This window comes from Coffea arabica, chromosome 3c (assembly GCF_036785885.1).
Source record: "Coffea arabica cultivar ET-39 chromosome 3c, Coffea Arabica ET-39 HiFi, whole genome shotgun sequence".
In the NCBI taxonomy this organism is placed as follows: Eukaryota; Viridiplantae; Streptophyta; class Magnoliopsida; order Gentianales; family Rubiaceae; genus Coffea; species Coffea arabica.
In genome coordinates, this window is record NC_092314.1 from 36,107,640 (window position 1) to 36,179,728 (window position 72,089).

The 72,089-nt window shown below is 35.0% G+C and overlaps 2 protein-coding genes and 1 pseudogene across 2 annotated transcripts; all 3 read right to left on the bottom strand.

Annotated features, from left to right (window-relative positions):
• Positions 1 to 17,083: 17,083 nt before the first annotated feature.
• Positions 17,084 to 17,779, bottom strand: LOC113736062 (ATP synthase subunit d, mitochondrial-like). The gene has a single exon (XM_027263013.2). The coding sequence runs from the start codon at positions 17,765 to 17,767 to the stop codon at positions 17,261 to 17,263; it is 507 nt and encodes a 168-aa protein (XP_027118814.1). The 5' UTR covers positions 17,768 to 17,779; the 3' UTR covers positions 17,084 to 17,260.
• A 5,858-nt stretch (positions 17,780 to 23,637) lies between these two features.
• On the bottom strand, positions 23,638 to 30,800 carry LOC113735865 (gibberellin 20 oxidase 1-D-like; annotated as a pseudogene).
• Positions 30,801 to 33,307: 2,507 nt separating this feature from the next.
• Positions 33,308 to 49,976, bottom strand: LOC140037930 (uncharacterized). Its single transcript, XM_072083107.1, has 2 exons — positions 49,359 to 49,976; positions 33,308 to 33,577 (listed from the first exon to the last, which is right to left on the bottom strand). The coding sequence occupies exons 1-2, from the start codon at positions 49,974 to 49,976 to the stop codon at positions 33,308 to 33,310; spliced, it is 888 nt and encodes a 295-aa protein (XP_071939208.1).
• Between the last annotated feature and the right edge of the window lie 22,113 nt (positions 49,977 to 72,089).

Consider the following 72,089-nt stretch of genomic DNA (forward strand, 5'->3'; position numbering starts at 1 on the left):
TGCCTTACAACAAATTAGGGGAGAGGAGTTGTGTAATCTCCTTTATTTGAAAAATTGTCAAGGGGCTCCCCACACCTTGATAATTCCACAATGAGACCCTCATTGATCTTTGAGGGATAATCTGTGAGACCCCAAAAATTTACTTGTCTTTATAATCCTTACGTGAACTCACTTAACTTTGATTTTTTGTTGCTTTAACGGTTGAATTTGAGCCAAAGAAGTGAATTTTGTTAAGAACGGTTCATAATCTCAAGTTGTTAGAAAATCTAGAAATTTTCACAGGAGGCTCTGCGCAGCTTTGGGGAATTGGCTATAGCTTCGTATAGGAAAGTCGGAATTGAGTTCTGTTTGTTGCGTTTGAAACTATACTCAGAGATTCCTATGGTGCAAAATTTAGAGTTTGATTTAATCTCTATAAATTCCAGAAAATTGGCAAAGTTGACTGAAAATTCTGCCCTGCACAAGTAAACATAGGAATGTTGTAGTAGCTTATGGCTCAATTTGGACCAACTTATGAGCTGAACCTCTTTGAGGTGTCCTCTAAAGATAATTAGTATTTGAAGTATAGGTTTTAACAGGCAAAGTTGTATGAATTTTTGATATTTATAACTCAAGTTATGATTTTTCTAAATGAAGGGTATTAGTTAGGATTTTTGTGCATATTAGGGTTTTGGTGTGTCTTTGGTGCATTTTGGTGGTGTGATCACTTGGTGAGGTATGTGTACTAAATTGAATGATTAAGAGTGAGTTTTAGATAAGAAAAATTGTGTGATTAAAAGTAATAATAATAAGTTGGTGAATTATAAGTGAAAAACCCTAGTACGTGCAAAATAACGAAAAACAGCTTGAACCGATGTGTGTCGTTCGTTACCGATTGAGTGCACCACTTGAATACTACTTTATCACCTTCATCCCCTTGTTATTAATTGAGCAAAATCAGCCCTATATATCTTCTCATTGCTGCCGAAAATTTGGACAAAAAAATACAAGAGAGAAAAGAAAATTTTGACGTCCAATCAAAGTGTGACACTTGTCAAACCTTTGACCAACTTAATTCCAACCTTCTTATCTTTCTAGAGCTTTGTTTCTTCTTCATTTCTGCATATTGCTGGCCGAAACTTGAGAGAGGGAAAGGGAGAAAAAACTTCATCTTGCACCTTAATTTCAAGCCTCAATCTTGACTTTCAACCGATAATCTTGCAAATTCCTCCACAAAAGTTGATCTCTAAGGAAGCTTAAGGGTTTTGGTGGAGTGATTTGGGAAGAGGAAGGTCTTGGCAGCTTCTTTGCATAGGGATTAAGGTGACTTTGGTAAGAAACTTCCCTCTACTTCATATATGTGTAAACTAGAAGCTTAAAGTTGTAGTTTTGATAGTTTTATGGGGAAAATTTCATGGGTTGAATAATATGTTGGAATGTTTAGCTAGGATTTATATTTTCAGGCTTGATTATAGTTATCTACCTCTTAATTGATGTTATTGAGCTAGTAATTGGTGAGTTTGATGATAGAGCACTTGTTAGATATGAATTTCTAGAGTAAAGGTGCAAATTCCAGAAATTGGATACCAAGTTGTTCTGTTTTGACCAGCTTCATTTGTCCATGTTAGAGGCTGAATCAGACTTAGCTCAAAACATGAAAGTTGTAGGAAATGGTGTTTTATAGGTCCCTGTAAATTTCAACTCAATCGGAGCACTGTATCATGTGAAATGACTAAAATACCCCTGACTGCCAAATGTTCTTTTCAGCAGGCAGTTTTGAGATTTCACATATTTGGCTTCGTTTTTCACTTTGATCCATATCAAATCAGTATTTGGCCAAAACACGAAAGTTTTAACCCTATGTTTCAGATTTCCAACGCATCTAAAAACGCCTCAATTGGAATAGTGTAGCTTGAGTTATTTCCATTTAAATCCAGTGCTGATAACCAGACTGACAGTGAAATTCTGGTTCTGTAATCTGCAAATTCGACCAGGATCAACTGTGAACTAGGTTGAGTTATTTTCATGAAAGTTGTAGCCCTTTGTTTTAGCTTCGAAATGATATAAAGTGTACCTCAATCCAATAAGTGTAGCTTCGATTGTGACCAATACATTAAGAGACGTCAAACCTATTATTTTGTTCTTTGTCTTAAACATTATTTCCAGTCAATTTGCTAGCATTATTTTGTAATTGAATGACATTGAGCCTAATTGAAAGGCTATTATGGTAAGATTATTTGTGTGAGATTTTGGGACTGAATTGAGAAAAATAATGAAGACATAAATGGCTGAAAAATAGATAAACCCAAAGGGCGTGCTGCCCAAATTTTCACTTAAGCGCTAGGTAGATATACTCGCGACTTGAGTAAGGATTTGAGGACGAATCTAACTCGAATTGTCTAGGTTGTTCGAGTCCTCTTTTGTAGAGGTATATAAGTTAGAATTCGGCCAAAACTTGTACCCTTGGAAAATGAACACGACTAAGTTAAGTTGGAAAGCAACTACTAATAGAAGTACGTTTTTCTTGTCACTTCGACAAAAATGGTGATTTCAAAGTTTAATCGCTTCAAAGTTTCAAAGTTTTAAGAGCGAGTATGAATATTACCTAAATGAGTTTCAGTTACTTGATTTTTTTAAAACGAAACTCTTAAGTTTCGAGCCCTAGTTGATTTCCAACTCTTAAATGATATTTTATTGCAGATTTGAACTCCACACAAGGAGTAATACCTAAACGTGAATCGCAGAAGCACTAAATCTTCGGTGAGTGCTTCCAAATACCTGATTGAACTTGACACTTGTTTTTAATACTTGACTAATGTGATCGAATGATATTTGATTGATATGGTCGGGCAATGGTGTACTTTATCGCACTTGCCCTAATGTGATATGTACGTGTTTATTGGTGCAATTAACTTGATATACTTGTACTTGATTTGTAAGTGCTGGAGCGGCAGCATGTACCACACTCAATCCGAGTGGGAGGTGCCTCTCATTCCCGTCTCCGTACTTTTATCTTGATTCAGTCGATTGGAGATGTTATCTCATCGACTTCTTGGGAACCCAAACCCTACTGACTAGTTAATTGAGTTGAGCCGGCAAGGGTTTGGTCGATTAGATAACGAACCATAGGTATCTAGTGTTGTCGAATGGAGTGTTATCTTCTCGACTAATCGGTATACTCGAGTATTACCACCAGTGTTTATTGAGAATTTTAGGCCCAGTAGGGGGTTTGGATGGTGGACAGAGATTATAGCTGAGTGGTGCTCTACTGGACTGGTTACTTTACTTGAAAGTTGACAGAGTGTCAACTACTACTTGATCAAGCTCTGGTGAAGCAATGGGAACTTGACTCTTGAGAGCCATCTGTATCTTTATACTTTGACATGATTATTACTTATCGGGTTATTGTTTCTTTTGAAAAACTTTACATTCGCTCATTTTAAGATTTGCTATTTGAAGTGTTATTGCTCACTTTTATGAACTTGTTATGCTCGCTATTTTTCTACGTTGATACTTGTACTTAAATAATGGTCAACTTGCTATTTGGAACCTCACTGGATTTTTAGCTCATCCACGCCATTTATTTTCTTTACAGGGGTACGAGCGAGACGTGAGACTTGTACAAACTAGTGTGGTCTAGTTTTTTTGAAATTTGCTATTGTTCTCGCGCTAGCACCCGACTAGGGGTTGATTGTACTTGGATTGTAAACATTTTAATGTATTTGGGCATGTATGAGACTTGTAGTTGGATTTGACTATTAATGTATATGCTAAGTTTGAAATCGTTGTTTTATTTCCTTTCTATGGTTGTAAGTTCTTTCTCGAGTTAAGCGTGATTGAATCCTGGCGAGAGATGGGCAGGCGGTTCACTAAACCCTACGGTATGCCCTAGGGGGAGGTGGGGCCGTCACATAATCCCTTTCCCCCTCTAATATCATAGTATTTTGGTTCATTATTTCACACCCTCTTGCCCTCTTAGCCTGAGTCTCTTGATCCTCAGGATCTTCTATGTCTTCACCTCTGTTTTGATTCTTCCTTTTCTCTTGCTACCCCTCTTTTTCATTTTTGAGATTGATCTCCTTTAGTGGTTGTCCACCTCTCCTTGATGTCTGAGTTATTTTCTGTATTTCTTCCTAACTCTTTAAATGATTTTTAAGTTCTGGTTATTCCCCAATAGTTCTATGAGTGTTTCCCCTGTTCTGTCTCCTTCATTCTGTATACCCCGTTATGTTTCTTCAGTTAAATTTCCTCTGTGATTATTTCACTCCTCTCCCACGCCATTTTTGTTCTCCCCATTCTCCTCCACCTACATTGGATCTGTTTTTTGGTTTTCTATTTCCTCTCCTAAACATGCTTTTATTTGAAGGGTCTTTGAGCTGTTATGGGATCCATTTTCAGTTTTCTCTCCCGAACTTGCTTTATTTGCAAGTTCTTTAACCCATTCTGGGATCTTTTTTTAATTTTCACACTCATTCTTGCACCTGAGTTCACTCCGTTTTCTACCATTGCTAGCCTTCCACTTCCTTTTCCTATTCTTTCTGAGTATCAACCTTTTGTCCTTTTTCTCTAACCTCAATAATGGATAATTTTTCTGCTATTCTCTGCTGAGATGTAGTTGGGGCATCTTTTTTCAATTCTTTCCTCACTTTCTCTCCATCTATCACACTCTAATATTGCCTCTATGGGTCCAGTTCTTCTGGCTAATGCCTTTTTGTGGAAAACTCTTGTTATTCCTAGTTCTTAACCACACGGTCCATACTAATTTTAGTGTTGACTGTTGCTCACAGTTATATTACTCTTGCAATTCTGTTCACTATGCCCCACCACTCTATAATTGTAGCAAAAAATCTAGGCACCTTTTGTATTTGAAATTAGCCCATTTTGTTACTCCTTGCATTTGGACAATTGTGCCTACCAGAAAAATTTTCACTTCTAATCTTCTATCCCCAAATTAGTTTTTATTCTCTCTGTCCCTTTTTTGTATCGTTGCCATGTCGCCTTTAACTTTTTGATAACCCAAACTCAAACAAATTGATAATAATCGGTTGACAAGGTTACTCAAAACCAATTAAAATAGATAATTCAAACCTTTTTTTATTTTCTTTTTTAACAAAAGACAGTCTGGTTGGTCATACACGTAGAAATCAACTAAATTTTTTTTTATTTTTTTACCCCAAATCATCTTTTTCTTAAACCCTAACAAGTACTTTTATTTTTAAGAACAAACGAAAAAAAGGAGTATGCCATACCAATTTTCTTTTGCTTTAGGTCCAAGTTACAATAGAATAAATGTAATCACTATAAACATAACTCAAATCTCGAATAAAGTACTATTGTTTAGAATACTCAGAATCACAATGAAGTGCTTTAAACATATTGTACAAAAATACATTGTAAAATTGGCATACATGATCTATTGATTTACTTTACCAGGATAAAGGTGAAATTGATTATTGCTTGTTGATCCTTTGAGCGTTTTTGTTGCAAGAATAAAGATATAATGAGTAAATCAAAGTACTTGTCAGGGTTAAGGAAAAGATGATTTGGGGTAAAAAAATAAAGAAGAGTTTTAGTTGATTTCTATACTTACGACCAACAAGACTCTTTTTTGTTTAAAAAGAAAATAAAAAAAGGTTCGAATTATCTGTTTTAATTGGTTTTGAGTAAACTTGTCAACTGATTATTATCGGTTTGTTTAAATTTGGGTTATCAAAAAGTTAGAAGCGACTGGCAGCAGGACAAATAAAGGATAAAGGGGATAGATATTAATTTTGGGACGGAAGATTCAAAGCGAAAAGCTTCAGATGTTTGTCTGCTTTACCCCTTGTTTGTAAGATGATAACATCTCTGACTTTATTAAAAACTGCTCATATCTTTCTATCTACTAGTTTTGACATCTAGTGAATTGATAAAATGTACACTTGTGCCGACATTGGAGTTAGTTTAAAGACATTTTCATCCTCTTTCACTCTTGCAACCCATTTCCTCAACACAAGAGATCTAATTATTTATTAGCCATAGGCCACCCTATTGAATCCTTTCCCTTCCAACTCATCAGGTATAACAAACTGACAGGGGTTTGGCCCAATCTATCGCATTCTAACTACTAATTTTGACATCCAATGAATTGATAAAATCTACACTTGGACCCACATTAGAGTTAGATTAAAAGCATTTTCGTCCTCTTCCACTCTTGCAACCTGTGACAGCCCCACCTCTCCCCTAAGGCGAACCAAAGGGTTCAGCGGACCGCCTGCCCGGGACTCAATCACTCACTACAGTCCTCAAATAAATTACAAGATAAATCTCAAATATACATCAAATGTTCCACAATTTACATATACTACAAACTAAAACCTCAAGAGATACAAGCAATACTAATTTCCAGCATAAGACTAAGGTCCTCAGTGTAACAGCCCCATTTTCCCCTAAGGCGAACCAAAGGGGTTAGCGGATTGCCTGCCCAGCTCTCGCCAGGACTACGGATCAGTTCACGTCGATCTAATACGTTCCGGAACATACCCACGCGTGTAAACAAGTCAAAATCACAAATTAAAAGAAAAACGAAAAAAAATCGAAGCCGATGGTGAACAGTACCGGCCGCGTCAAAATTCAGATACTAGGCCGAGAGTAGCCAAAATTTTTCTTTTGCCATTTGAAATACGAGTTGATCCGAAATTCAACCAAATATCAACCAAACATACATACATTGAAATGTAACATTTTCAAGCCAAAGCGGCATATCAAAAATCATTCACTACGAATATACATATTCGGTTTGCCAATCAAAAGAAAGTGAACCCAATACACATTAGGGTTTCATTCAAAGAGCTATTCAAAAGATACATTTACATGAGCTCAACTTGCTAGTACAACCTTTCCAAAAGTGATCATTTTCCTGTAAGGAAAACAAATGGAACGGAATGAGCTTAAGCCCAGTGAGTTACTACCACATAAGCAACAAAGATCACATAAGCATAATCTTTCATTTCAAGTACACAATTAAGAAGTAAAACAAGTCAGTAAAAGGATACGGACGGCTCTCAAGAGCCCATTTCCACGCTTACATTCTTGATCCAATCTCATTGACTCTCCGTCAACGTTTATGAGTACCAACCGTAGAACCCACTTCACTTCCATTCCTTCCACCCAACATACCCCAACCGGGCCCGCACTCCAAGCAGTAACTTTAGGTGATACTCGAGCACACCGGAACCAAGGGTCTCATTACCACAAGATTCCCATTTCAGTCCCCGTGGCTAGTCAATTTTCACGACCAAGCCCTCGCTGGCTCAATTCAAGTGACTACCAACGAGGTTGAGCTCAGTAATACAGTAAGGCCGTTGGATATTCGTCCAAACGACACCAAATCAGTTTTTCATGGAAGGAATTCAATGTCTCATATATCAATTGCAGTAATTTCAGTAAACGGTAAACAGTCATGAATGTTATCACAAGGGGTGAGGGCGGTCAAGTACACCCTCACCTCTCTCAATTCCAATAGCCAAGTAAGCCTTCAAGGCATCAAATTCACATATACAAAGCCACATTGTAACAATTAAGTGAGTAGTATACTCACCACTCAAAAAAGTGATGTTTCATACACCGTCGTTAAACGAACGTCGTGCACCACCGTTACCTCCTAGAACAAGCAAACAAATACAATGAGACTCGATAACAAGTCGTAAAACAATGCCAATCACAACCCCAATAGGGTTTCATATGCATAGACAAGTAGCATAGATAACCAGAAATTTCAGCAATGCACTAACTTGACCTTAACAAAAAAAATAGTTTTCGTCCTCCTTTTACGGTAATGGCACAAAATGCGCTACGCTTATCGGATGAGGGTGTAAAACCCACCATCTCGAAGCTAAAATACAGGGCTACAACAATGTAGAAGGCCACTCAGTCCAAATCCTAGCACAACTAGGTCAAAAATGCAGAATACCAAACCAGAACCGTAATTGCAGGTTCACAAATCACACTATGCTGTAATTAGTCCAACTCAGTCTATACAGGTCCAATTGCGTTTATTCCAAAGGCATGTGGTAGCTAAGACCTCAAGCTACATTTCATCAGAAGACACCAACATCCAAATCCAAAGCAATTCCAGTCAAAACAGACGATTACAAACACAGTTTGCACATTCTGATCAACCCAGAACAGCTACAGTAAAATCGACATATCTCACTCTACACTACTCCAAATGAACTGAAATTTTACAGGCACCTCAAACACATCAATACCTACAACTTTCATGTTTTGAGCCAAGGCCAATTCGGCCTCTAAGAATGAGATACAAAACCGGACAGAAAAGGGGGTTATGAAACCCTAACTTTTCTCATTTCAATCCAAACCCAAAATTGGTTGCAATTATCAATCATTTACATCCACTAGAGTCATAACCCCTCATTATCAACCATCATAAACAACCACAACACCATGATCACATTAAACCAGAAAATTCCTCAAAAAAATAAAAACTTCACCAATTCATCTCAAACCAAGAATTAAATCACAAATTTCAACACTTTAGCCACCACTAGGCACAAATTAAACATCATTAAGTATAGGAGGATAGTCAATCACCACTTACCAAGTAAACAAGAGAGAGGAAGTTGTAGAACACCTTAGCTTCTCCAAAAACCTTCACCAAAACACTCACTAGCACCAAATGGAGGGATTTTATGGAGTAGAAACTAGTTTAGGCAATTGTTTTTGGAAGATTGAGCCAAATGGAAGCTAAAATGGTGAAGAATTTCTTTCTTCTTTGCTCAAGGGAGAGCCGGCCATGGAGGAGTAAGAAATGAGTGAATTTTGGTTAATTTTTAAGATATTTAACCAAATGGGTCAAAAGTCAAAAAATATGAATAGTAAGTCATAAGTCATAACCAATATAATGGTGACACTTGTCACCTCCATTAATGCAATCCTATCTTTTCTTTTTCCTCTCACATCAATCACTTCACATCCTCTACTTATCTCTTAACACCCGATAAATTTCACACAGTATCCGGAATTTAACCTAATTGGCCGAATTTTTCCAAATTTTTCGCACTAGTGGGTCCCACGTCCAATATATATTCTTAATTTTTCAAAAACTACCCAATGCTAGAAAAATCATCTAAAAACTATACTTACTCATAAAATCCACCAAGAAAATTTTCCTACGTCAGAAAATGCAGCAAACATGCAATTAAAGGGGGAAAACCCTAGGAAAAACATTAAGGGAAAAATACGGGTTCTCACACTCAGTTCTCATATAAATACAATTACAATTGCAGTCTCAAATATTACACAAGATAAAACTAAAACTTCAACTGAACAGGAGATAATTCAACCATTCACCCAGAGAACTTTATACACGCTTCCTTCACCTCAAGCCCTGTGGAAGGGAATAAAATATTTTTGGGGTGAGCTAGAAGCTCAGCGAGTAACCAGTCAAATTAGTCATCAAATCAATTTCACAATAGTTCATTTCAATGATGTCATGAATCAGTAATCAAATGTACGTTTATTGCTCTCGTGAGCTAGTGAAATCAATGTACTTAGCATCCAACACTCAAAATGATCAGTTAACAGTGAAACAGTGATAGGGAGCCCATTGGTGCTCCAGATGAATAGTAAACAGTGGTGGAGCCGTTGGTTCTAAACCCAAGACTTCCCAAGAACTCATTGAAGCCAAATCATGTCATGAACTCACATGCAAGCACACATGATATGCAATCGAGTAAATAATGCAAGAAACAGTTCATAAGTAGCTTTGGAACCAGTTTGGGGTCACTCACCAACCACGGCTCAGGAACCATCCATCATATATCATTGCCTTGCTCAAATCCAAGCCCTTCAACTCAAACTCAAAGCAATCAAATGCTTTCAAAGATCGGACAGCAAATCCCCTTAATTTCCTTACTTTTCCATCCTACAAGCAACACTAATTCATCTCAAATCAACCACATACATATCATAAACTATCAAATACACCTTTCGGTACAATATCCATAACTGAAGTTACCCTTATCGGATTGAAACGAATCTTATGGCGTTTCGAAGCGAAAACATATACCTACATTTCTTATGAAGACCTCCAAAGCCAAATCATGCATTTTAATGGTCAAAAATGGAAAACTCCACGAAAATAGAAATCTGTCCGCGAAACAGGGTTCATGGGCAGTCAAGGGTATTTCGGTCATTTCACATGCTACAGTACTCCGATTGAGTTGAAATGTTTTAGGCAGATATTTAACACCATTACCAACAACTTTCATGTTTTGGGAAAGAGCTGATTCGGTCTCTAACATGTCCAAATAAATCCGGTCAGAACAGGGCAGATTTAAAACCCTAAACCTGGAATTTCCGCACAAAACTGAAATTTTTCGCAAACAATCATGACTAACATATACAAGCTCCATTTTATACTATAACATACTATCATACCATGATTAAACCATGATCATCATATAAAATCAGAAAAATCTCTATTAAATCAGAAATTTAACAAACACTACTTAAACCCATGAAGTCTTCCACAAATTAACATGTTAAGCCACTAGAAACCACTAATCTATCCTTATTAAGAACAAAAAAGAAATTTCTTAGCAACTTACCTTTACAACTCAAGAAAGATAGTAGCTTAGGTTTCTTTCCCCCAAAACAACTCCACCAATAGCTTTAAACCTCCTTAGTGAGCACTTATACGGAGTAGATTCAAGTTTGGTTGGTTGAAACTCAAGATTTGAGCAAGAATTGAAGTTGAAGTTGAAGAAACTCTCTCTTGTTCTTTCCTCTCCATAAATTTCAGCTAAGACAATGAAAATGGAAAGAAATTGGGTCAAAATTTGGTTTAGTAAAGGTTAAGACAAGTCCAAGTCAAAGTCAAGGTCCAATGTTTCAAGGACAAATGGCATCCAAGGGTTAATCCTCATCTTGTTGTCTTCCAATGGTTAATCCCACTAGGTAACCTCTAGTTATTTCCTAGCACCTTGTAAAATAATATTTTTTGATACAAAACTTCAATTAATCGGCAAAAATTTATCGCACTTAACGCACTAGCCGGCCCCACTTCCATAATACGCTTCAAACTTAATATGAACTAATTTAAACTAGGAAAATGATTTAAAAACTCTATTTACTTATAAAATCTCTGGAAAAATCGGAATAGTGGGGTATAATGAAGAAAAAAGCAGGCGAGGAAATAAAATGAATAATATATAATTAGGGAAATTTACGGGTCCTCACACAACCCATTTCCTCAACGCAAGAATCTAATTATCTATTAGCCATGGGCCATCCTATTGAATTCTTTCCCTTCCTGCTCATCAGGTATAACAAACTAAAAGAGGTTTAGCCCCAATCTATCACCTTGAGTTCTTTTAGATAACCCCATGCTACAGTTACAAAACTTTTCACTCCGCTGTATTTAGCAATTTTCTCTCCCTAGATTTTTTCCATGAGGTTGGATCTGCATTCTAGCACTCCTCCATCCACATCCTTAAGATCTGATTGGGCATCCCTTCTTTCTTTGTCAGACAGTGCAAACTTCTACATCACCTCTATTAGCTCCTTCGCCATACTTCCTTAAATGATAAGTTTACTCATTTTCTTGATGAAGTCTAGACAGCATTAAATTGGGCAATCCATTCCTATATCACCGATTCTAGTATATGAATCTTTATGGACTAATTGGTTGTTGAATTGGAGATCGAGTGAAGGTTTGAAATTTTGAACTTCTGAATTTGAAAATGTTTGAGCACCCATCAAGGGAGAAAGGGCTCTCTTCCCAAGAGAAAGAGCAAAAAAGGCCTCTACAGGAGAGAGGAGGACATTACTGTCCTCTAGATCCTCTTCACACAACAACTTTAATGGTAGAAGGTAAGAAGATTTTCTATTTAACTATAATTGATCCAAGTCCACATACTTGAGATTCGTGAGGGTAAATCTCTTTGTAGCGATATTAACTAAAAATTGAGAATAAAGTGGCAAATTATGTTGGTGGCGACTTTGTCCTCCAGTGCCTTTGCATGTCGTTTTCATCGGCCTTTTCTTGCACATTTGCTTGTTGCTAGTGGCGCCAACCTCGTTCAAACAATGTGATTTAGAATATAAAACAAATACAACTTGAACTAATAAAAGTAGATAAAAACACAAAAGAAAACAATGATGACCACATTAATTAAGAATCTCAAAATGGCTTCTTGGGCAACTTTATTAAGGTATGGGTTTAGGTCGGGAACCTGCGACTCAATGGTTTAATCATGATGTCATTACTTTAACTTTTGTTTCTTCTACTATGACACATTTTTACAGCATGCTTTTGTTGTAAAGAAAAATGCATTATATACACACACACAAACAAATAATATACATACGCATACACACACATATAGTGAAAATTTCAAATCCTAACCAAAATAAAAAATGAAATGCAGTCATCAGATGCTTCAATCATATGATATTATAAAAAGATCCATTTAACGAGTGCTTAATGGAGATTTGTTACTAGGCACTTGTTAAATGTAGTTCAAGTGTTAGATTTTCAGAATAGTAAAATTAATTAGAAAATGTGTATAAACACAAGAGAAGGTAATTATTAGTGTGTGCGTTCAAATGGAAGTTTAGGTGCGATTTAGGTATGTTAAAGGCATCCAATAGATAAAACCCATTATGAACATAATAGTTCACTATTCAATTTCTATTTTGGAAAGTTGTTGAGTCGGATAGTCTCACATTTTGTCAAGAAAACACCCTCCCATGTTGTCACATGGACGAATTTAATATTTGTGTTTCTTGTTGGATTTCTTTTTTTCTCTTGTTTTGGTAACACATAATTTCGAGCTTTTTAATTTTGTTCTAGAAAAATATTCCCAAGGCAACACAATCATGTATATATATATATAGTTATTATTTTGGTAGATTATTGAGTTGGGTACTCTAATATTTTGTCAAGTGGATGCTCTATTTTGCCATATGACTAAATAAATTTAATTTTTTATTTGAGTATCTTTGAAGTATTTTATTTTTGGTAACAATCAATTTCATCTTTATTTTTTTACCCACTTATTTTCTTTTCTTTGTTAACTTGCTTAGCCACAACAACTCTCAAATAATCATTTACTTCATTACTTTATATATGTTTGTATTAATTACACCTTTTTCTAAAACTTTTTGTCAATCACATCGTAGTTTTTCTATTTTTTAAATTCTCTCCTCGATCATTCTTTTTATCCCTAATACTTGGTTTTGTAATACATTACTATTACCAAAATTTCAATAATTTTTGCGCTTTCTAAAATTAAATATCAATTCCTATTTTGATAGGTTGTTGAGTTGGTTTATCTGACCTTTTGCCAAGTGGACGCTTTACTTTTTCTTCACTTGGCCAAGTATAATTTTTTATTTGAGTAGATTTTTAAGTATTTTATTTTAGGTAAAAATGAATTATATCTTTATTTGTTCACCTGCTTATTCTTTTTTCTTTTTTTTCACTTCCTTGACTATGTATAGCAACTTTCACTACAAGAAAATTGGTCTTCAGTGACAAGCCATTTTTCTCACAAAATAATAAAAAGTCGTTACTGATAACTTTTATTGACAACTTTCTAGTTGTCATAGAGTCGTCACTGAAGGCCCGTGTAAAAATACATAGTGACGACCCTAAAAGTCGTCACTAAATAGGACTATTTTGAAACAACTGATATCGTCAATAATTGTTGTACTTTTAGTGATGACATAATATCTTGTCAATGATGTACAAATCAATGTCGTCACTAAAACTAATTCATAGTTGTCATTGGTATAGACTAATTATTGACAATTTTTGTCATCACTAAACACTTTTTAATTCTATGACAACAGGTTGTTATCAATGGAGAATTCTGATTCAGTGACAACACTTTATCACCATGAAATTTGAAGATTTTCCTGCTACAATTATATCTAAAAATGAAAAATAATATATCTTACATGCCATTAAAAAACAAATAAAAGTTGAAACTGCATTAGAAGCTGCATGCCAATATACCACAAATTATCTCCAAATCTTATATAAGTTCTACATCACAAAATAAATGTTTCGATAAGGGGTCTAGGCATCCCAAATTTTACATCAAATTAAGGTCATTTTACAAAAGACTACTGAAATAAAGAAATAGAAAACTCGTAAGTGAGCTGCATGAACAAAAGACATATTCATCTCCAATGTCGGTCAATCAAAGGCATGGACTCTAGTGTTGGAAATTTCAGTAATATTCATTGATCTTCCAAAAAGGTTGAATGAACAGCCATTTTCTGTATTAAGGAAGAAAACTAAGTAGTAAATATGGAGACGAGCAAAACATCAAAGTAAAAGTAACTTTGATTAGCTTATCTACCCAAAAATGCAGTTGATTCACATGAACATAACAAATTAAGTACATAATAAATCATTGTTAATCAATTGGCTATGTACATAGCTTCAATTCAAGTAAAGTTCATTGCAAAAGGCTATTGAAACAATATAGTTTTGGCAAAAGCCATATTTTACTATCTCCTTATAAGAGGCTTCCAGGCAAGTTGCTTGCAACATAGTACAAGTGATCAGCCGCATATTAAGTAGATATAAGCAATGAGAGAAACCATCAATTTTCCTATCCACTTTCCCACAAATAAGCACATAAATATTTGTCTTATATCTAACTGCTGTTTCTAAGCGAAGAGTACACAATTAGCAATCAAGGTTTACAATAGGTAATCAATACTCTTGACCAATATACGGGCCATATAGAATAGTACATTTTCATATACAACAGCATATTTTCAGAATTGATTTGGAAGAGCAAATTATAATTGGCCACGACAAAAAACCAAAGAAAGAAAAGAAACAAAATTAAAGAAGAAAGGCATTTTCATATATGAAAATAGGGCCAATAGATGACATCGACTTTCATCTATTTATCTACAGAATTTGATCAACATAGTAAACCACCAGGATGCTTTACATCAAAGTAGATAGTGTTGGAAAATTTTCACAGCAAGTTTAACAAAGGAAATTTGAATCAAGAACAATCTGGACATATAGTCTGGTCATATGTTTATGGACATCCATCACATTTAAAGGCCTTCATTCATCAGACATATCCCAAAGGAGAGGCTATTTCAAGGTCATACATACTATTAGAGACATCGAGATAACAATTATAAAAACTTCCAAACTTGTAGCAAATGATATCAGCTTATATCATTAATCTCTAAGTAATTCACCCAGTCGTACGAATCTAATCATAGTTTCTACAACCATGAGGCAAATTTTAGTAAAGACAAAAGCGAGGCTAATTCAAACGCATGTATGAGAAAGATTGTTTACCATTTATCATTGCCAGATATACTCTCATTGCCTTACTTCCTAAACTGCAATTCAACTTTTACAGCCTTAAGAAGGTCTTGCATTTCAATTTGTTGGTTTTGCATTTCAGCTTGCTGGTTCTCCAACCTTTGCATAAGTTGCTGTTGAGTTTGGACTTGAATTTCCAACTCTGCTAAGCGCTTTTCAGCCTGTTCAGCTCTTTTCTTGAATTCATCTATCTCCGCCAGTTTTTATGCAATTAAGCTAGCTTTGGAGGGACCACGACCACCTACATATCCAGTTACACACCCGGTTACTACAATACATATGTCTTCTTCAGTCCTAGCCGCACCACTAGCTTGAGATTCCAACTGCAGCTCCTTCATCTTGCTCTACAAGCACAGATTTATGAAGTTCATGTGTATTGGAGATGTGAAACAATGATATTGAAGCTAAAAGTGGTATTTTTCTTACTGAGTTTTGAGTTGAGTGTCGTCAATCATTGCATTCTTCTTCCTACTAAAATGAGTCATGTCATTTAGTTAGATTGGTCCAATTAACCTTCCTTCTTTTGCTTCCTGTAGCACAGCAATAGTTAATGAACCAGACTTGCAATATAAAAGACTAGCTAGTATATTTAATTACTCGTTCAGCTTTATGCTGTAGAAAAGATTTTGTTCCAGCTGTATGAGCAGTTTTTTGTTTTGATCTATTTATCTTATTTCACTCACTTATCACCTACACTTGTGATTTCAAACCTTCATCAAAATAACAAAGACATATCGAGATTGAAGTATGCTAAATGATCGAATATGTCCCAGTACCTTAAATTCTGGACTACAAAAGTAGTCGCACAAGTACAACCAATCAGATTCTTCAACGTATTCAGGACAATTAGGATATGGAAGCTTACAATTAGGATCCTTATCTTAAAAAGCAAAGCTAATAAATTCATTGACTCCATCTAAATATTTAGGATCTAGGTAATTCTTAATTGACATCCAGCTCCTATCCATATTTATGCAGCCCTTTATCCTAACATCAAGAATATGAACATATAATATTATACTGAAGACAGAGCACTATGTATGGAAACTTAAATTTGCCAAATACCAACAATGAAAATCCAATCAAATAAAACACATTTTCACTAAAGTCCATGTCAGGTACAAATAACAACAATTCATTAAAAACAACATAGATTATGTACCATTACAAAAGATGCAAAAGAAAGCTCCAAGTAATTTAAGCCATTCCTAAAATTATACTTCTCAAACTATACAACATCAACTCCCAAGTCTGAAAAAGAATAACCAAAGCAGATTTCTAGTCATGAACAACCCCTCCATATGACACATACCTAGCCTACTCAATCATATTCAATTTGAGGAGGAAAAAAACTGGGTCAAATCAAGCACATAACATCACATATGTTCCTATTCTGCATACCCATACAAAAGCCCCAATTAGCTTGTTAGATAAACTAAACCAACCCCAAAAACTAGTGGCAAAACACATCTAATTTAATGTTTTCTAAGTTTGTTGGATAGGTTTGTCTAATGAGGAAAAGAAGCAGAAAGTGTGATCAACATTTTACACTACCAACGACAACAACCAGAATTTTCCAACCGCTAGTGAATTTTTGTTCAATTCTCCACCTACCAAGTGCAGCCGTAACTGGGTTTTGTACAAAAATAGTTTTTTTTAGGCCGAGAAACAGTAGTGTAGTGCTTATGAACAATCACTACGTCATCCATATACACAATGTGTAAAAAGCAGAAAGCAATCGCACGAAAGATGCATTATCTAAATTTGGAGAACCACACTTTTTCGAGTACAAAATACATCTTCAGTAGACATTCTTCAAATGCTCAAGTAATAATAAGCCGATTTGTTTTTCTTTTTATTCCTAAGGATGAAGTCAAAAGGCTTAAGCAGAAGCTGAGTCTCCAATCAATTCTAGTATCCCCAGTAGTCGTTGCGGATTTCATCATCAAACTTCTTCCTGAGTTCTGGGTGCTTCTCATAGTACTCGTCTGCTGTCATGGTACTGAGTTTCTTCTTCAGCTCTTGAAATTCAACAAGTTCCTTCTCCAGTCTTTCAGACTTTTTGGGTGATTGTTGCTCAGCTTCTTTGAGCTCTACCAACAAAGCATCAAATTTTGGCTTGTACTCCGGTGTAACTGTATCAACGTATTTTGGAATCCCAACGCTCTCATATGCCTCTTTGTACATATCAACCAATTTAGATCCAATCCCCTTTCTATAAAATTCCCAGTCTATGGGCTCTGGTTCCTGGCTGAATTTAGTTTGCAACTGGGAATTGACTTCATCAAAAGTACGGCGGAGATTGGCGAACTCCTTGCGAGCCTCATCTGAGACGACGAACTTCGCCATGCCTTCCCAATCGATGGTCTTCCCGGCCTTGAAAGTCACATCGGCTATCTTCTTCGCCACTCCGCTCATTTTTCACACACTTTCACATACTACCGATGCGGACTATAACTCACTAATTCTCTCCGATTCAGCCATAAAAAAGTGCAGAGATTGGAAAATTTTTACAAAAAATAGTTGCGAAGCAGCAAGTCCTTCCCAAGTGGGCCAAGAAGTAGAGGATACAATTAATCTAGGGGATTCACGATAACTAGGCAAAAATTTTTCTCTAATTTTTTCCCTAAGTTAAAATTTCAGGGAATGAAAAGATTAATCATGTAAATAACCATAAAATTACACACTCAATGCAGGTTCAACAAGAATGCAGGTAGAAATTTTCAGAAAATAAACAAAAAACAAGCGTAGGGCCAAAATATTTGCAAATTATCTTAGAGACAAAGAAAAGAGGGAAAGAACTAACCTTTGCTACAGAGACTTGGAGAATTACTTGGTCGTCAATGCCAAAAAGCCACGGTACTTCACTGGTCTTCAATCATCAGAGAGATCGAGAATGCAGTGGAGGTGGAGGTAGAGGTGGAAGTGGAGGTGGAGGTACAGGTGAGTGCGGGCGTCTGACGGTCTGAGTAAAAGTGAGGTGATTTGTGAGAGTCCGAGAGAGAGTTCAACACTTAGAAAAGTTTTTGTTTTGCATCTACATGGTATAAGAGACTTAAACAAATTTGCACCTCTTTTTTTGGCTTGAATTTTAAAATTTGCGCCACTTTGATTTTGTCTTGAATTTTAACTAGATTTGGACATCATAATTCCCCCCTTTTTACACAAGAAAAATTTGTGAAATTTTGTCTTTTATAATTGTATTTGAAATGTAGATTTCATTTTTATTCATTATTTTTGTGTCACAATTTTAAAAATTTTAGTATGATTAAAAATTTGAGTATGAGTGGCAAAATTTTAAATAGGTTGCCATTAATTTTTAGTAGATTTTAAACAGAGCATATTCAATTAACAAAGCACATTTTAAATAGCGCACATTCAATTAACATCCAATACAAAACTTCAATATTAATCCATTATCTTCAAATAAGAAAAAAAATGCACAATTAAACCAATTCATAAAGTGTATTAGTTAATTAACTATGGAGTTTAGGTTTTATCCACTTCGATAACTAGTTCAATTTGAAAACTCTTATTTATATTCATATCAAATTAACGAATAATCATTCTAAGTTAAGCAGTCACAAGTTTATTTACGCTAATGATTTTTATTTTTTAATTATTTTTTATTCTAATGAAGTTATTACATATACAAGAAAATTAAACTAATAAGGAGGCTCATAACTATATAACAGTTATAAATCGTTAGAGAAAACATAATGATTACAAAAAATTAGCAGTAATAGTTACAAAAAGTCATAAATATTTTAAATCAAACAGTGACAAAACTAGGTTGTCACTAACGGCTATATAATGTTATCAATGACAACAATTGCAAAGTTGTCAACGAAAGGGTTATTAATATTGACGACTTTTAGAAAGTCATCACTATTGCAGTTCCCGCCCTCTCCATGACTCCTGGCGGGAATCAAATTGTGACGACAATGCAAGATCGTCACTGATGTGTTGACTCCCTTAACTCAATTGTGACAACTTTCTGTATTGTGGTTAAAAGACCCCATTCTGTGACGATTTGTTTTCGTCACTGATAAATATTGTCACTAATGACCAAATTTCTTGTAGTGTTTTAAAGCATTTGAGTATTTTGATTTTTGGTATATGTACACACACACACACATAATATATGCATGCTAATACATATATACATAATACACATGCATATATATACATATACATATACATATATATACAAACATACGAACATATATATGTGTGTATGCGTGTGTGTGTGTGTGATCGAAAAGGTTTTTTTTTTTTGTTTTCGAAAAATTTCCGTTTAAGTAGGAACCAGCAGCTCAAAAGTCTTGATATTTGCAATTATAGGCCGCAAGGAAATATTTTTGTGTGATAATGTTAATCCACGATGATCTTCGTCAGGAGGCATAGCATAATGATAACAATTCAACTATTTAAAACATGTGACCTTCTATTTTATCTTTTAGGGAACAAGATTAGATATTGACCGGTGTCTTCTTTCGTTAAAGTGTATGCAATTTAGCAACAGAAGCAAATTTGACCTGACTACTTCTTCTTTTCTTTTTTGGAATTTTGTCGTCGCTTATGGATGCATAATAAATGAGCCCTTAAACTATTATGGAATTTGACTATATTTTGTCATCTCAAGCAACCTTTTCTTGAATTTGGCAACATCTGAAACTTTCTCAATTTTCGCAGGTAAGGCATCATCCAGTTTTGAGAGTTCATAGGTACTTTTAACTTTACGAGTGAGTACAGATTGAGCTCTCTAAGTCAAGAATGTGACAGCCCCACCTTCCCCTAAGATGAACCAGAGGGGTTAGCGGACTGCCTGCCCATCTCTCGCCAGGACTAACAGTTCGGTATAGAGCGAGCTAATACGTTCCGGAACTTACCAACGCGATTAAACAAATCAAAATGCCAAAATAAAAAAAATGAAAACCGAAGTCGGCTACGAATAGTAACCGACCCGTCAAAATCCAACCAAATATCAAGCAAACATTCACATCTTGAAACTTAGCATTTACAAGCCAAAATGGCATACAAAAGTATTCAAAAGTGGATACATGTCTGGTTTGCCAAATCAAAAGAGAAACGGTCCCAAAAGTACATTTAGGGTTTCAATAAATGAGCTATACAAAAGATATGTCCAACTAGCTCAATTCGGCAACCAAATATCAATTGCAATCCAAAAGTATTTATTTTCCTGTAAGGAAAACAAAAGGAATAGAGTGAGCTAATTGCCCAGTGAGATAATACTACTCCAGCAACCAAGTTCATAGGTGCATCAAGCTTTTCAATCCAATTCATCAAAAGTAAATAAAGACACACATCAATAAGGATGATAAAAGGATACGGGCGGCTCTCAAGAGCCCTTTTCCTCGTTTGCATTCTTGATCGGATCTCATTGACTCTCCGTCAATGTTAAAAAGTAACCAACCGTAGACTTCACTTTACTTCCATCCCTTCCACCTAACATTCCCCTACCGGGCCTGAACTCCAAACACTTGCACTATGGTATTACTCGAGTATACCGGAATCGAGAGTCTCTCATACTACAAGATTCCATAACAGTCCCCAAGGTTCATTAATTGGCACGACCAAGCCCTTGCCGATTCGATTCAATCAACTACCAATGGAGTTGAGCTCAATGGTAACAATCATGGTCGTTGGATACTCGTCCAAACGACACCAAATCAAGTACTTTCATTTCATGTAACATTCAAATAACATGATAAGCAATAGGTGAGAGTGATAAAGTACGCTCTCACTTCCATCATTTAACATTCAACGCATCAAGTACAAGTATCAAAGCCATATAGTATCACACAAGTGAGTAGTACACTCACCAAGCTTGCAAATGAGGTTTCATGCACTTCCGTCAAAAGAACGTTGTGTACCACCGTCACGCCCTAAAACAAGCAAACAAGTACAATGAGACTCGATAACGAGTCATAAACCAATGCCAAACACAACCCCAATAGGGTTCCATAAGCATATACAAGCATTAGGGAAAACCAGAAAATCCGGAAATGGAATTAGTTTTAGCCCTGAAAAAAATAGTTTTTGGCCTCATTTTACGGTAATGGCACCAAAGGCACTATGATTATCAGATGAAGGTACAAGACCCACCGTTTCGAAGCTAAAAGATAGGGCTACAATATTACAGAAGGTCACTCAGCCTAGTTTTGAGTGTAACCAGGTTAAATATGCAATCTACTACACCAGAATCGGAAAAACAGATTCACAAAACGCATTCTGGTGTAAACAGCATAAATCAGCCTACTTAAGTCCAAATCCAGAAATTCCAAAGCCATCCGAAAGCTTAGAAACAGGTCTACATTTCCTCAGAAGACCTCAACAACAAATTCCGAAGCAATACCAACCAAAACATCCAATTACAGGCGCAATTCTTACATTCGGGTAAAACCAGGACAGTAAGGGTAATTTCAACTTTTCCCAAGCTACGCTAGTCCGATTAACCTGAAATTTTGTAGGCACTCCTAAAATGTCATTCCCTACAACTTTCATGTTTTAACTTAAAGCCAATTCAGCCTCTAACCATGAGCTACAAAACCAGGCAGAATGTATAACTTTGAAACCCTAGTTTTTCAATTTTCTTCCAAACAGAAATTTCTTGCAATTAACCACTTTTTCCACCTTCTAGATTCCTCAAATATCATTTCCAATCATCATACATGGCCACATAATCATATTCATATTAAAACAGAAAAATCCCCAATAATTACAAAACTTCATCAATTCAACCACAAATCAAGATATAATCCATAAAATTGCATCTTATACTACCACTAATCATGGATTTAACATCATTAGAGGGAGGAGAGTGGTTCTTCATAACTCACCTTAGAAACAAGAGAGAGAGAGCAACAAATCCTCTTAGCTTTCCAAACAACTCTACCAAACCCCACACAAACACTCACTTAAGGTTTTCTATGGAACAAAAGTAAGATTAAGTGGTTGTTTTGATGAGTTGGAGCAAGATGGAATCAAGAACTTGGAGAGTTTCTTCCTTTCTTCTTGAGAGAGAGGGCCGGCCAAGATGGAGAGAAAAATGGTGAATTTTTGGTGATTTTTGTGATTTATTAGGTCAATTGGACAAAATGTGAATAGTGGTCTTACTTAAGACCAAATCCCATGGTGACACTTGTCATGACACTTGTCCCTCTCATTAATTTCATGCCTAACTTTTTTTGTCTTTCTCACACCTATGCACTTGGTACCTCTAAATATCTCATAACACTCGGTAAATTAAACCCAGTATCCAAAACTTAACCTAACTGGCCGAATTTTTCCGAACTTCTCGCACTAGCGGGTCCCATGTCCGATATATATACTCTTAATTTTAAAAACTATCCGATACTAGGAAAATCACATAAAAACTATATTTACTCATAAAATTTATCAGGAAAATTTTTCTAATAAAGAAAAGGCAGAAAACATGCCATTTACGCAGAAAACCCTAGAAAAATTATGAAGAAATTACGGGTTCTCACAAAGAATGGCCCTAAATGGATGCCAAAAGGCAAAATAGACAACTGTTCCTCTGAACAAGGAAAAGCTAAATTGTCAACATGAAAGCCATTAAAGCTCTTTATTCACGAAAATTGCATATTTCACTAGCTATCTCCGGTTAGACTCCTCTCCATTAATTGGAGAAGATTTTCTCTCCATTACGTCTAAAGAAATATAATTTTTGAAAAATAAGACCATCCATATTATATTTCCCGAGTTGGTTAAAGTATGTACAAAAGATGAAATTAAATTGATTAAATTTTAATGTTGGATCAAATTTTATAACTTTCACCGTAATTTTGATCCATTTTGCACTATCAAAATAGTTTATATAAATTGAATTATAAAATATTCATAAATGAGCTTAATTTTTGAGTACCTTGATCCATTTGTGGAAATAAAATTATTGACACAAACAGATTATAGTGAAAAACTTTACTTGTATAAATATAAAAAATAGATAAATGAAGAGAAAAATAAAAATAGATAAATGGAGAGAAAAATAATAGAGAAGATCTCATCCCCAATTGTCTCATATAGGAGTTTATTATAGTCTACGCTCCATAGTACAACACCAACTATATATAACTGCAATACAACCCTCCATCATCACAGGCATTGTGGTGGGTTGTTTTATTTCTAACTCTTTAAGAGGTTGATATCCATCTTTTTCTTTTAAGTTTCCTGTCACCGTGACCTAGAATTCTTAAGTGCAACACACTTGATTTTGTTTGCAAAGTAGTTGGCTTGACTAATTAAGTAGTCATTTTTTGAGCATCCCTTTGCTGTATCAGCCATTTCACAAAAGCGTCCAGGGTTTTCATATCAGCTCTGTAATGTTTCTGAATGAATTCAAGCAGCTCTAACCATGTAAAGTTTGGAAACATCCTTGGATTATCAGAAGATACCAATTCTTCTGGGGGGCATACAACCTTATCTATTCTTAGAGTTCGAGAGTTCACAATCGCCCTATGCAAGCAACTTTTGTAGATTCCATTTGAAAGAGCCTGAAAGACATTAGTCCCCAATAAGTATTTCAGTCCCGATGCAATTAACAAACCGAACATTTTGAGCAAAATCAACATTTTTTTCCTGAACAAACAAGAATTTTGAAAAGAACAATATAAGATAACAAACTTATTCTATTTCATTTTTTTCCTTTTTCAAAACAATCTTTTGAAGAAATCAAACATTCTAGATAAGACTCAAACAAAGCAGTAGATTAGACAAAGAAAGAGCTAACTGCAGTGACAACAACGGATTACTATACCGTAACTCACCATGAATGTGTCGCCAATATTGACGACGAAAGCTTCAGGGTCAAGAGGAACAGAGTGCCATTTTCCATTGACATACACTTCAAGGCCTCCAACATGATCCTGATGAAGAATTGTTAAGGATGTAGGGTCAGTGTGAGGGCCTGTTCCAAGAGTTAGATCAGGTTTTTGGCATGCAGGATAGTAGTTTAATCTCATTATTGAATCATTTCCTGCAAAGAATTCTCTAAAATGTTTCGCTTTTACTCCAAGACTGGTTCCCAAAAGCTCTGTAATTTTAAGAGACAGATTGCTCATAGTTTCACTGTACTTCTGGAACACCTTCCTAAAGACAAAGACAAGAAAAGGCAATCCATCATCAAAAGTAGGAAAGCAAAAAAAAAAAAAAATAGCTAGTGGCATGTATGCAATTTCTTACCCGGATTCTCTAAAATCTTCACCCATTCCATTCAAGAAGTAGCTTTCAACAATGTTTAGGGCTTGTTGAGCATCAGCACAATATCGAAAAGAGAGTGTTTGTGATGCCCCCACTTCTCCCAGGGGCGAACCCAAGGGTATCCGCGGGACGCCTGCCCAACTCACGCCAAGATTTGGTACAAATTCAATTCAAACTTAAGAATAACCAATTGATACTAAAAGTCGAAGATATAAAGGTAGGTCAATTTCTTAATAATCGTTCAAGTCTTACATCATAAGCTACCAAAATATCTTACATCCCAAAATATACAACTTTCAAAAGTTGTCTAAACAAATACATACAAAATTCTAATCAAAAGGGCCATCAAGTTGACATTTCCATAATTTCCTCCATTTCGGCTCCTGTTAAGGAAAACAAAACTAATGGGATGAGCTGACGCTCAATGAGGCCAAGAAAATCATGCAAGCAGGTAATTCAAGTAGCAATAAAACTGGTACGAGAGATAAAACTACAACATTCAAGCAATTCCCGAATATTCACAAAACACATTCAAGAAGGATACGAGAGCTCTTAGGAGCTCATTTCCACTTGCTTTTGCCAAAATCCAATCCAATAGTCCGTAGAACTTTACTTATTCCATTTATGATTCTGAGTCGAATGAGAGGTAACTCCCATCCGAATCGGTGATGGAATGTGAAATTGTCATTTAATTTATGTTGATTTTCCCTTTTATTTTACCCAAATATTGTTTTAATTGTCGGATTCTACTTATATTTGGTTAATGGTGCCAATTGTAGGAAAAGGAGTAAAACGTGATTAAAAGTGGCAAATTTTCCAGTTAATTTGATGGTGGTACATTCGGGACCTAAATTCAAAGCCAGAAAGTCGGGATTGATATTGGGCAGTTTTCTAATCCAAGTCAAATTTCTAATTTGTTAGCTATCGGGATTTTCCTTATTTCGCGGGATCATTCTCAAGAAAAAGGAGAGTTTTTAGGAAATTGAAGTGTAATAGGAAACTTTTTAGAAATTTGATTGGAAACCAATCAATAAAGGCAATTCGGCCACGGGAGATCAATTGGAGAAGGCCGGATCCCGCGTGATTAAGAGTTGGGGGCAGCAACAAATTCGGAGGAACAATTCGGCTGGGACTTAGGTCTTTGTACTTTTTCTTTTCAGCCGACTTTTACTTTTCTTCTTGGAACGAATTTGGGGAGAACAATTTTGCAAGTTTGAGATAGCTTTTTCGCATGGTTGTTCTCCATTAATGGAGGACAAACCTCCTACTTCTAGGCAAGGGGACAACTGAAGACTTGGTTCAACAATTACTGTGAGATCGAAATTATTTTAATCGCATCCTCATTTATTGGTATTTATATATTTCTTGTTTCTAATTGTTATAGCCCTTGTGTATGATTGATTAGTGCGCAATAATTAATTGTTCATATAGGCTATTTTGCTAAATAGGAGTAATTGAATCCGTAATTGTTCGTTATCTCTATCTCAGTAGCAACTGGCGTAATTGAGTTTATGTCAGGGAAACGTATGATTTAATTTAAACAAACCCTCGTAGCATGTTTGTTGGTTAGGATTGGGCCTTTTTAATTATTAATGCAATCTAAAAATTAAATCCTACGGTCGTACCTAGGGTTGTTTTTGGGTTAGAGAAATAGTTAACAGTCGTACCTTGACTATCGAGAAATTAAGGAAGGGTTGGTTGTTTATCGCGTGTATGACAACTATAACTGATCTATTAATAAATGTGGAATTACCTATGCATCAATGATCAGTGCATGAACCATTTCTGAAGTGTATCCTTGGCTAGAATTCTCCCAATTATTTCTGTCAATTAATTATTTTCTGCATTTAATTTATTTAGTTAACATTTAATCCCAAAACCCCCCATTGATCTTGACTTGAAAAGAAACAAATTTCTCGCTAGTCCCCGAGGAGACGACCCTACTTACCACTGTCTACTAGTTAGTGAATTCAGTTAAATAATTAATTCAAGTATATCGGATTAAGCAAACTCTTCGGGAACAGGGTGAATCAAGTAACCCATTGCACACCTAGAGTCCCTGCTCTAGTACTAGAATTGATTATTGACTGCTTCAGGTGGTAGTTAGGTTTTATTTATTATTATTGCACAGGTTCGGCACCTGTCAATCGGTGTGGTACATACTATCGCTCGGTGGTCGATTACACGTTTATGATTCTGAGTCGAATGAGAAGTATCTCCCACCCAAATTGGTGTGGTACATACTATCGCTCACTGGTCGATGAGACATCGCTCCAATCGACTTATGCTTTGCTTATAGTTCTGAGTCGAATGAAAGGTACCTCCCACCCAAATTGGTGTGGTATATACTGTCGCCCAATAGTCGATGAGACATCGCTCCAATCGACTTAGGATGGTTTATGGTTTTGAGATGACATGAGAGGTACCTCCCACCCGGATCGGTGTGGTACATGCTATCGCTCAGAAAATCGATCATTTATTTAGGGTTTTGAGCCGACATGAGAGGTACCTCCCACTCGAATCGGTGTGGTACATGCTATCACTCAGAGACCCGATTATACGATTATAATTATAAGGGTTGATGACATTCAGTCCAATCGACAAATACCGTTATAGGCTGATGAGTGCACTCCAATTGGCAGTCATACAGTTCAATTATGAATCGAGGAGATTCACTCCAATGACATATACAACCATAGCATATAATGCAATTCAATTCAGGCAATTCAATTACAATTCATTTTATTGAGAACGCATTCGATAAAGTACACCCTCGACTCAGCAGTTATAACCCATCCATTTCATAATGAGCAATTCACATAAATTCCAAATATTCATGCACTTGACACTCACCAATTGAAATAGGAGAGTAAGTGCGTAAACAAGCCTTTACGTGTTCCCTTCGAGATCCTCTTGAAGGTCTCCTTCAGCACCTGAGCAAACAATAGTTGTCTATTACACACTATCACTTAAAACCCCTAATTTTCAAGGAAGATTGCACTCTCGTACAATCTAAGAAAACGTCACGAAAATGACTCTTAATTTCTTATAAATCGAGACTCAAAAGTGGGGTTTAAATATACAAGAAAATTTCAATTTTCATATTTGAAATCGTTGGACGGAAACGAGTAGGTATAAATCATTTTTTTTTCAAACGAACAGTCGAAGATGGACTGTTGAAGCCATGTCACAATCCGACCAAAAATTGGCCGGATATCCAGGAGGATTGTCAGCCGGATTCAAGCCAGTGAGGATCCAAAATTTTTTCAATTTTCACCACCAATCCAGCCAACTATCCAGCCAAGAACTGGCCGGATATACGGCCGGATTCTTTGAAAATGATTCCTGCGCGAAAATTTTTCAAAAGACTAGAAATTATCGAATTTAGGGGCATTCTTGGAAAAATCATAACTCACTCTCTGAAAGTCCAAAATTGGAAAATTTGGTACCGTTAGAAACTAATTCGAAAATACTAAAAGTTCCTAGAAGACACCTTTCCATGATTCCACATAGAAGATATTCAAAATTTGGCTCAAAGTGGCTATTTTGGAATGCCAAGACAGATTTGGGTTGATTTTCAGCAAAGTTTGGAAATTCGGCAAATGCACACAATGTGAACTAGCCTCTGAAATTTGGAACTCAATTAGAGTTACAATCAAAGTTTTCAACACAACAAGCGGAACAAGAAATGGAGTTTTGGGCACCAAGATATGGTAGCTCAAAGTTGCTGCAAAAGTGAAACTGTTAAGCAAATTTCAGGTTTAAATCACGTACTTCGGGACTTTGTTTGAGCTTCGAAATGGACTCGGAATGGCACCAAATTTGGTAATTATACTACCATATAAGGGCTATTCCTCTGTCAAATTTCATAGAAAAATACGTACGGGAAGTCGGTTAACAAAATCATCAAAGCTCCAAGAACTTCCAAGACAAAACTGCCTTGTGGTTCCGTTTTCCGTTTTCAAAACGTTTGGCCAACAAAATGTATCAAACACGGTCCATTTATGTAGACAATGTCTAAGAAACATTCAAGATACATTTGTTAGATGATCAACACCAAGAATTTCAAAACAACAAGTCCCAATCAAGATTTAGGCATTCACTAGTCAAAAGAGGGTTTTCAACCACTGAATCAGTTTCGAACTTCGGCCACAACTCGCTCAATTCAACTTGGAATTGAGCATGGTTGGTGGCGTTGGAAGTTAAATTCATTAATCTAAAATTTCACAGAAGGAATTATTTTTAAAATCTGTCTACAACTAGCCCATATTCGAGCATCAAATTGCAGCTCATGACCTGCACTCCAGTGAATCAGCGAAACAGAGCAGTCATGTTCAAATGATTGGTATGGTTCACTCAGGTGGAATCAGGGCATGTATTTTATACCATTGGAAAATTGGAATTGTCTAGTTTCTAATGCCACTGACGGCACTTGATTTTGACATCGGAATAAAAAGTTTTGACCGAAACAAAAACACTGCCAGAGTAATACGGGACTCATTTCCAGCTTTGACAAATTTTCGAAAACTCAACATTTAATCATCCAAATCACGTAATTTTTTGTGAAAACCTTCCACACAACCCCCACAACATGTATACATTATCAAAAAGTCAATTGAACCACAAAAAAATGCACTAAGGGTCACGGCAATAACAAGGGCAGATTTGTCACTTTTGCTCAACTCTCTCCTTTTGAGTTTTCCTTCACAACCCAACGTATTTCCACTAGATTAAGCACTAATCCAACATAAATAGCATCATATATCATCAAATCAGTCCATCAAGCCATTGTAGGATTTCATAGAGGCCACACACCAAATTTCCAATATAAATAAAGCTACCCACATGAATATATGAGCTTCTAAGTGCAATATAACTTCCATAAGTCAAGATTTGAGAGGTTGGTCATCACTTACTTTCTTAGATGATCAAGGCAGAAATTTTGGTCCTTTTAGCTCAAGAAAAACCGTGAGAGCAAGCCCCTTTTCCTAGCTTGAGGTGATCTCCAAGTGGTTAGCAAAGTGTATATGAATTTTGAGGTGATTTGGTGAAGATTTGAAGCAAGGATTGATGAAGGAAAATGAAGAACTTTGGTTGTTTATCTCCTTGGATGGCCAGCTGTCTTAGAGCAAGAGAGAGAGAGGTTTTGGCTGCAAATGAAGCTTCCAAGAGAAGCTAAAATGTGTGGCTCTAAATTGGTTCAAAAGTCAACTCTCTCTCCCGCGCGTACGCGCGCGTTTCGTGCTCGATTCCTCTCGAGTTTGTTTCATTTGTGCACTAAACCTCTAATGCACTTGTATTTCTACTATTATTATTCACTCTTAATGGCTAAAAATAAGAGTCTACAGTCCCTAAATTAATCGCGCGCGCGAAAACGCGTACCTCCGATTTGTGCACGATAAAATGGAATTTCCACGAAATTCTTATAACGATAGTATCACTAACTAATAATTGAACACTTAAATATAAAAATACCTATTTCAAGACTAATGTGCAAGTCTCCAATTTTTCAAGTTTATTGTATTCTCGAATCGATTATTATCTCCAAACGCGTATTCACTATTTCACTTAACGAACTTTCAAAAATTAAATTTTGAAACGAGTCATTTTAAAAATATAAGTAAGTCATAGTTCCATGTATTTGGGTTTAAAAAGGTTGAAATAAAATATTCGAAGTAAACGGGCATTTAAATATTTAAATAAACCAGTAATAGGAATTTAAAATAAGTAAATTTGCAAATCCTCACAGTGTTTCTTTCCATGGAAGTTTGGAGGAGAACCTATTAGTGAAGCTACTAGCATAACCACAATGATCCCCAAGCTTTCTCTGGACTCTCTGCTTTTCTTGCAGTGGCCTATCAAAGAAGAAATCCAAGCACTTGTGGGCTGCTTTTAGGAGTTGCAAGTCCATCCCATGATTAACCACAAGAAAGGAACCATGTTCAAGACATGCCTACTTTACTAGCTTAGTTGTGGTGGAGACAGCGACAGGGTCCCCAGAGAGGAAGCCATTCAAATCTATACAAGGCACATGAAGCATTGGGGGAGGTTCAAGACAAGGCTTTTCCTCATCAGGCCATATGAACTCATGGGGAATGTCGGATTGATTTTGGAGAAAAGGTGCATCAAAGACAACTGACTTTTGTTCACCTTTGGTTTCATTTGTTGTTGGAGATGATGACAACTGATTTTTAGCACTAGCCATTGCCAAGTTAATATATTTGATTTTGGCAATTGGCAATTTGTGTTGCCTCTTTATATGTATGTATATATATATATAAGTTGATGGTAGGTAGAGGAGGCAATGTTACCATAACCACTCATCCACCCATATCTTTAGCTAATACGCAAAGATGGAAAGTAATAATAACTGATATGGATATCTATGGAAAGAAAATCTGGATTTAGGGGGCGTTTGGTAAAATGGTATCGGAATGAAGGAATGGAATAAACTCCATAGTTGGTATTTGGTTCACTGGAATGGGAATTGAAATCTTGGAATGATTTCTAAAAACTTGGCATCCCTCCATTCCTTAGTAAAAGGGTGGGTTTTGTCCAAAACCCAAGTGTGATTCCAAAATCTTTACCGATTACATAATATTTAGTATAATTAATATTTATATATTATAATATATACATAATTATAATATATTATAATTATAATATTAGTATATTATATAAATATATATTATAATTATTTAGTTAAATATAATTATATTTATATAATATATATTATAAATTTATTAATATTATATAATAATATATCTACAATATATATGTATATTTATAAACGCATATTATATGTGCATATAATTATAATATATACATGTATATAATATTAATAAATTATATAATTATAATTATATTTATTATTTTAAATATAATAATATATAATAATTACTATATCTAATATTAATATGCATTATATTTATATAAAATATTAATACAATTAATATTTATATATTATATATTTATATTATAACATTTATATAATTATAATTAATTATATATATAATATTTAATTTAATTAGTTACAAACTTATAATAATGATATTATTATATTATATAATTATATATTATAATTATTTAGTTAAATATAATTATACTTATATAATATATATTACAAGTTTATTAATATTATATAATATTATATTTATAATATATATGTATATTTATAAATGTATATTATATGTGCATATAATTATAATATATACATGTATGTAATATTAATAAGTTATATAATTATAATTACAATTATTATTTTAAATATAATAAAATATTAGTATAATTAATATTTGTATATATTATACAATTATATAGTTATATTTATATTATAACATTTGTATATTTATATTTAATTATATATATAATATTTAATTTAATTAGTTACAAACTTATAATAATAATATTATTAGTTATATGTATTATATAATGTGCATTAATTTATGTAATATAATTAATATTATCATTTATACTAATAATTATACATGTTTACTAATAGAAATTATTAATTAGTTAGACTAAATTTACTAATACATTTATACTAATATATTTAATTAGTGAAAATTTCTTATATCTCATTTACAAAGAACCAATAACTATCATTTACAATGTGATTTATAATATATTTATTATATTCCATTCCGAAAGAGTTGACGAACAAAACATCAATTATAGTAATGATACACATTTCAGGTACTTGAACCAAACAAATATATTAGAATGGATGACCTTATTCCAAACCCAAGATATCCGATTCCGAATCCGAATCCGATTCCGATGTGCGAACCAAACGCCACCTTAAATGCATAGTTGAATCATTTTGTATTTTTTTTCTAGTAGGAAAAATTTGGATGGATTCTACTTTAGTCACTATCACGGGTTAGAACATGCCCTTTACCCTATCCATGAGTAAATTCGCGGAGATGGTGTGAGAACTCGGAAATTTATATGTATACTTTGAATTTATTTCATTACATTTAATCCATTATTAGCAATATTATATGTAACAAATGAATGGGTAAATTAAATGCCTAATTGAATTCCTATAGAATTGAAAATTTAGGAAAAAATGATATAATAAATAAATAAAATAATAAGCAAAATGATAGAATGGTGTAAAAAGAAAAATTTATATGAATCAAATAAACATATGATATGCATATTGTAATTTGAGCCATTTGAATATATTATATAGTTGAATAAGTTACATGATTAATTAATTTTCCTTAAAGCTAAATGTGTGGAAATCACTAGATCGATATAAACAAAATCTTTCTAGGTACATACAAATTAGAATAAATGAAATTTGGAGTTAATGTGTGAGACAATAAAATTTCGGACTCATGGCAAACAAATGAACCAAAGTTAAAAGACCATTTTAACCCTAAAGCTTGAGCAATTAACCATGCAACCGAGAGGATCACCTTCTGGAATGAAACCGAAAGAAAAATAAGAGTTGGTAGGCGGAAGAACCGAGGGAAGCATCTTATATGTTCTTGTCTGCCACTTCCCACCGAAAAGAAATAACCTTGAGCCTTGGTTAGAACGGGTGAATTCTTAGTTTATGATGAAAAAAAAAAGGAATTCTACAACGAGGACGTTTCTTGGAGAGTATTCTACAAATAGGGTGTTCGCATTCCGGGAATGCGAGCTCACTGACCTCGCATTCGCGGAATGCGAGCTCATTGAGCTCATGCGACCCATATGGTTTCAAGAGTTCTCTAACTTCTCAGTTAACATAGAGCTGCATATAAAAGAAGACCAGAAGATTACCTCATCAAGTCCCATTTCACTCTTCACTGACACGCGCAAGGCTCCATCAGGTCCCATTTTCCGATATTTAGCCAGCTCATAGTCATCACAATTAACATCTTCTGTAACGTAGACAACAGGAGGTTCTTCCAGCAAATCACATTTGGACAAAACATCAAGCCAAAGATGGTTGCTAAACCTTTCCCTTATTTCCTTATAGATGACAAACTGCACAAGCAAATATGATGAAAACAAATAACTTTACCATGTAAATATAGAGGGCTATGCTACACTACAGAACACACACAGAGAAATGTGAGATCTGAGTCAAAACTTTATTCATGTAGACGTAAGTTTTTGAACTTCGTACCCTGCTACAAAAACTAAATACAATTCAATAATTGTACTCCCAAATACATAAAAATGAACAAAAGTTAAACACTATATTGACCCCCTAATGTTGTTCTGAAATGTCTGAAATACATGCTGCACGTTTAAACAGAAGTAGTTGGACGTCCATATTCGCAAACAGCATATCAACATTTGCATATATGATAAGACTCTAATGCTTCATAACCAAAGAAATATAATGCCCCTTGTTTTTCATCTACTGGATCACTGAGCTCGCATTTGCGGAATGCGAGCTCAATAAGTCGAGCTCGCATTCGCGGAATGCGAGCTCTATTCTAACCTCGCATTTCACGAATGCGAAGACTCCCGGACGGAACCCCTTGCCAAAACCACCCCTTTTGTAGAATTTTTTTAAAATTCATCACAAAATTAGAAATTTCTCTGGTTAGAACTACCATGCAGCAGCCAACCGGATACCTGAATTGTAGAAGTAGAAGCTGAGTGGAGAACTTTGGTTTTATCAACCACCGACTGAAGAGGAAGTTAAGTGATCAGCTTCTTTGGAGTTAACGACCGAGAGAGAAAAGTGAGGACTTAGCTTATTTCCTAGCCTCACTTCACGACCAACCTAGAGAGTGAGCGAGAGCTCTGCATTTTCTTCGGCAGCAACAACCGAGAGAGAGAGCAGGGCATCAACCCATTTCTTTCTTCTCAAAACACCAAAACCGAGAGCTAAAGTGAGGAATAGGAAGAGAAACTTAGTTAGATTCATCACATATCAGCTTCAACCGAGGAAGGACGCAAGGAAGGAAAAGAGTGAGAGCTGGTGCAATTTGGAGGAACCGAAGCTTAAAAACTGGAGCAGTCTGCAACTTTTGAATTCTAAAGGAAAGGAGGTAAAAAAAATTCTGTAATAATCCTTTACTTATTAAGTATAAGTGAATACATAAGCTGCATGTTGAGGAAAACTCTGATTTGAGACTGCAGAGTTGTTGGACCGAATCCTGTAGGAACCAAGAGCTTGCCTGTTGAGTTGCAACTTGTTATCGGTGTAAAATGGAAACTAATGATAGGAAATGCATGTAATACGTTAGCCTTATGTATTACAGGAAGTTTAGCTAAAGAAAACTTGGGGAAAAGTGGGATTCTTGGATTGAAACCGAGGGAAGTTTTCTGCTGCAAAATTTTCCAGGTTATCCGAGAGAGAAAATGGACAGATTCTTAGCTGTCTTCATGATTTTGGTCTTGATTATCTATGTTAAACTGTAATATATGATGTATAATAGCTTGGTCTGAACATGCATGGAAGATTTGAACACAAACTAGAGAGATTATTAGAGAAAATTTGTGTTAAAAAGGATTGCTGCTAAATTCTGGAGTTATGCCGAGAGAGGGAGATTAGGAGCTGGACCAGCGTTGCTTCTGATTTCCCTTGGCTGTAAACTTGTGTTCCTGCTGATGGTACTCTGTAGTTTGATAACCAACCTTTGCATGAGGAATTTAATGAAGAAAGTTGATGAACTCTGTTGTGAGAGAGAGAGATAGCCGAGAGGGAGAGATTAAACGTAGGATCAGTTTTTCTTTCAAACTTCAATTCTGTGAACTTCCATATCTGACATTTGATGATACTCTGTAGTCTAATCAGTATATTAACTCAATGAATTGGGTTTCAACTGAATGAATTAGGGAGGAAAAGCTATGAAATGCGTAGTTCCTTACTTCACAGCCGAGAGAGAAGAAAAAATAGACTGATCAGTTTTCTTTTCCTCTAAGTGAGCTGCACAATCTTTTGTGTTTTGTACAAGGCTCATTTGTAGTTTAATAAACGTGGTTAACATGTCTAGTTGGGATAAAAACTTGGAAGGAGGAACTTGAGTGAAACGGCAAACATTGGACCGATATATACATAGCTAGGGGATTGCTTAAAAGCTGTGATAGTTAAGACTGATTTGTGTGCATAGTTTGCACAAAACATTGGTTACAATTAATTGTTTCTTATCCTAATTCATGTTAGATTAAATGTAAGTTAAGTAGTTGGTGATTAAATCAAGTGAAAAATGAAGTTATTGGATGAAAACTTGAAGTATTATTGCTGAATTTATGTAGATAGGTTGTATGGCAATGAGTTAAAACTTATTTGATATTTTAGAAACTCTTAAGTAATTTGTTATCGCCGTATTCATGAAATGACTTCTAATCGCTTAAAATTGGCTTTCTTAGTAATTCAAAGACTATAAATTGTGAGAGGTGAAGGTTGTGGACTAAGTTAATTTACAAATAACTTAAAGTTTAGTTAGTTTAAAAAGGGAGTGGAGTATCTATAAGCCATAATTAATATTTGATTGAGAAAGTATATTGGATTGAATGAGTATACAAGTTAAACTTGAAGATAGGTATGTTTCATGGTTTGAAAATGATAAAGTTAATAAGTTTTGAAAATAAAAGGATAAATGAATATTAAGAACGTTAAATTTATATATTAAGGTCAAACTTTATTTTAATAGTTTAAATAATAAAGTAAGAATGATAAGTGATCACTTACAAATTATAAATTTACCATTGAAATTATTAATTTGCTCAAGAAGCAGTTGTGAGCCAGGAAACAAACTCGAGGCTAGAGAGTAATTTACTTGGATAATTGGTGAGTGTTTTCGAATTTATGTGTTCATTTGTTTATGTGTACTTGATCGAAATTATGTGACAAATGAGCGAAATTATGTGACAAATGTACGTATTATGAAATATTGCTAAGTGATCCATTGCAAAGTGTATCTCAATTGTCCCTCGCTTTCTAAGTCGGGAGTGTACTTTATCGCACTCGACTTAGTTGAGCTTGAAGGTTGATAATTGATCAAGTGATATTGTAAGTGTGCATGACTGTAAGCCGTATGTGTGCCTCGCCGCATTGGCTGAACTGGGCCCCAAAACCCTCTGTTCAATAGACTATTCGAGCCAGCAAAGGGCTTGGCCGGGTAGGACGGTAGCTTTGGATAAATGTTTCGGTATACTCAAGTATTACCACGAGGTTGGGAGATCATTGCACTGATTACTGAATGTAGGGAATCGTTTATTGTTTTGGAGGACATAAGGAGGTGAATTGGGAAAAAGTACAGTGATATTGAAATGAATGTGCAATGATATTGAAATGAATGTACAATAACAGTGAAATGAGTGTCTCTTGACACTGAAATGAATGCCCAATGACATTGAAGTGGCTCTAATGCGAGCACCGTTTCCTTTTAAAAGTGATTGTATAGTGAAGTGTTTTCTCAATTGTTTAATGAAAGTGATTGTACAGTGAAATGTGCACTAATTACTTAATTGTACTGATTTAAGTGCTTATTGATTGTTGCTTGCATGGAAACCTCACGGGCGTAAGCTCACCCTTTTAGCTTTGTTTTCCTTACAGGAGTCGGAGATTGAAGAGTGATTGGATTGAACTAGAAAGTTATTTTGGGAAGATCCGTTATTCTGTGTATATAGTGTAGTCATGGTCTCTTTCAAATTTTGAGACGGTTGAATTTTTTTTTGAGTTGGTGTGATATTAAGGTTGGATATTTAGAACAGGTATTTTGTTTCTTTTATTGGACAAATTTTTGTTTCAAACTGATTGGAGATGTACTTAAGAGTGAATGTTTAGTTGTCCAATGATACTGTTATCTCTGAAGTTAAAGTGAGTGAGTGAGTCCTAGCGAGAGTCAGGCAGGCGATCCGCCAACTTCTAGGGTATGTCCTAGGAGAAGGTGGGGTCGTCACAAATGGAAAGTAATAATAACTGATATGGATATCTATGGAAAGAAAATCTGGATTTAAATGCATGGTTGAATCATTTTGTATTTTTTTTTCTAATAGGAAAAATTTGGATGGATTCTACTTTGGTCACTATCACGAGTTAGGACATGTTTTTTTCCCTATCCATGAGTAAATATTTCAATGTTGCCTTATTAGACCGTACACCTTTCTTAGTATATCTAGATAATAATAGGTAGGAGTATAAATTGAAATATTCTAGAGCTACAAAAATAGTTAAGTTGTTAGCAGCTTATAAAAACATTCCCCCTAGAGTAGTTATAGGGATTCTTATAGATCATCCACCAATATTAGGGACGAACACAGGGGGATGGATAGGGGCATCTACCTCCTCAACAGTTTTCGAAATATTAAAATCCTCCCTATGATTTTTGTTGTCAAACTAGAATTATATTACTTTGGTCCACCTAAGCATAATTACCCGTAGTTGTTTTCATTATTTTGTTTAATTTCGTTTTTGATAAATTGTCCTAAATCAAAATAGCAACTAAGGTAAACTGAGGTAAACCATCTACTAATTCTTTGATTCCTATAACTTTAAAATAGCAACTGAGGTAAACTGTACATGATACATGGGAAATCAAAAACAAACAAAACAAAAAAAAGGAAAATTAAACTATTATACAAATTGAAGAATAATTGAAGAACTATTATAGAAAAACAACTATGTGAGTAGAGATAAATAGAAGAATAATTGAGGTTGTTTAAGGCACCGTTTGCATTGAAGGAATGGAAGGGAAAAGAAAAAAGAGGAATCGGAGAAATTTGATTTTTATTATTTGGATTGATTTTTGAGGAGAGAAAAGAAAAGATAAGGAGGGAATCAGAATGAAAGAGTCCAATTGTTTTATTGAGTTTTTAATTTCCGCCCAAAAGTGGGTGGAAACGGAGGGAAATGAGACTAAATTAATTGAAACAATTTATAATTTTTTAAAAGATCATTTTTGCATATTTTTTCTGGTAAAATTAACACTTGATCTTTTCTTTTCTTTTCCTTTTCCTTCTTCAATCCAAACAAAAATTCAATATTTACTTTCTTTTATTTTCATACTTAATCCAAACAAGATAGATGGAAATCACTCTTCTCTACTCTCTTTCTCTTTCTTTTCCATTGGTATCCTTTTCTTTCGCTTCCTTTCTCTCAAAATAAACAGTGCCTAAATGTGGTGTATGAGTTATGAAGTGCGATCAAGACTAAAGAGAAGAAGGAAAGTCTAAAGTATGTGTGTAGGACTATGAGGTTCTCCAAAATGTTGTTATTCAAGGAATTCCTTGCCAGATTGGACTCATCATTCTTCATACTTTTTTTCTCCTTATTTTTTCCTACTAATGATTAGAATTAATCTTATATATACTGATAACGTATACATTATCATAATTGGATACATGACATAGATGCAAATTTAAATTTCAAATTCAAATCTGATTAGTTGTCATGCATCTAGTGATGATAATGTATATGCTGCTAGTATATATAAGATTAATCCTAGTAAATAAGGTACTATTTATGTATTTTGTCTATTATGGATACTACTCATAATATGTAATATGTAAACTTATGATTAAATCAATTTGACAAGCACACTACTGATTCCTTGAATTAATTTTGTTGGGTTCTCATAACAACAACAAATTTTGAAGTTGAGTGTATAATAATCTACGCATTAAAAGCAAGGAAAGCTATCAATTGAAGCAAGTAATAAGCAACGAATTTCATAGAATCACTCTCTTAAAGTGTGAGTGAATGTATGCTTACATTTGTGTGTTTATATTTGGATAATTGTTTTGGTTATTGTCCATTTAAGTGCATCCATTTATTGAATAGTTCTAAATATATTGGATGAATTCCATCAACTATTCATTGAACCAAAACTATTTACCAACTATTTATCTATTTTGCTGCTTTGACAAGAGATAGAAACATCAACTTAATAAAAGTTTGAGAAAAGGGGATTCAAGATGTTTAGGTAAATTGAGGGATTGGTGGTGAAGAAAAGTAAAGCAAAGACCATCTTCATTGGGGAGGTCAATAAATTAATGTTGAAGTCTTTGTATTAAATAGTGTTGCATTCATCCGCTTAAGTGTGTATGAGTGTTGGATAAATCAACTATGACACTAAATATGCTAATGCATCTAGGCTTTTATCTCCAAATTTTATTAGCGTTGAATGAAGAGGTTAATGATCTTTATCAATCAATTAATTAATAGGTAAGAGATATCTTTTTAATATATTTATCAATTAATTAATTATTTTGTTTAACACCCACTCTAGAAGTGTTTTAAATTGAATTAACCAAGTGAATTGAATTGATATGATAGAGTCCAATAAATAATAAATTCAACTACTTCTGATTGTTCATCTTCCTGTCTTGCTTCTTTTGTTTCTTCTGCACTCTTATTTTTTCCTTTATTTTGTGCCTTATTATATTGTAACCACTCACTGCTTGCTTTGTGAATGATTTTCAACCCGTTCTTTTCCTTCCCATTGAATTCCCTTTCACTGTTGACCTTTCATATTTGCCACAGAATGTTGACTATAAGTGTTAAGTGGTCTTGTCCTTCGCTTTTGGTTTTTGCTTAGATTGCTGAAACGTACCATTTCTTGAAACAATAACTTAGGCCCTCTAACCATCCCACTGGATAGGAAATATTTTCCGTGTCTATTTAGCTACATTGCAGTGGAAAATGATGTGCTCTATAGTCTCTATTTCTTCCCAACATCCATTGTACATTGGGTATCCTTTCTAAATCCTTCTAAATATGACCTCATTCATCGGTAGGATGTGTTTATGCATTCCAGACAAAAATCTTAAGCTTGTGCTTTAAGTTTAGTCTCCACGGTATCTTCCTCAGTTGAGTGTTTGTGCTCTCCATGCTTGTTCCTTCTATCTCTTCTCTTCTCTGCTTATCCTTCCTGTCATTCTATCTTAATAGCTTGTAGGAACCTTAGTGTGTAGTAGCCATATTTTGCTATGCATCCAAAAATATCTGTCCTTTTCATTCATCACACTAATTGGTATTCTCAGTATCTTGTCTGCATCATTTGAGTTGAAGTTTCTGAATATCAAATCTCCGTTCCATCTGAAATTGGAGTTCAATTCCTCTACTTTTTCTGGTTTATTGCTTTTTTGTTTCTCTGTTGTTGGATACCCTTTTAGATTATCCGGGATTCAGTTGTCCTCCTAAATCCTAATACTTCTTTCAGTTCCAACTCTTTTCCTCATACCATTCTCCACTTCTACTCTCACTGCCATTATGCTCTGCCAGAACCAAGATGCATTCTATGGTATTTTGTATTTGAAAATGGATTGATTGGGAAAATATTTTGCCTTTAGGATCTTGCTCACTAATAGGTCTGGAAAGTTGATTAATCTCCAAATTTGCTTCCCTAGGAGCACCTTGTTGAAGTATTGTAGGTCCCTAAATCCAAGTCCCATATATATTTTTTTTTCTTGAATTAGTTTGCTCCATGAACTCCAATGAATCTTCTTCTTTCCGTCCACCTCACCCCACCAGCAGTTGGCTGTTAATGCTGAAAATTCCTTGCATAGTTTAGCTAACAACATGAAACATGACATTGCAAAGATTGGCATGGCCACCTGTCATTGCTTTCAACATGATTTCTTTACCTGCTGCACTAAGCAGTTTAATTTTCCATTTATTCAGTCTTTTTTTAACATTGTCTCTTATGAACCCAAAGTTTGATCCTTTGTTGTTGTAACTACCACAGGATATTTGCCTTGAGAAACTGGTTGGATACCTCCTATAGCTGTACATATACTTTCCCTCAATCTTGTTTCTGTATTCTTGCTAAACAAGATTGAAGATTTCTCTAGGTTTATTAGTTGACATGAGTCTTTCTCATACTCGTACTGTACATCCTTTACCTTATGAGCTTTATTCTTGCTAGCTTTGCAAAAAACTAAGGTGTCATCAGCCAAAAAACAAATGTGTTAGAGCAGGCCCTTGTCTGCTAATTTTCAGTCCACTTATCTCCTTCATTTCTATAGCCTTCTTCAACAGGTTCAAAAAGCCCTCAAAGAATTTTAGGAATAAATATGGTGACAAGGGATCTCCCTATCTTTTTCCTCTATTAGGTTTGATATACTCCTTAGGTTGTCCATTAATGTTGAAAGAATAAGTAACTGTAGATATGCAACTCATTATCCATCCTATCCATATGGCATTGAACCCCATTTTCTCCATTACTATCTTCAAAAAATGACATTTCACTCTGTCATAGGCTTTTGACATATCAAGTTTCATAGCCATAAATCCCATTTTCCCTTGCCTTTTGTTTTTCAGGTAATGCATGGATTCATGAGAGATAATGATATTGTCAAAAAATTTGCTTATTTGGGACAATGGCAAATTGATTTTTACTGATGCAGTAACTAAGGTTAGGCTTCATTCTATTAATCAGAATTTTGGAAATAGCTTTATATAATACATTACAGAGACTTATTGGTCTGAATGCTTAAGCTCAATCAGGCAGTCTATCTTGGGAATCAGGGAGATGATGGTGTGGTTCCACCCTTTTAACATGTGGTTTGAGTGAAAAAAGCTTTTAATGGTATTTACCACTTCCTCTTTAAGAATAGACTAGTATTTCTAGAAGAAAATAAGAGTCATCCTATCAGGGCCAGGGGTCTTGTTAGGATTCATGGAAAAAATAGTATTTTTAATTTCAACATCCTCGATTAGTTTAGTTAGACTGTCATTCACTTGATCAATGATGGAAACTAGAATACCGTCAAGTATTTCATCTATGTCATTTTTGCCATTAGAGCCAAATAATTCCTTGTAATACTTAACCACCTCCAATCCAATTTCTTCGTTAAATGTAGTCCATGAGCCATCTGCTTTTTGAAGTTGTAGCATTCTGTTCCTTTTCTTTCTATTTTTCACTGCTACATGGAAAAACTGAGTGTTCTTGAACTCTTCCTACAACTATGCGATCATAACTTTCTGGCTCTAGCACAATTCATCCTCTTTAAAGGCCTATCTCAGTTCCATTTTCAAGGCAGTTATCTTGCTCCTTTTGTTTTCTCCTCTAGCATTCCTCACCTTCTCTAGTTATTCTTTGATCTGGTTTATTCTTTTCCTAGAGTTATCTTGAAAACTGTTTCTCTACTTCAATAGTTCCACTCTGCAATGCCTGATCTTCTTTACCACTCTAAACATTTTGGAGCCTTCGCAGTGCTTCTCCCATGCCTTCTTTATTACCTCATTTATCCCTTCCCTTTGTGCCAAAGTTTTATCAAAAAAAAAACCTTATCCTCTTTCTTTTCTGTCTTGGCATTATGTCTAGCACTAGCAATGTGAGGAACCGAATTTTTATTTTACTTACTTTAATTTTAGTTTATTGGTTTATTTAATTATTTATTTATTCATTTACTTCGATTAATTTATTTCATTCATTTTAATTTCATTTGCATGGAACAATGTCTCATTTAATGTTTTTTAAAATGTTTCGCTAGTAAATTTAATTTTTTTGCGACTCGTTTAGTAAGAAATAGCAATTACACATTTTTCGAGAAAAAATTCAATCCAAGAGTGCAATAATCTTGAAGAATTAAGGGTGATCAATAGTAGACTAAGAAAAGTTAATTGAGGGATTAGAGGTGCGTGAGTTAAATTAAACCGAATTAGGAGCACTAATTGCTCACTATTCAATTGTTGACTTTTGGGTACCAAAACACCTTCATGTCATTCTTCCTTTCACTCCATCAAATCACCAACTACCACCCAAAACCCTTTCTTCCTCTTCTCCACTTGGCCGACTCCCCCTCCCCTATTTCTCAACCAAATTTTAGCTAGCTTTCTTCCATTTTTGCTCCAAGAAGACACTCCAAACTTGCTTCTTTTCTTGGTTCATCACACAGGCTTGAAGGGTGACTTGAAAGAGGAAGGAACTTTGGTGGTTTAAGAGCTTATACACTAGTGGTTGGTCTTCATTCTTGGAAGCAAGGTAATCCTCCAAGCTCTCACCTTTTCCTCTCAACTATTAGTAGTTAGTTGGTTATATCTAGTTAGTTGGTGGATTGTTGATGGATTCACAAGAACCTTGACACTAGGTAAAGGACTTGAGGTGGCTTCATAGGTAGAGGCCTTGAGAATTATTGTATGTTTACTTGCTTGTTTGATGTTTGTTTTGAGGAATAATGGCTTAGTTTTGGTTGGAAAGTTGAAAAGAAAACTAGAAGAATGGAGGATGATTGCTTTCCAAATTTTGGCTTATTGAATCCCTCATGTTAATTTTGAATTTTGTTGTTGTTTTGGTGCTATAATGTTTGTTATATGATAGTGTTTATGTGTTAAATATATCCAAAAAAACTTTACAATTGGTTAAGTTAAAGTAGGGTTAAAGCGAGGAAGAAATCTGGAAAATTTTCTGACCATGAGACCCGACCAGTGTTCATATTTTGGGTCATAAATTTTTGTCTGGGAGTTGAAATCGAGTGTCGTTTATAGCATTTGAAACTAGACTCCGAGGGCTTTTCATCGGTATAAATGCACCTCCAAATTCGTTTCCTATGAGCCTTAGTGAACCAGCAAAACTGACTGAATTTTCTCACTGCTTTCATCCGAGAAACAAGCATAGCTGCAGTTTGTAGCTCAATTTCGCCTACATTGCAAAATGAATTTTAAGACAGTTCCTTCTAATGATTTGTAGTAGTTTTAATCTAGTTTTCAACACCACAAACCATGCTAAAAGTTTGAGTTGTGTAGCTTTAGTTATGACCAGATTTTGAAACTCTGTCAAGCATTTCAAAACTGGGAATTTGGTAAACAGGTTCCAAAAATCAGTTTTCTTAAAACTGTTGTATCTTGGTGTAGAAAGGTTCGAATTGAGTTTTGTTTTGTTGCATTTGAAACTAAATTTGAATTTCTATTAGTGGTATAAATTTCAAGGGCTAATTCTATTTCTACGAATTTTTCTGAATTTCCAAAGTTTACTGAAATTGTAAGCCTGTTTTGTTCTTTCCTGTCTAGAACAGTGACTTTGAGCTAAAATTTGAATGATTTCAAATTGGACTTTGAGAAAAGCGTCTTCTAGAGAGTTTACATTGAGTCTAGTTTCCAATGGTATAAAGTTTTCAATTTTTGGACTTACAGAACTTGAGATATGATTTTTCTACGTAGTGTCACACCAAGCTGAAAATTTTCTGGTTTCAAACAAAGTACTCTTTTAAGCACTTTCAACCTTCCTTTGAGATTATTTGTCCGTTTTAAATTTAATTTCATGGTTGGACATAAGATCCTTTTTGAACTTTAAATCTTCATTTTGAATCTTGGTTTCCAAAGGATTTAACCTCTTTTGATGCATTTTCTTGGTTGTTCAACTTTCTTGATTAATGGCACCTCTTTTCATGCTTGAAGTTATGGACTTCAATCCCTATTCTTATGCCCTTGATTCCCATAAGTTTGAAATCTAAAAAGGGAGCGTTTTGACTAGGGTAATTCTTGGAGAATTTCACTAGTTTTATACTCGAAACTTGGAAGTTTTAGCTTTGATATTTACTATGAAAATGAGTGGAGTTTTGGATGAGTTTTGACTCCATTAGTTTGAAAAATGAAATGGTTCTTTATATTCTTAAGTTTGGACATGAGATTAGAAGTTTTGAGAGATGAAAAACATCTATCTTTTTCTCGATTTTCGTGTTGAAAGTAAATATGGTACTTTCTTTTGGAATTGATATTATTTACCACGACTTGAATCAAAAATGACTTTTGAGTTCTCTTTAAGCATTATTTCAATGATTTAGCGAAAAAAAACTCCTTTAACTTGACTCGACTTGTGACCTTGAAAGTGGGTAGCAAAAAAATATTTTTCTTTGTAACCTTAATCGAGTACCTAAGTAATCATGATTGTGCATGTCTCAGGTGGTCACGAGGATGCCGAAAAGCTCATCTGACTTCTCGCTTTGCTCTTGTTTTGCCTTGACTTTTGGTGAGTGTCAAGTGCATGTTTAATGCTAATATGATTGAAATGATATTTGTACAAGTGCTATATGATACGTTAACTTGTCGAGATTATGGTGTACTTTACCGCCCTCATCCTCTCTCTCTCCTGATTACATGATACTTGTTAAATGAATATATATGACTTGCACTTGTACATGAACATGTTTAACTCGTGAGCACTGAGCGGAAGCATGTACCACACCCTATTCGGGTAGAAGGTGCCTCTCATACCAACTCAATGCTATGATCGATTCTAAGTCGATTGAAGTGTTGTCTCATCGACCACTTATACTTGTGGGGATACCCCAATCCATTGGCTAACCTTGTAACTCGAGCCGACAAGGGTCTGATCGAGAAGTTTGGTGAACCTTGGAAAATATTATAAGTTGATCTTTTGAGATCTCGCTTGTCATACTCGAACAGTATCGCCATCTCATGCTTGTTTGGTTCCGGATTCGAGAGGCTGTTATATTGGATGGAGAAAGTAAGTGGAGCACTACGGTCATGTTATTATTTGAGTTGACGGAGAGTCAACCTCAAATGGCTTGAAGCGGTCGGGACGTGGAAATAACTCCTGAGAGCTCCTGTATCCTTTCATGTGTGTTATTTCCTACTTGTGCATTTAAATGAAAGTTCATGTTAAAGTTCTTTCAAATATGCTATTTGTTTAATTGGTTCTACTTGCTTGCTTGTTTTCTTTGCTTCACTGAGCGTTAGCTCATCCCTTTAAGTTTATTCTTCCTTAACAGGCTTTGGAGGTGGAAATTGGAGATCCTAGACTAACGACTTTTGGTTGAAACTAGTACACTTATGTATGTTATTGGAGCCCATTAAAGTGTAAATTTTGTGTACTTGGGTTTTGTGGTTAGTAATCATAAATGGTATACTTGGGAGTTTCAAACTTGTATATTTGAAGTACTTCTTAATTAAGTCGATGGTTAATTTGTGATCCTTTATTAAGCTTAAATGAGTGCGTGAGTCCTGACGAGAGTTGGACAGGCGTTCCGCTGATACCCTAGGGTTCGCCCTAGGAAGAGGTGGAGGCGTCACAAGCAAGCTATGATCATATGCATAGCTCTCTATGTGAGTGCACCTAGGTTTTCCAAACATTGTACTCCACTCTGCACTACTCAATTCTCGGTCTAGCATTTGTTTAATCTCTCCAACTTCCTAGTTATTGGACCAAGTCCATGAATTTCCTTCGAACCCCACATCTACTAACTGGTTCCCTTCAATGAATTCATTAAAATCTCTGAAGCTCCAATCCTCTCTATTTTGCCCCCTTCCCAATTTTTTTAATTGGAACAAATGTCATTAAAATCTCCCATAATTATCCATTTATCACTCTAAAGGTATTTCCTTGCTTTTATCACTTCCCATTGCTTTTTCCTTATCTGATCCTCACAGCTAGCATAGATATCTACAAACCACCACATGTTTCTTGATTTTGGATTTTCAATGTAAGCCTCAATAGTGAAGACAGATTGGAGTATTTTAGTGATTTTAATGTCACTATTCTATATTAGAGCCATACCCCTAGCATTATTTATTGCCTCCACTGTATAACATTCCTCAAAATTTAGGATTCTTTTAACTTTCTCCTTGTATTTGAGTTTCTTTTATTTATTTATTTTTTTGCCTTACTTAAAAACAACAAATTAGGGGAGGGGAGTTGTGTAATCTCCTTCAGTTGAAAAATTGTCAATGGCCTCCCCACACCTTGATAATTTCACAACGAGGCCCTCATTGATCTTTGAGGGACCATCCCCTTCCCCTTCTAATATCATACTGTTTTGGTTCATTATTTCACACCCTCTTGCCTTCTTAGCCTGAGTCCCTTGATCCTCAAGATCTTCTATGCCTTCATCTCTATTTTGATTCCTCCTTTTCTCTTGCTACCCCTCTTTTTCACTTTTGAGATTGATCTCCTTTAGTGGTTGTCTACCTCTCCTTGATGTCTGAGTTATTTTCTATATTTCTTCCTAACTCTTTAAATGATTTTTAAGTTCTAGTTAATCCCCAACAGTACTATTAGTGTTTCTCCTATTCTGTTTCCTTCATTCTCTTTGCCCCGATCTATTTCTTTAGTTAAATTTTCTTTGTGATTATTTCACTCCTCTCCCACTCTGTTTTTGTTCTCCCCATTCTTCTCCATCTACATTGGATCTGTTTTTTGGTTTTCTGTTTCCTCTCCTAAACTTGCTTTTATTTGTAGGGTCTTTGAGCTGTTATGGGATCCTTTTTTAGTTTTCTCTCCCGAACTTGCTTTATTTGCAAGTTCTTTAAGCCATTCTGGGATCTTCTTTTAATTTTCACACTCATTCTTACACTTGAGTTCACTCTGTTTTCTACCATTGCTAGCCTTTCTACTTCATTTTCCTATTCTTTCTGAGTATTAGCCTTTTCTCCTTTTTCTCTAACCTCAATAATGAGTAATTTTTTTGCTATTCTCTGCTGAGATGTAGTTGGGGCATCTTTGTTCATTTCCTTCCTCACTTTCTCTCCATCTATCACACTCCAATATTGTCAATTTGGGTCCAATTCTTCTGACTATTGTCTTTTTATGGAACACTCTTGTTATTCCCAGTTATTAACCACACGGTCCATATTGATTTTAGGATTGACTTTTGCTCATAGTTATATTACTCTTGCAATTCCTTTCACTATGCCCCACCACTCTATAACTGTAGCAAAAATCTGGGCACCTTTCGTATTTGAAATTAGCCCATTTGGTTACTCCTTGCATTTGGACAATTGTGCCTGCTACAAAAAATTTCTGCTTCTAATCTTCTGTCCCCAAATTAGTCTCTATCCCTTATGTCCCTTCTTTGTATAGTTGTCACATCGCCTCTAACTTTTTGATAACCCAAACTCAAACAAAACGATAATAATCGGTTGACAAATTTACTCAAAACTAATTAAAACAAATAATTCAAAACTTTTTTATTTTCTTTTAAAAAAAAAGAGTCTTGTTGGTTGTAAATGTAGAAATCAACTAAATTTTTTTTTTACCCCAAATCATCTTTTCTTAAACCTAACAAGTACTTTTATTTTTAAGAACAAGTGAAAGAAAAAGGGTATATCATACCAATTTGCTTTTGCTTTAGGTCCAAGTTACAATAGAACAAATGTAATCACTATCAACATAACTCAAATCTTGAATAAAGTACTATTGTTTAGAATACTTAGAATCACGATGAAGTACTTTAAACATATGTACGATTCATAATCAATTGTACAAAAATACCTTGTAATATTGGCATACATGATCTATTGATTTACTTTACCTAGATGCAGTGACGGAGCCAGGATTTTTTTTTGGGAGGGGGGCCAAAATTTTTTCCTAATAAAATTATCTTAATATATTATGTTCAAAGTAATTTTCTTCTATTTAAATATATAACATCTAAAAATATCAAATATTAAATTTAATTATAAAGGTATGTCTATTCATAAATATACGGTACAGTCATAACAAAAATTAACAAAAAAGATAACCTTTGGTTAAATATCTTATAACATCACAAATCATCCAATTTGCACATTGTGAGAAGATGCTCTCCAATATGTCACATATACAATATATATATATATATAAACTTGTAATATAAATGTAACTATTTTCAATAAAAAAATATAAAAGTTATGTTAGCATACTTTGAAATTTCAACATCGTTTCTTAGAAGTAAATTGAGCTCTACGCTCTTTCATAGAACTAAATTCATTTATGATTGAATCACTGCTAAATTTTTCAGCAATTTCCTTTTCTATATACACAGTTAGACAATCATTCAAGAAATTATCTTTCATCTTGTTTTGGAGCTTTGTCTTGATTATTTTCATAATTGAAAATGCTCGCTCTGAAGTTGCAATTGATACAGGAAGAGTAAGAACAAGTCTAATCAATCTATCAATAACAGGATATATCACTGATTTTCTTGTCTTCACCAAGCCTTGACATAACTCATTAATACCAGATAATTCTTGCAATTCATGATGATTTGGAATGTCGAGTTCAAAATGTTGAAATTCTATTCTTAGACGTACTAGTTCTTGCTCCATAAAATCATTTGGATAGAACTTCTCTGCAAGTTTACAAATATCATCAATCTTGAACAGCATAAATCCATTTCTAGGATTTAAAGCAGTGCTCAAAATAAGCAATTCCACGGTATGATCATTAAACCTGCTATGTAACTCTTGCAATTGATAATCAATTGTTGCAAGAAATATATCCACTCGATAATAATGCTCCACACTAATCTCATCATGATGACTTCGAGATCTACCACGTCTTGCAATATATTGAGCATTCATACATGGGATATCAATTTGATGTTGCTCACAAAATAATTTAACTTTCACCAAGAAATCATCCCATCCTGAATCTCGAAAATTCTTCAGTAGCTTTGTTGTGCTTGAGACAAGATGCATGGCATTCAAAATATCTTGAGATTTATGTTGTAATGCTATACAAAGAAGATGAGTAATTTCCATAATGTCTTTCATAAGATGCAAAGTGAAAACAAACTTAAAGGATAACAACTGATTCAAAGCAAAATTTGCATCTCCACGTTAAGAGTATGAACCTCCATCTACTGCAATGTTACTTAAAACCACACAAGTAGCATTGAACATTTTCAGTAAACTAGAAATAGAATCCAAATGAGAACCCCAACGAGTATCTCCAGCTCGTTTTTAAGTGCCAATATGATTAAGCTCCCTTCCAGTTTCAAGTTCACCATTAGCAATCTTAGTAGCAACTTCAATTGCTTGAGCCTCCTTTAATTCATCATTACGTTTGTTAGATGCAGTAACAATGTTGATAATGAAAACTAAATTGGAGAAGAATTGGTGAATAGAAGCTACTTCTCTAGAAACTGCAACTAAAGCAAGTTGAAGCCTACGAGCCAAACAATGAATGTAATAGGCATATGGACATTCATAGCAAATTAAAGCTTGCAAGCCATTCCATTCAAAGATGACTAATTCATATATATATATATATATATATATATATATATATATATATATATATATATATATATATCAACTCTCATAATATAAACTAAAATTGAAAAAATTTAGGGGGGGCCAATTTTATTTTACACATATATTTACATATTATGAATTAAAATTCTCAAAATTTAGGGGGGGCCATGGCCCCCCTCTGCCCCCCTTTGGCTCCATCATTGCCTAGATGAAGATGAAATTGATTATTGCTTGTTGATCCTTTGAGCGTTTTTGTTGCAAGATTAAAGATATAATGAGTGAATCAAACTAATCGTTCGGGTTTAAGAAAAAGATAATTTGGGGTAAAAAAAATAAAGAAGAGTTTTAGTTTATTTCTACACTTATGACCAACAAGACTTTTTTTTGTTAAAAAAGAAAATAAAAAAAAGTTTTGAGTTATTTGTTCTAATTGGTTTTGAATAAACTTGTCAGCCAATTATTATCGGTTTGTTTAAGTTTGGGTTATCAAAAAGTTAGAGGCGACTTGACAGCTGTACAAAGAAGGGACAGAGGGGATAGAGACTAATTTGGGTACAGAAAATTCGAAACAAAAAGCTTCAGATGTTTGTCCCCTTTACCCCTGTTTGTGGGATGATAACATCTCTGACTTTATTAAAAATTTCTCCTATCTTTCTGCCTACTGATTTTGACATCCAGTGAATTGATAAAATGTACTCTTGAACCCACATTGGAGTTAGTTTAAAAGCATTTTCATCCTCTTCCACTCTTGCAACCCATTTTCTCAACACAAGAAATCTAATTATCTATTAGCCATAGGCCACCCTATTGAATCCTTTCTCTTCCAACTCATTAGGTATAACAAACTGAAAGAGATTTGGCCCCAATCTATCACCTTCTAACTACTAATTTTGACATCCTGTGAATTGATAAAAATCTACACTTGGACCCACATTAGATCTAGATTAAAAGCATTTTCGTCCTTTTTTGCTATTGCAACCTATTTCCTCATCACAAGAATCTAATTATCTATTAGCCATGAGCCATCCTATTGAATTCTTTCCCTTCCTAGTTCCTGCTCATCAGGTATAACAAACTGAAAGAGGTTTGGCCCCAATCTATCACCTTGAGTTCTTTTAGATAACCCCATGCTTCAGTTACAAAACTTTTCACTCCACTGTATTTAGCAATTTTCTCTCCCTAGATTTTTTCTATGAGGTTGGATCTGCATTCTAGCACTCCTCCATCCACATCCTTAAGATCTAATTGGGCACCCCTTCTTTCTTTGTCAGATAGTGCAAACTTTTGCATCACCTCTAGTAGCTCCTTCGCCATGCTTCCTTAAATGATAAGTTTACTCATTTTCTTGATGAAGTCTTGACAGCATTAAATAGAGCAATTCATTCGTATATCATGGATTCTAGTATAAGAATCTATTTTGGACTAATTGGTTGCTGAACTGGAGGTCGAGTGAAGGCTTGAAATTTTGAATTTCTGAATTTTGAAAATGTTTGAACACCCATCAAGGGAGAAATGACTCTCTTCCCAAGAGAAAGAGAAAAAAGGCCTCTACTTGAGAGAGGAGGACAACACTGTCCTCTAGATCCTCTTCACACAACAACTTTAATGGTAGAAGATAAGAAGATTTTCTATTTAATTATAATTGATCCAAATCCACATACTTGAGATTCTTGAGGGTAACTCTCTTGGTAACAATGTTAACTAAAAATTTGAGAAAAAAGTGGCAAATTATGTTGGTGGTGACTCTTTTTCTTTATTGAGCCATGTTTCTGATAAGTGAGGAACCATTATTGATCCTCTTTAAAAAAAAAGGAAAAAAATATGCATGTTTCTTGTAACTATGATAAATTTTGCATTAATTGATTTCTATTATTTTAATTGCTAGTCTTGTTTTCTTTATTAAATTCTTGTGATAATTCATAGTCTAAATAATAAAAAAAAATTTGATAAGCATTGGTAATTGATCAATTTTCTCAATAGAATCGACACTCGAATCGTTTCCATATTTGTGTATGACCTATGTACTTGTAGAAATAGAAGTAGAGGTTAATAAATTTCATGTCAAATTTTTGGTGTCATTATTGAGGAACATTCTAAACAATATCAACTATTAAGAACATAATTTATTTGTTTAGGCAATTTTATTTTTGTTTAAAGTGTTTATTTTTGTGTGTTAGTCGTATAGTTTGTTTTCCAATTTTGTTCTATTTGCATTAGTATATGTTACTCTCTATTCTTCTTGACTAATTGGAACTTTAAAATCTATCTAAAGGAACTTTTTGGATTTTAAGAACGGTAGTGAACAAGGGCAGATAACCAAAATGAGAAAGAAGTTGGGCAATCAATCCATATTATTTTCAATGCACAATTAATAATGGAGATAATCGAAGAAGACTACAGGTTTATTTGAATTAGGTGACATGCATATGTCAAATGCTAAATTTGACAAGTTGATGTGTGTGATTGGACAAAATAACAAAATAAGTGTGACACCCCCACTTCTCCTTAGGGCGAACCCAAGGGTATCTGTGGAACGCCTGCCCAACTCTCATCAGGACTTGATACAATTTCAATTCAAGCTTAAAAATACACAATCAAAGAATAACAGTTGAAGTAAGAAAAGTCACTTGCTTAAATAAATTTTCAAATCTTACATCATAAGTTATCAAAAATACATGAATTTTCTCCAAAATACAACCACTAGAAGTCGGCTAATCAATTACATCCCAGAAATACTAATAAAAAATAATTAAACCGTCTTCTCCAAAATTCTTTCCATTCCAATCTCCTGTTAAGGAAAACAAAGCTAATGGGGTGAGCTGACACTCAGTGAGACCAAGAAAATATGCAAACACATAGTTCACATAACCATGGCATTTGTACGAGAATTAAAACAAGAAAGTTCAAATAATTTATAAATAATAATAACACACATTCAATAAGGATACAGAAGCTCTCAGAAGCTAGATTCCACTTGTTTTGCCAAGGCTCGATCAAATACTTCCCCGGAAATGACACTCCATCAAAACTGAGTAGGTATTAGGTCCGTAGAACTCTACTTATTATTCAACCCCATTCACCGTTACACCCCCTGTCCCGGGCCCGCTCTTCAGCTATAAAAGGCGATACTACTCGAATATGTCAAGCGAGATCTCTCAAATAGATCAAACTTATGATATTTTCATAGCTCACCAAGCTTCACAACCAAGCCCATGCCGGCTCGAGTCATAAGGTCGGCCGATGAGTTTGGGCGTCCCCAAAATTACTATTATGAGTCGATGAAATTCACTCCAATTGACATATGCAAACATAGCATAATGCACTATTGTAGTACTTCACTTATTTCACTTAGCAAATTATAAGCCGATGAAATTCACTCCAATCGGCATATTCAACCACAATCATAAATTCAAATATGAGCAATTCAATTATATAATCAATTAAAAGAGAACAGTGCGAATAAAGTACATACTCGACTCGACAATTGTAAATAACTTAATCAATAAGAAGCAATTCACATAATTGGCAACTATTCATGCACTTGACACTTACCAATTGAAAAGTAGTGAATAAGTGCAAATAAGATCTTTAGTGGTCGGCTCTGAGATTCTCTTCAAGATCCTCTTGAGCGCTTGAAAAAATAACAATTAACTATCACTCACAATTACTTACAAACCGCTATCAATTAAGGACGAAAGTTCATTCGTTTAAAACTTAAGACAACGTCTTAAAAGAGCTTTATTCTCTTTTAAATCGAGATTCAAAAGTGAGGATTTAAAGTCCCAAGAGAAACTTGCATCCTCCATGAAAATGTGTTTAAAACGGATGATCGATATAGAAAGACAATGAAAAGTTCTCAAAAACTCATTTCCCAAGAAATCATGAATTTTTAGCTTTGCGCGATAAATTTGGTAAAATCAGATCTTGAGTTTGGTACGTCCAAAAATGGAAAACTTTGTACCATTGGAAACTAGATCCAAAGTACTAAAAGTTCCCTATAAGACACTTTTTCAAGATTCTAAACAAAAAGCATTCATTTTTCAGCTCAAAGTTGCTGAATCAAGAAAGCAAGACAGAACCAGTCTTGGTTTTCGGCGATATTTGGAAATTCGGCAAAATTCTTAGAAAGCAAATCAGTCTCTGAAATTTATAACACAATAAGAGTTCAAAACAAGGTTTCAAACACAACAAACAAAACTAAATTTGGAGTTTTGAGTAACAAAATATAACAGTTTAAAGTTGGTTGATTTTCACAACTTGAACAGTGAATTTCCAGGTTTGAAGAGCAATCTTTGGGGCATTATTTGAGTATCGAAATGGTATTAAAATTATACCAAATTTAGTACACTTAAACCTCCATATAGGGACTACTTCCATATAAAACTTCAGGTAAAAACTCGCACGGAAAGGCAGTTAACGAAACGACCAAATTTTGGGAAAATTTCAAAGCTAATCTGCCAACCGTAGTTCTCTTCCTTTCTCAAACGTTTTGTCCAAAACAATCAGCCCCAATTCACTCCAATTTTGAAACCAAAGTTCCAAAAACATTCAATAATCAATTAATGGTCAAATGACACTATAATTTTCGAAATATAACATCCCAAAACAGATTTGACCATTCAGCCAACAAGGAAGGGAAAAGTTTCCAGTTTCCAGTTTTGTCGCAGTTTCGAAATCAAGCCATATCTAACTCTATACAAACTCAAATTGAGAATGGTTGGTGGCGTTTGAAACTAGGTTCAAAGTTCCACAATTTATCACAAGACATCATTTTGAAAATCTTTTCACAAGTGGGACAAAATCGAGCCACAAAATGCAGCTTTCTAGTTTCATTCAAACAGCCAGTCAAAACAGAACAGCCAATTTTACCGACTCACTGCGGTTCACTCAGAATGAACCAGCAGGAGATTTTTATACCATTGGAAACCTATGAATGTCTAGTTTTGAATGTCGCTAACGGCACTCAATTTTGACTGTTGTACAGAAAGTTTCATTCGAACAAAGAAGCATTGTCCGAGTATACTGCTATACGTTTTCAAGATTTAAACCTTTACCAAAACTCAAGATTTGTGCAACCAAATGAAACAATTTTTAAAAGGCACTTTGTACACACTGTGAGATCCCGATTCGTCCTTAATTTTGAATAAGGATTATTAGTGCTAAATTTTGCTATAAAATTTGATTTTAAGGATGATGGTAATTCTTTACATGTGATTTTGCTTTTAGAATCGAAAAACCTTAATTTGGAATTTTATTAAAACCCTAATTTTGCCAATGTTATAAAGGTTGTTGTTTTATTATTTTTATTATGGAGAAAGTATGATTAAGTATGGGAGGTTAAGATAGGAAGGTGATTAGTGAAATGATTAAGTGTGACTAAGTATTTTAGACTACATTAAGTGTATGACCTATGGAGTTAATTGAAAGCTTTTATATAATTGTGGGCAAGAGTGTAAGAAAGTTAAACTAAGGTTGTAAGGGCTTGGGAGCAAATTGTAATCTTTTATGTGATTGGTTGGGTGCAAAATATCCATAGTGGTTGATTACTCACCTTAACTCTAGAATATACAAGAGGAATCAAGACATAAATGGAACCATCACCAAGGGAAAAAGCAAGAGAAAGGGCCGAAATTTTGAGAGCAAAAGCAAGGGAAATTTCCTCCAAAGTTCATCAATTTTTAACCAACCATCTTGCTTTTGAAGCTTAGGGTAGCAACTTGAGCACTTGATTGTTGTGGTTTGATCATCTACAAAGCTTATTTGAAGGTATATCTTCTTACTTGGAAGTTAAATTTTGGGGTTTTAATCTTGAAGCTATGGAAGTGATGCTTTTGTTGTGATTATGCATTTTTATGGGTTGTGTGATGACTATGGAGTAGTTTTATGGTTTATCTTGATGATTAAATTGCTGATTTTGGTAAAGGCTAGGAGGAAAAAGTAGGGTTTCTTGATTCATGATTCATAGAGTTGGTTTGGTTGGATTTTGGCTTGTTAATGGCATCTTTGATGTATTAATTTCACTTGTATGGTTGGTAAGTAACAAATTCCAGATTAGTCATGAAACCCTAAGTCAAAGGAAAGTTAGTTTGGTTGGGTTAGGGCTTAAGTGATTAGAGTTTAATTGATTAGGTGGAGAAACCAGTAAAGTTAGTAGGATTAGCACCTAGATTATGGTTAGTATTGGGTAAGTCTTGGGATGAAATTGGGAAAGGAATTTCGGTTTTCTTGTAGGGAAAATAGGAGGTGGTTTATGTGTGTTTAATTGGTATGAGTTTGACTAGAAAGTTTGTATGAGAACCATAGAAACGGACTGTGTGGTTGCGACGCACGAAACCGGCAAAACTGAAAACAGGGCAGTCCACAAATCCGAATTTAAGCTTTGTTTTTCTTTATGCTACATGCTGATTTGGAAGCTGCTCAAAACATGAAAGTTGTATCTTCTTAAGTACTTAATATGCCTGCAAAATTTCAGGTCAAACGGATTAGTGTAGCCCGAGTTATAGCCAAAACACTTGCACCTATTTTGAACACTGGATTGTATTACGCTTTTGGATTTAGCCTCTGACCATGCTCGGTTCGCCTGGATAACATGCGGACTGGGTGTTGACCCCTTCATAAGAAATATAGATCTTGGTTTTAGCTTCATAAGGTGTGTCCAAATCTGAGTTCCGTAGGTCCAGTTATAACTAAAACAAGGTCAGTTGTCAGAACTGCCTTTGAATTTGGACAGTTCTGACAGGAACTTTAGACCCATTTTTCACCCTGCTCTGTATTGATTCAAGTTTTGACCAAAACATAAAAGTTTTAGTATTATGACATAGCTTTCTAACGCCTTTGGAATTTCTTAATTTGGATTTGCGAGCTGTGAGTTATGGTCCGGCAAACAGACCCTGTCCGTCACCCTAAAGTGCAAACTTCTGATACTGTTTTCCATAATTTCGACCTACTTCCATTCAGATCGAGATTAAGATGTCTTCATGAAAATTGTAGCCCTTCCTCTTAGCTTCACAACGGTATCTCATACACTTTAATCTGACATTCCTAGCCCAACTTATGATCAAAAAAGTTTGGGAAAGCAACTATGCCCATTTCCGTTTGCCGGCCGTTTCCATTTCCGGTTGCCGATTCCGCACATGCATGTGCCAATTTTGTCGTTTTGCTTAATTTACGTACTTTAGTAGTTGTTTGTGTGATAATATGGCTCAACCTTCTGCTACAAGCGGTGACGGGCTAGACGGAGCCGGTGGGGCCCACTAGCTGACAACTTGAATTCATTTCCGTACTTTCTCTCGTTCTATTTGCTCTTTAGGTGAGTAATCAGGGTTTCTGTGTAACTCAATACTAATATGAGTTTACTATGAATGGACACTTAGGCGAGGGTGTACTTTATCGCACTCGATCTAAACCCCATTAGTTGCTATTAATACCTATGAAATATGATTTTGTGATTTGTTATAGAGCATTTATTGCTTGAACCAGAGCATTTATTGCTTGAACTAGAGCATTTATTGCTTGAACTACGATTTTAGAACATTTATTGCTTGAAAAATATTTTAGAGCATTTATTACTCGTGACTGGAGCTAAGGCTCATGGTCTCTCTACTAGGGATCCTTTAAGAGAAGCGAGCTGTGTGACTCAGGATCTCAAGGGTCAACCAGTGATCAAGCTCAACAAATGAATTGGCTTGGGAGCCACCCGTATCCTTACCATGTGGTGTTACTTTTCTGCTTTTGCTTTGCTCTCACTGTGCAAATGTTGACATGTAAAAATTACATTTTACCCCTGGTTAGTCACTAAGCTTCTAGCTTACCCCCTCTTTTTTCTTGTTTTCCTTAGCAAGGCCGACGCGGGGAAATTTTGGCACCATCACTAGTATAGTTGGGTTTTGTTTGTAATCACCGAATAGTTAAAATGTTTTTCCCTATTATAGTGATCCGTGTAAGGACCCTTCTTAAGGTCTACTCTTTGGTTTTGGTTATAATCATAAGGATGTAATTGAACTCTTTTGCCGATGTACATAATGTGAATAGTACTCTTTTGGTACTTTTAGCTTTTATTTGCTTTCGATTTCGAGTCCTGGCGCGAGTTGGGCAGGCGGTCCGCCGAACCTTTTGGTTCGCCTTAGGGGGAGGTGGGGCTGTCACACACACAATATGCAACATATATCTATCAATTTCATAGCCAAACAAACATCAAAATTTTGAAATAAAAACAGAACAACATGGACAGAATTTTCGGCCAGCTTCCTTTCCAAGTTTTCCTTCGATTTCTCTCCACTTTCTAACCGTAATCAAGCTATATATCACATAAACAACCACAACCAAACAATCAAACCTCAAGTCAGCTACCTAGAGGTCTCATCAAGTCCGCTAGCCTACGATTTAAAGCGAAAAAAATGGTTCCTCAAGTCCTCTAACCTATTTTCTTGCTTAGGGTTGTAAACCCATGAAGATTAACCGTTAAAATTCTGGTAATTTGAAAGATAAAAGAGGTGGAGTGGTTACCCTTAAAACCCTTGAAGAAAACCAGATTTTCCCCTGAAATTCCTCCAAGAAAACTCCACAAGATTGCTTCTTACCCCAAGCTAGAATGAATCTCCAAGAAACTAGAAGGTTGGATGAAGATTTGGAAGTGAATTGGAGCCAAAGAAATGGAGTTTTTCTTCTTCCTTTTTCCTCTTGGTTGGTCAGCTGAGCAAGGTGAGAGAGAGGAGGGTTTTGTGTGATGAAACTTGTGAGGAAAGAATGAAGAAAGTAGCTTTATGTTGGGTACAAAAGTCAACTTTGAATAGTTGTCACGCTAGGTTTTCATACCACCATTTTCTCTCGGGTTTGATACACTCATGCACTAATCCTCCAAGGTACTTCCTATAACACTGTAATTACTCACACTTACGAGTCTAGTATTAATTTCTCAAGTCTCCAATTAGTCGCGCAGTGTGACTTTCGAGAAACTATCGACACGCGCGCGATAAAGGCTTAATTGGAACTCACTCGCCTCTAATCCCTCAATTAACTCTTCTTAGTCTGCTATTAATTATTCTTATTTCTCCAAGATTATTGCATTCTCAATTCGAATATTGCCTCGAAAAATGTGTACTCGTTATTCCTAGCTAAACGAGCCACAGAAAAATTAAATTTGCTAACGAGACGTTTTAAAAATATAAGTGAGACGTTGTTCCATGTAAATGGATTTAAAATGGTTGAAATAAACAATTCAGAGAAAACGGGTGAATAAATATTTAAATAAGCCAGTAAAATAAGATAAAAATAAGAAATTTTTTGGATCCTCACAATAAGAATATTAGTATTTTTTATTCAGTTTATGTAATTTGTGTTATGTGAGATGAAATATGCAATTTGTGCTTTGTGGGATGGATATCATCTTACTCATGAATGTATGCACGTACAATATGTGGATAGTTTTAATGTAGCTCAATAATATAAATTCTATTTTGATCAATATAATCCTAGTTGGTCAAATTATTCTAATTTTAATTGGGCAAATCAATATAATAACTTGAATTTAACCCTTGCCTAGTTTCCTAACTAGAATTTGTCCAAAATGACCCTATGTGATACGATTCTCAATACGCCAAAATGAATCAAGAGCATGAACCACAAGCTCTGGACCTAGATTAAGGATCAACGTTTAGGATAGGATTCGTAATCAATCAAGGACAGCTCGAGATTGACTAGAATAGATAGAACAATGCTACTATCAAGGTAAATACTTGATTGATAAGTCGACGAAACACCTTAGGCCAACTCGAAGATGTTCAAGACGGCTTTCATAACCCAAAAAACCCTTTCTCTCAAGAATGAAATTCACGAAATTTTATTAATTCATGTCGTGTCTATTCTAAAGAAACAATGCATGACTTAGGCTATTTATAGCCTTTATAAGGATGGCTAGAATAATAAACTAAACCTACCTAGACTTGGACAACTAATTCGGCTATAACAAGACTCAAACCATTGGCTCAAGAGATAGTCAACATGACCTACCCATTAACCATCAACAAATGACTCACTAATGATTCAAGTTAACTCCACCCTAACACGAGTTAACCAACTAACAACTTGCTGGAAAATAATCAAACTAATGATAGTAAGAACTAAATAACAATTATAACTTACATAAACACTCTAAAACCAAGGAAGGGATGGATTTGTAAAGTTCCAATGGATCAACCACTCTTTTATCTTGAATCATCTTTAGAACTGGATGCCTTTGACCTCATGTTCGCGTCATTCCCCTCCTCTTGGAAGCGATTTGCCAACAAATCGACAAATTGGAGAAAATATAGCACTTTGGGCAACACCTTCATTCGATCATACCACGTTGCATGGCGCTTATGTAACTGTAAGAAACTCATGAGCAAAGACTTCAACCACGGTATGTACCAATGCACACGAAATTGGTTACAATGGCATTTTGATCTTAGTCTCACACAGACACTGTCTACAAGTGCGCAAATCAACCCTTTGTCATGGATTGTTATAGTTGGACCTACAAAAGAAATCACACAATTAGTACTTGTAGGTATAAAACAACTCAAAAACTTACCATATGCATTCACTAGAAAAGGATCTTCATAGCAATGCTCAAAGAGACTAGAAAAACTCTTAAACTGGTTATGCAAGGTAGTAAAATCCACCACTAGTTGATGTGTATGTGGCACATCTTTACAACTTTGCACATCTTGCATGGATGAAACTAAATAAGAATGGACAGCTTTAGAATCTAGAAATGAAACAATGAAGTGAGTGCTCAAAGAACCAGAAAATGGACAATGAAATAATGGAACATTAATAACGAATTTCTAAGGAAGTATGGAACAAAGCTCAAGTGTAGTTACTCTCTTTGATATGGCAATTGGCTAATCAAGAAGCAAAATATCCTCAACTTGAAGTTTGAACACATGTTGATAGCAGAAAGAAGCAACACTCAAAACTCCAATTCCATGAAAGCTCTTCAACTCTCCAATGGATGTAGGAATGGAACAATGTAAAACCAAAGCGATTGGACTTTGCTTAACCTACACAAAATAAGAAACACTAAATAAGGCAAAATGAAGTTTGTTAGTACAATAAGAATCCCTCCTCACATCCTTTGATTTTGCAATGAGTAATTGCTTTCTATCTTGTTTTTCCACTAGAGCCGAATGACTTATGGAATTTTCCTCACTCGTCCCTTTTGAATGTTCACTTTCTCTTTCTTTGACACATCCCTCAATTTCTGCATCAAGTACATTCTCAAGTTTCACCTCTACACTCTAACTACCATGCTTAACTCGCTTGTTGTCAAGTTTTTGTTGTAGGAAGTGTTGATATGTCTCCCATACTCTACTAACTCCTTCATCTATGGATGATGTATTTGCATGCTTTGTTGTTGAATAAACCTCCTCCCTTCTCCTTGACTATGCTGATTTTAAAGAGGTAGATTGGACTTTGGAATTAAATTGTGTAGAACCCCACCTCTTGACATCCTTGTTCACCATTCGGTCAAGGCGTCTACGAAAAGGCTCAAAACCTTCATGCAACATTTGCTGAATTGTACTCATCATATCCTCCATAGAAAAATCATGTTCAATGTATGGGGAACTTCTTACACCTTTGTTTGACATGTTAAGGTAACCTGTAAAAAAAGTAAGCAAAGAAACAAGTAAGTTTGCCTCACACACAATGATGGAGCCAAGGGGGGGCAGAGGGGGGCCATGGCCCCCCCTAGATTTTGAGAATTTTAATTCATAATATGTAAATATATGTGTAAAATAAAATTGGCCCCCCCTAAATTTTTTCAATTTTAGTTTATATTATGAGAGTTGATATATATATATATATATATATATATGAATTAATCATCTTTGAATGGAATGGCTTGCAAGCTTTAATTTGCTATGAATGTCCATATGCCTATGCCTATTACAATCATTGTTTGGCTCATAGGCTTCAACTTGCTTTAGTTGCAGTTTCTAGAGAAGTAGCTTCTATTCACCAATTTTTCTCCAATTTAGTTTTCATTATCAACATTGTTACTGCATCTAACAAACGTAATGATGAATTAAAGGAGGCTCAAGCAATTGAAGTTGCTACTAAGATTGCTAATGGTGAACTTGAAACTGGAAGGGAGCTTAATCATATTGGCACTTAAAAACGAGCTGGAGATACTCGTTGGGGTTCTCATTTGGATTCTATTTCTAGTTTACTGAAAATGTTCAATGCTACTTGTGTGGTTTTAAGTAACATTGCAGTAGATGGAGGTTCATACTCTTAACGTGGAGATGCAAATTTTGCTTTGAATCAGTTGTTATCCTTTAAGTTTGTTTTCACTTTGCATCTTATGAAAGACATTATGGAAATTACTCATCTTCTTTGTATAGCATTACAACATAAATTTCAAGATATTTTGAATGCCATGCATCTTGTCTCAAGCACAACAAAGCTACTGAAGAATTTTCGAGATTCAGGATGGGATGATTTCTTGGTGAAAGTTAAATTATTTTGTGAGCAACATCAAATTGATATCCCATGTATGAATGCTCAATATATTGCAAGACGTGGTAGATCTCGAAGTGATCATGATGATATTAGTGTGGAGCATTTATTATCGAGGGGATATATTTCTTGCAACAATTGATTATCAATTGCAAGAGTTACATAGCAGGTTTAATGATCATACCGTGGAATTGCTTATTTTGAGCACTGCTTTAAATCCTAGAAATGGATTTATGCTGTTCAAGATTGATGATATTTGTAAACTTGCAGAGAAGTTCTATCCAAATGATTTTATGGAGCAAGAACTAGTACGTCTAAGAATAGAATTTCAACATTTTGAACTCGACATTCCAAATCATCTTGAATTGCAAGAATTATCTGGTATTAATGAGTTATGTCAAGGCTTGGTGAAAACAAGAAAATCAGTGATATATCCTGTTATTGATAGATTGATTAAACTTGGTCTTACTCTTCCTGTATCAACTGCAACTTCAGAGCGAGCATTTTCAATTATGAAAATAATCAAGACAAAGCTCCAAAACAAGATGAAAGATAATTTCTTGAATGATTGTCTAACTGTATATATAGAAAAGGAAATTGCTGAAAAATTTAGCAGTGATTCAATCATAGATGAATTTAGTTCTATGAAAGAGCGTAGAGCTCAATTTACTTCTAAGAAAGGATGTTGAAATTTCAAAGTATGCTAACATAACTTTTATATTTTTTTATTGAAAATAGTTACATTTATATTACAAGGTTATATATATATATATATATATATATATATATATTGTATAGGTGACATATTGGAGAGCATCTTCTCACAATGTGCAAATTGGATGATTTGTGATGTTATAAGATATTTAATTAAAGGTTATCTTTTTGTTAATTTTTGTTATGACTGTACCGTATATTTATGAATAGACATACCTTTATAATTAAATTTAATATTTGATATTTTTAGATGTCATATATTTAAATAGAAGAAAATTATTTTGAACATAATATATTAAGATAATTTTATTAGGCAAAAATTTTGGCCCCCCCCAAAAAAAAATCCTAGCTCCGTCACTGCTCACACACTCCCTTAGTGTTTACCCTTAACGCTCTTGTTTGCACTCAATCACTCCAATAAACTCACACTTAACCTCTAATGGATGTTACTTGCTTGCCTTGAAAAAATTAGAGCTATCCGTAAGATAAAACTCTACTTATCAAGTAATATTCACGAGATTGTAGCACAGACAGAATTTTTCAAGCAAAAACAAGAGTTGAACACGGACAAAAGGTGTTGGAAATTTTGCAGAAATTAGACCTTAAGTATGCTAGAATTTGCATGAAGTGAATGCTGGAAAATGGTACATAACAAAGCTGGAAATTTTTTTCTAGATTGAGGCCTCTAAAGATGCTGGAAATTTCGTTTAAGTTCCAGTAAGTATGACTCTAGAATTCGGACCAAGAAATTTTGAAGAATGCAGACACAACTTTCCTAAATTGCAAGCTGAATTGAATGTTGCGCTTGGAGCAAGGAAAATTTCTGGTTTGCTGCGTTTCTTGTTTTCCTAGTGGAACAAGAATTTATAGTGCTTTGGTTTGTTTCCAAAAAGGTTTGGACAAGAAAGAATCAGTTACGGCAGTAATAATGGAATCCGATTTGAATTTGGATACTTGCACGCGGCTTTTCCTTCTTGTTTACAATAGCGTGCAGCCTTTTTCTTTCTTGTTTCCAGGTGGTTTTCAATGGATTCAAGACAATTCAAGGCTGCTGAAATTGTTTTTTCACTTTTCCCAAAACAGTTTTGGATTTGATTTAAGGGGAAAAAAATCTGTTTTGGAGCAAGGACTAAGTTTAGTGCAAGAATTTGGCTTCAATGTTTGTTTCAAGACTTGGAAACCAAATCAAGATTCTTTACTTTCCACCAGCAAGATTTCAAGAATTCAAGAGTTGTTGTACAAGAAACTCAAGAGATCTTCAAGCTTGGTTTAAGAAATTCAAGAACTTCACAAGTTTAGTTCAAGAACTTCAAGAAACTTGCTGGAAAATTTTGGGCAGCAAAGATTTAATCAAGAAACCTCCAAGAACTTCAAGAATCAGTGCAAAACAACGACTTCATAATTCAAGATTTGAAGAAACGACTCAACACAAGGAACGACTCAACTAAGAACTTGAATTCCTCAAGAAAACCTAAGTTTTGAATTTCTCAAGAAAATTCTATGAACAGAAATATTTTTTAAAAAAATTTTCTGGAACTTTATCGAGATGAAACTACACAACTAATAGAAAATTGAATTGGATGAACAGTAATTGCTATAGTAGTGATGAATACTAACGAAGCGATGAATAGTGCTGCTACAGTACTGATGAACAATATTTTTTTTTTTTTAAACAATGATCAAAACTAGAAAACAAGACACAAAACAAGAAACCCTAGAAACTTAACAAAAACAAAAAGCAATATAACGATGATACCTTCACCCTAACTCCTGATACCAACTGATACGGTACTCGATACACCAAGACGAATCAAGAAAGTGAACCAAAAGTCCTAGACCTAGATTAAGGATCAACATTTGGAATTGGAATCAATCAAGGACAGCTCGAGATTGACTAGAATAGGTAGAACGATGCCACCATTAAGGTGAATACTGGATTGATAAGTCAACAAAACACCTTAAGCCAACTCTAAGATGTTCAAGACGGCTTTCACAAGCCAAAAGAACCCTTTTCTCTCAAGAAAGCAATTCTGGAAAATTCCTCACGAAATTTTATTAATTCATGCCTTGCCTATTCTAAAGAAACAACGCATGACTTAGGCTATTTATTGCCTTTACAAGGATGGTTAGAATAATAAACTAAATCTACCTAGACTTGGACAACTAATTCGGCTATAACAAGACTCAAACCATTGGCTCAAGAGATGGTCAACATGACCTAGCCATTAACCATCAACAAATGACTCACTAATGACTCAAGTTAACTCCACCCTAACCTGAGTTAACCAACTAACAACTTGCTGGAAATAATCAAACTAATGATACTAGCAAATAAATAACAACTATAACCTACATAAACACTCTAAAACCAAGGAAGGGATGGATTTGTAGAGTTTCAATGGATCAACCACTCTTTTATCTTGAATCATCTTTAGAACTGGACACCTTTGACCTCATGTTTGTATTACTATGTTATCTTGTGAGTTAGCTATTGAAAGGCAAAATAATGTGATTTATGACCATTTTGAACAACATGGCGCTAGATTTGATAGGGTTAAAGAGTAGGATAGATTAATTGGCCTTGCACCTCAATCAATTAAAATACTAATTGGATAATATCTATGAAGTAACTTTATCTAGTTATATGAAAATCAACCATGCATACAAATGGAAGTAACTTGCATTTTGTAGAAGCTTATGAAACTATTTCCACTCTTTTCGATAATTTCTTTACTAACCTTGAAATTCAAGAGGTAACCATGAATAATACATTTGCAAACCTTTTTTAGGCATGGTCAGTACATACTTTCTCTAAAGATATTGTTGATAATGACATTAATGGGATTATCTTTGGCAAATCAACCACTTTCAACTCTCATATCATGTGATTATCAGGATCTCGCACCTAAACCATCTCCTAAGTTATTCGGTTGTTTGGATGTTCTTTCTTGCAATATGTTGGCTAAATCATGTAGAAGGAGATTGGAACCATTATTTGTTGATCCACCTCAAGTTAAAATAGTTGACTATTCTTTGACAAAACTCCTTCAATGAATAAGTATAATCAAGTTAATGACTCTAAAGAAACACTTATTAAAGTTTTCTTTTTTTTTTTAGGGTTAAATACCAAAAACCCCCCTGTGGTTTGGCTAATGTTCACTTTACCTCCCTATGTTTTGGAAACCTAGAATCTGACTCCCCGTAGTTTCAACTAAAGTGAAATCTAACGGTAAACATCCACAATAACGGATTTTGAGTTGCACACACGTCTGCTAAAAGTTTTGGTTGCATTACTTCTTCCACTTCGCAAAAATACCCCCGTGTGTTTATCAAAACCATTCTTTCTACCAGATCTGTTCCTCTCCAGACCATTTGACCCAAACTTGCAAGATTTCTGCTCATAACATCCAATCGATTTGGGAAGAGAGGTAAAGAGTCTTGAAGTTGGCTCATCTGCAAGCCAAAATCGCAGGCATCCGAAGCAAAATTGCAGCCATCCAAAGCCATCCGAAGCACCGATATGAAGAAAAATTGGTGAGTTTGGGTCTGCTCATAGCATGCAATCGATTTGGGTCCACAATTAAAGAGTTTTGAAGTTGTTAATTTTGAGATGTCTTTAGGAATGTCTTCCTCAAGTTATAAAAGTGGGAATGGAAGTAGGGATTTGAGATATCAATATAGGCTATGTGATTGTGGAAGAAAATCTAAGATAAAAATTGTTGAATTAGAAAAACCAACCAAAGGCATGTTATATTTCGTTTGTGAGAGAGATGAATGTGGCTTTTGGTCTTGGTGTAATCCAACTAGCCGAGAGCAGCCAAGGTGGGAAGCTAGTGTTGGAAAACCAGCTGAGGAAGAGCGACCACATATGGAAGCTAGCATGATGTCAAAATGGCAGAAAGTGGATAAGGAACTGAAGAGCTTGAAGTTGCTCGTTTGTTGTTGTGTAATGGTGACTGTGTTTTCACTCTTAATGTTGATGTCCAAGATGTGAAATTGATATGTTAATCTTTTGTTTAGTTCTAGTAGTGACGTTGAATGGGGAAGGAAAAGTGTAGTGAAATTCTAATGATGATTCCATGTTTTGCTTTGTAGAAATGAAAAAGAAAAGTTACTTCATTGTTTTATTGAGATCGGGTATGTCTCTGTTTTGCCATAGAAGAGAAATGAAACTAAAACCTGTAGAAGAGAAATGAAATGGGATTGGATATTCCATCTATTCATTCACACAAGAAAGAAATTGCAATGCCTGCTGACCATTCAACAGCATGATAATAAACCAGAGGCATAATGCGATCTATCTTGCTTTTATATTCCATCTATTCATTCGCACAAAAAACAACCATTCAGCAAGAAGGGAATTGATATGCCTGCAAAATGATAGCCATCAACCATCTTTTCATTCATACAAAAATAGCCATTCAGATCATCCTTACAAAAGTAGAACACATCATTATCTATTGTAGACACCAAATTTTTGAATAATTTTTATTCTTTGTTTCAGTAATAATTCTCTCAATTCCATGATTTTAAGTTCTTAGACTTTTAGCGTTTGTATAAGCATTTTAGTATTTTTTGATCTATCATTTTTATTTTTAGTTTTATTTTGTATTCATTTTTACTCTTTTAGCTATTTATTTTTTTATTTTTTTTGGCAAAAGAGAAAATTAGGGAAAATATGTTTTATTGCTTTTTATTGGAAAAAAGAAAGGAAAAAAAGAAGAAAAGTGGAAAAGAGGAAAATCTTAGTTTTTATCTTTGGTTACTAATTTTTATGCATTTTATTAAAGTTTGTTTTGGAGTTATTGGTTTTGTATAATTAAGTGTTAAAAAAAAAAAAAAAAGAATACGCGACAGCAAGCTGCGTTTTTTCGCAGCTTGCAAAGAAAGGTTCAGGCAGCCCTTGGCTGCAAATATAGCAGAGATTGCTGAGGTTTTAGGGTAGAGGTCCCATATAAAAGGAAAGAGAAGGAGAGGGGGAATTCTAGAAGGGAGATAGCTAGGGTTGGCCGAAAAATGGGAGAGAGATCTGAGGGTTGGGCTGGCGGCGGAGGAAGAGAACAGAGGAAAGAAACGAGAGCAGGGGGTCTGGACGGCTAGGGAAGAAAGGGGGGAATAAGATATGACGGCTGGAGTCTTGAGAGATAGAGAGAGAGCTAGAGAGGGCGACGAAAAAGCTGAGGAAAAGAAACAGAGAGAGAGCGGCTAGGTTTTGGCAAAAAAGCTTGGAAAGGAGAAAGAAACGGAAAGAAGGGATCTGGTGGGTAGCTGAGGGTCTAGGAGGGCTGGACAAAAGGGAAACCGAGAAGAGAGTGGGTGGCTAGGAGAGAGTTTCTTGGCGGTGGAGGGTTGTGAAAGAAAGGAAACCGAGAGGAAATCTGGAAAATTTAAGAAAGGGACTTCGAGAATCAGATGAAGAGATAGAGAATAAACCCAGAGATCAAAGTCTCACGGTCGCATTCTCTTTACCAAAATTTACAAACTCATCTCCTTTGTTTTCTGGTGGTGCGTAGTCAATCCCCCACGGCTTCCCGTTGTAGATTCAAGTCCGAGAGCAGTGAAATAGGTAATCTTCAATCTTTTCTCTGTTCGTTTTGCAAAGTTAGTTTTGTACATCCGCCCAGACTGCATTTTTGCTATCGCTTGTCTCGTGTGTTTTGTTTTGGAAATCTGGTTTACCAGAGGTGAAGTCAGTCAATGTTTTGCGTTTTTCTGTTCTGCAAAGAAGAAGTATATTACTAGGATTGATTTTGTTGCTTGTTTGGCTAAATAAAGTTCCGTGCTTTGCTGCTTAAATATGTGAAGGGTAGTTTGCATCATCAACCCAGGCATTACAGGAAGTTCATGACTGTGCTTCTGGTTTCCTTTGGTGCATGAATCTGGAATGGGTTATCCTAGAACCTGTTTTTCTTGATTTGATCTGATTGTAAAAAGGGGGGGAGAACCATGCATGAAGATAGTTTGGTTAGATTTTTAGCTGCAGAAACTCGCGTCTTCGCTCCCTTCTTTTGTTCTTCCTCAGTCCTAGAATTTCCTTTTCTCTGCTAACAAGGTGGGGGAACCCAATGATGTTTGTTGGTCATCTGGATAGGCCTCCTCTTAAGAACTTAAGAATGGCCTTTCTGGGACTGAAATTTGCATGCTGTAGTGTTAAATGTTGTGTTTGCCGGCTTAAGGTCTAAGTTGGATGTTTGGTAGAATGTTAGCTGTGTTGGGATGAAAACTTTTGCATGAGATTAAACACGGCTAAGTTAAAGAATTAAACCTGGAATTGCAGCGAGCTTCTGATGCATGAAACCTTCAATGCCTGCATTGCTACCCCTGCGTCCATTTTGTTTTCTTTATCTGCATTTCACTGGAGATGTTTTAAGTCTGTCCCATGTGCCCCAAGGTGCTCAAGTGATCTCCATATTAGATGGAATCATTTCTTGTCAAAATGCTGCACCGCGCATTACAACTCAGGAAGTTCGAAGCTTCTAAAGTTTTTCTTTTCTTTCTTGGTTTGTTTGGATGTTGAATTTTGCGAGTTCGTCGTTTGGGATCGAGGCCTTGATTTTGGGTTGAGATATTAGCTGAGTTTGGATGGAAAGGTTACATTAGAATGAACACGATAAGTTGCAGAAATAACAATGGCTAGAAATTGCAGAAATATAAGCTTTCCCGTAAGCTTTGCATGAACTTGCATGGAAAGAACTTTCAATAATTGCCTTTTAACCCCTTAAGCCTCCTTAATGCTACTAGGACCCAATCAATTGAATAATTTCATCAATTTGGTCCTTGGCAGTTTTAATTTTTGCAACTTCATTGTTTGTTTGCTTCAATTAGCCTCCATGTTTTGTTTAAATTGCTTTAAAGTCATAATTTTAAGAGCTTTCTGACCAAGCGAGCTTGTGTTTGCATCCCTTCTTTAATTTTCTCAATTAAAGTGGTACCTTGACCTTTTTATTGTTTTGAAGCTATTTTTCTTTCATTTGGACACCATTTCAAGGGAGGTATAATTTCTTTTATCTTTTTTTGTCTCTCCTATGTGATCCAACGTGCTAAGTGAGAATTGCATGTCTAATTTGCTTTCCCTGCCTTTCTTTAGTTCCTTTATTTCATTTACTCTTACTTTCATTAAGTTATTCTTTTAATGGGGTATGTGTACACCTCTTGGCTTGTAATAGATAGGGCTTGGCGAGCATTCTTGTCCATTCTTCCCCTTCCCCTTTTGTTTTAGTTAACGAATGTAATAGGCTCATTAGCTTGGTTGCATGCCTATGTGTTATGTGTTACTTGCTTTATTAGGTTCTTGCATCTAGTCGAATATGCTAAGTGTTATGTGCTATGTGCTTATGAGTGGTTGGCATGTCTACTTGCTTTCTATAGTCGTAGATGAATGTGATGGATGAATGTACGTCACCACACTAGTCCAATGCTAGTTGTGGCTCATTATTCCGTTAGAAATTCATAGAAAGGGCTAATCCAACGCTAGACCCAATAGGCCGTCCCCCTTTCATTAGTGCATACTTGCATGTTCACTACATTTCATGCATTTTTCTTAGTTTTTATCATTTGGCATGCTCCTCCAATCCTTTTCCCCTCATTTTAGGCCTTTTGCATCCTCATGCTAGTTATAGGGTACATTTGCTTGAGAGTCCCCTTTCGATAAGGGAAACGAGCAAGTTTGGCTACAAAATAGCCTTAGCACGCTAGTTATTCCTTCTAATCCAAGGAAAAATCAAAGTCGTAAAGTTAGGAGTCCTTCCCGTGCCCGACCTGATGCATTCCCTTAGGGTCATACACTTGCATTCTTTTTATATCACATCCACACTCTTTTAGCCACATTTTCTAACTACTTAGACTTTTCTCAATCTACACTTTCTCACCACTTTCTTCCTTTCACTTATTTATTTTTCTATCTCACAAATGGCACCCAATTGCACTTATATGTATCTACTATCCTATTTTCATTCATTTGCACACACACAAACACCTTTATTTTCTCACACTTGCACACTTGCACTTGAGTCCTCACTTGCATTAATCACGACTTCCATGAGAGCTTTCCTTATTGGCTACCACAATTCATGTGGTTGGGACCTAAAAGCCTCATGAGAAACATTTTAGGTTTAGGATTGCATTTTTTTTCCTTTTCACATCCATTAGTCATATCCAACATGCGATACATACCTTGGGTAGAATAATTAGGAAAAGTGAGGCTAAGTCACGCAACTAGCTTTGGCTAGGGTAAGGGAGTGCCTTAGGCGTTGCCTTTGCCTTCTCCCTTATCAAATGTGACCCACGATCCCTTTCTTTGGTTACGAAGACCTAAAAGTTCTTTAAAAGGGTTTATTTACTTTTTTCGTTCAAAAATAAAAAAAAATCATTTTTTGGGTGACTTGGTACACCCTAACTCTATAC

Bases quoted from the DNA above. Each gene is read 5' to 3' on its own strand.
- LOC113736062 (XM_027263013.2), bottom strand. From the start codon at position 17,767: ATGAGCGGAGTGGCGAAGAAGATAGCCGATGTGACTTTCAAGGCCGGG.
- LOC140037930 (XM_072083107.1), bottom strand. From the start codon at position 49,976: ATGGAAATTACTCATCTTCTTTGTATAGCATTACAACATAAATCTCAA. The intron at 33,578-49,358 runs GTATCAATTGCA...TTGCTTGTGCAG, and splicing joins GACTTGTTCTTACTCTTCCT to TTTGTCATCTATAAGGAAAT.